The sequence below is a fragment of the Dromaius novaehollandiae genome, chromosome 5, assembly GCF_036370855.1.
Source record: "Dromaius novaehollandiae isolate bDroNov1 chromosome 5, bDroNov1.hap1, whole genome shotgun sequence".
In the NCBI taxonomy this organism is placed as follows: Eukaryota; Metazoa; Chordata; class Aves; order Casuariiformes; family Dromaiidae; genus Dromaius; species Dromaius novaehollandiae.
Window position 1 is genome coordinate 31,764,419 of NC_088102.1, and position 72,089 is coordinate 31,836,507.

The window sequence follows — 72,089 nt, forward strand, 5'->3', positions numbered from 1 at the left end:
CACTATGTTTTCTGCCCCTTTCTGACAGCACCGGGTATTACTTTATCACATACAAGCACTTATAATTTATACAATTTATTTTTTTTATCTTGTCTGCAGTTAGCAGAGATTGAAGTGCAGACTTGGTGTGAAGGTTTCACTGTGGCATTATCGACCCCTGGTTCTTGTCTTCCATTTTGTAATCACTCTTGACAATATCAGGGGAACCTGATTTTGAAATCTTGAAATAACCTACAAGAATATTAGTTTCTTTTTATTTGAAAGCACCAGAGATTCCCTATTCCCAATGATCAGCCAATGAAAGAGGAGAACTGTTGCTGATCCCTCAGTTCTGTAGCTTACAACATCCCAGTCTTGCACCCAGTTACATGCATTCTTCATAATGACATGATTCTGCTACCTCAGTACATGACTTAAAATTTGCTAGAAGCTTTGTCACCACTAGATGTCATCAAAATACCAATAAACAGCATTCAGACCTGCAAATTTAAAAACACTAGATCTCTCTATCACTCAGCATGTTCTAATGTGAAGGTGAAATAAAACAGCATTTAAAATATGAAGGAAGAGTAACAAAATGCATGAACAGCATGCCTTGACATAAGCTATTTGTGTCCCACGTTCCTATTCCACCCCTTTTGATCCAATGAAACAGTTCATACTCAGTTCTTAATATATTTTTTTCCTTTTTAAGACACAGATTTTCTCATTCTGTTCACTTCATCTAAAAATAACTGTGAACAACACTTCTTAATGTTGCTGAGGAAGAGAAGGGAGGTCCCTACTGAAGTACAGTGATATTCAATTCTTTTTTGGATACATTAAATAACAAATCATAACGAATATTATTTCTGATAAAAGCTTCAATGCACAAAGTAAATCTGTGTAATGTCTTATTTGGAATTAACCCCACTGTTTTCACTTTTTTGCTGAATAACAAAAAGGATTTTTTAAAACTCAGATCAACTGGATAGGAGGCATAAACTTAAAATTACCTTACAGACTTTTAATAAGGGCACTAGAAGATAAATGCCCCTTAAATCCACAGTACAGCCCACTGCATCTGCTAGAAATCTGAATGCTTTATCTATTAGATTTAGAAACTAACAGGAAGAAAGCTGTTTCTGATCAGCTTAGCTTTTAGAATGGAAAGGTTGGCAAGGCATGTGAGGCATGAGTAGACTTCAGCTTCCAAGAAGAAAATTCATGTACTGTCCCTTATACTATTTGTCTCATCTATTTCTGATTAAATTATTCATTCTTTTTCTGATGTTCTATCTCGAGACAATATGGCCTGTCAAAATACAGGGTTTGCAAGCAGAAAGTAAAATTCATTTCTCAGACACTTCTGGTCTTGCTGTCCTAAATCTTTAAGCAGTATATATTAATCCCAGGGATTTGTCAGTAAATTGTCTTACATTTTGTTACCCATACCTCTTTAATTGTTCCACGTATCTGAGGATTTTGGGTATACATAAAGTTTTAATCAGAAATTTGTGCCTGTTAACAATTGGAAATAATTTAAAGATGAACAGAAAAAAGGAAACTCTGCAAATGTGTACAAAGTGAAATGCTGTCTCAAAAAATAATTGGAGGAGTTATAATACCCCCATTTTAATAATGTAAAGTATTTTAATAATGTAAAAAAGGACTGAGGTCCCATAAGAATTTTTTCCTTTTCTCCTGAGCATTGATAATGCCATCAACATAAAAAGAGAGGTTACTGAAATGAATCTATGTTTTTATGTATATAATTTGTGAATTCAGAAGTCAAAATCTAACCTCAAATGGGACATATTGGTTTAAAATCAGCTGATGTTCATTTCACTTTGGCACTTATCTAACAATGAAGAGGAGATAAACAGTTTTTTTTTAATATCCATCAGAAATAACACTGCGCTATGGATGAGCTGCAGCAGGCAGATAGCACTCTACCAGTGCTCTCGTCACAGAGATCAGTGGTCCGCTCAGCCACTGCCCAGTAAGTACTGTGACAAGCTGAGTATTTCATGCACTCAATTCTATTGTATGTTGAGACCGTTTAACTTCTAACAGAAAATGGCAGTCTCTTTATGGATTCAGGTCCCTGTTTTGAGTACTTCAGACAAAATTAGTATTTTCCCTGAAACTTACTCTTAGAAATGCACATTCACTCCATTATTTCTCCACTCAGTTCAGCCAACCAAATAAATTAATTTTACTTCAAGTGATGTAGAGACATTTATACAATTTACCTCTTGAACATCAGTGTACAACAAAAGCATGCAGTGGTGAGCATCGAAATCCAGTAACTGGTCAAGACTCAAGTATTAATACCACACAACCTCCTTCTTTCTGCTCCTTAAACTTAGAGGCCTACTCTCTTCCTAACAAATGTAAGAACCCCTCCCAAAAGAGGAGGCAGAGCTTCCAGAGGTTATTCTAGGAGATTGTACTGTCATAGCTTGGTCGATTAGGAATGCTTGCAAGAAAACTTTTCACAGTGTCCTCATATTTGCTGACAGAATTAGTACGTGCAGCTCTTAAGTCTATGAGCAGAACGGGTGAGTATTTTTCTAATGCAATAAAAATAACAGAAGAAAACATCCAGTTCACACCTGATTGTGGGTTCTGCAGACCTCAGGATCATTCTACTAAAGTCAAAGCCCATTAGCAGTGTGTAAACAACATCTTAGACACTGACTGTTCATGTTGAATATATTTTTAAATGTTTTCAGTTCTCATTGAAGGCAGAAATGTCAACACTTTTGCCAGACAGTAAAGGGCGGACATTAAAGGGTGTTACAATCTTGAGGCTGCCATCTGGTATCTCTGAGAGCCAGTCCTGATGGAAAGGAGAGGTGATATTTAAGAAGGATGCAAACAGAGAGGCAGTGGGAGGGATAGAAGGGAGAGAGGCTTTGTCAGGCATTTCTGTTGCTCTTTCACACTGACTTTTCACTGAAATCTTGCACATAAATGAATTTTTCCGTTCTGGATATGAAAACTGCTGACCTCTCAAAATCTGCTTGGTATCTTATGAAATCTCAGTGCCTGGTACATGTGATTCAAATACAAATAAAGGAATGATGGCATTTATAACATCTTCTACAGAAGGCATATTGATGGGGATTCATGAGTCACAAACAAATTGCACATGTGAAAGCAAACTGTATTGGAACACATTGCACTTTCTTCCAGAGGCTGTTTTAGGAAGCTAAATACTATGGCTTAGTCATTATGGGGGAAAATTATACTTTAAATGGTAGTGAAACATATTCTCTGATACAAACAGATGAGGAAAGTTCTTTTCCATTTCCGCTGTTGCCAAAAAAGAAGGAGAAGTGCTGCCATTCCAATAGAATGGCAGATGCTTAAGAATCCAAGAGAATGTAGATTGTGTTGTTTCCTCCTCATTGGAGTTAAGCTAATAGGGAAATCTCGAGTCATTCCCAGATCAGTAGGGACAGGGAAGTCAGAATCCACTTTGTCTTTTCTGTCAAAGATCCATAGTTTCCACAGTAGTGGATGTGTCCCCCTTTCTGTCCAACCTCTTCTATACTCAAAATACCAAATCTACATTTACATCCAGAGACGCTTGGAGAGATTCTAGAATTCTAGTTGTGATGACAGATGTTTGGAATTACTTTGCCTGAAACTCAGGAATTATTTGGGTCAGGATAGGTATACTAACTATTCATTCTGCTGATGAAGGTAGATGGTTATCAAAAGACTAACCATGTTCTAGAAAGTCAGTCTGTGTTTGAGCCTCTATTGTCCCTCAATATATGGCAGACCAAAATTCAGAATAAACTGTACTTCAGTAGGTTGGGGCACTTAATTGAATACTAGTATATTTACACTGGTGTAGCTGAGTGCGAAGATTACAAATATGAAAAGCATCAGGCCAAGTTGTTACTTCTATAACTTAGATCCAAATTACGAGACTGGTAGGTGCTGCAAAATCAGCCATTAAAGAACTACCTCCATTTGGAAGCATCGCTGACAACGTGAGCTAAAATACTGCCCAAGATAGGTCATGTGGAAAAAGATGCCCAAAATAAATGATAAGTCAGTGGCAATCTGCTGATTCTATCTCCTTGTGGACTCTCCTCGCAGATATTTTTAACGTGAAAAACTGGGGTGTTGTGTTCAGGGGTTCTCAGGGAAATATTCTGGCACAAGAAAAAGGAAGCTAGCCAGAAATTCAGAAAAGAAAAAGGGACTCTCTTCATCTCACTTCCAATGTTAAAATAGAAAACTGGGACACTCTGTAGTAAGGACAGGTTGGGATAGATTTTTTTATCACTGTGTCACCTCTTCCCTGTGTCCTCCAGTCTCAAACTCAGTCATTCAAATCTAACTGAAGTCTTGCCCTCTTGTATCAACATGCATGCCACCAATTCTATCCATGATTTATTTTGCTTTTTCTGAACTCAGTTTTGACAACCATCTCTTAACCCAGAATCTCTAATAATTTTTAAGTCATTAACTTAAGAGCTCTAAGAGAACTGTTGATATCTCTTCAGAAATACTCCCCAGTTTAGTTTAATACTGATTTCCTTCCTCATCCTATTTACCATTGTGCACTCAGAACTAACATTTTCAGGGGTGAAAATTCCATCATATGACACTTGCAGGTTCAGACTATGGCACTTTTCTTCTCTCCTTCCTTTCTTACATTTTTTTCCAAGATCAGAGCCTTTCCTTTGGTGGAAAACTCTCCTTCCTTTATGACACAGTACACCCCTCATCATATCCCTCCACCTCACACATGCATACCCCTCTATCCCCCACTACCTCTTGCTGACTAAAATGTTGGACCATATGGCTACAAAGACAATGATGAATTTTGTATGCAGGGAAGTTACCCGTATTACAAATGGACTTTATTACCTCTTCTTTCTCCCCAACCTTTTACTTAACTGTTTCAGTGTGTTTTACAATATTTCATCGGAATCAGTATTTCACAGATTTATAGCCAGAAGGACATACACTTTATTACTAAATTCTAATATGCTATGGAACAAAAGATAGTGAGGGGTAACAAAAGAGTTATTCTCTGGGAAACCTGACCTGAGCAATAATAGAATAGGAACACCAAATACTTTTCCATACTATAACTTGGAAATTATATTAGATTTTAAAAAGAAAGTAACTGGCAACACATCAAGATAACAAGAATACCATCAATTTATAAGTGTTCATACATTATAACTGTTCAAAGATTAGGTCTTCAGGAAGAACAGATGATATTTAAGAATACTGCAGAAGATATTCATTCTCAGAACACAAATACCAGCTTTTTTGCAGTGATAGAATAAGCCTACATAGTGATTAAAAATGGAAATGTTGAATTCTATGAAATTCTATGGAAATAAAATCCATTAAATTTAGGAATGCTACTACATATTTACAGGCTCAGCACCTCAGAGTAGAAAAAGCAGTTTAGATCTGCACAGGAGATAAAGAGTTATAAAAACATGGGCCGATTCCACAATTAAAATCATTGTGACTTTCATCCTCCAAATTTTTAATTAATCCTATTATTTGACATTAGTTAGGGTTATCATATTTGGAAGGTACTGTATTTAATTTGCATTCAAATTAAGAAACTAGCAGTCCTAGAAGTGGATTAGAGGTTGATGAATACTGAAGAATACTCATCCTTGCTACGTTACAATAGTACAACTATTTAGCAGGGAGGATTTCTAAGCAATTTGAGAAGGAAATAACACATAAACATAAATATAGGCTAACTAAAATACAGATGTTAGTATGGTGATCCTCCTGGGCTAATTTCTCCTGCTAGCTAGAGAGAGCCACAGTCTCCTGATAAAAGATTGTTGCAAAACAGGAACCAAAAGCATGAAGTTGATCTTGATACATTCTGTTTATAAATATGATCTTATTACCATCAGGAAATAAACCATCAGTTAATTTAATTAATTAAAAAAAAAAACCACCACAGCTCAGATAAAAGCTAGTTCAGAAGTAGCCCAGAGGTCAGAAATTGAAATCTTTGATGTACATTTGATTATCCCAGTGTTCAACACATGTCCTTCAATGGTGCTGTGTAAAAGTTTCTGAAAATTGTGAAGACATTTCCATATTTCCAATGGGTGCAGGAACACCAAAAATAAAGACGAAGTGAACATCCTGGATGATACATTGGAAATAGCCTCTCTTTGTGCCATCTGAAAGTGCTAAATTCATTTAGAAGCTAAACTGCCTCATTGCAAGTAAAAACAGTATTGCAAGCATTAATGCCATTTCTGAATTTGACACTAGGTATACTTTGTTGGAATTCAGGTCATCTGAATCTGGGATTTTAGCTCCACCTATGTAAGTTACATCAAATCAACTAAAAATTTATATGGTCAAACTATAGGATAATTAAAAAGTCAAGAACTTGTAAAATAATTCTGTCAGAATTAAGGAAGTCTGTACAAGAAATAATGGCTCAAATGATGAAGAATTCACTAATATTTAGCTCATTTGAAACAGTTTGGGCCTGATTTTTCAGAGCATTTTAAATACCTAGCATAGATCCAACTCATTTCAGTCACAGCTGTGATCATTTGGCACTTCCACATATCTGCCAAGAATGACTCAAATAGGTACCCAGAAAATGTGGCCATTTTTAGCAGCCATTAGCAGCCATATGTGAAAATTTTGGTTTAAGTGTCTCGATTACCATCACATTAGAACTTTGTGGTAGATCCAGTTCTCACTGCCAGCATTCAAATCCCTTTTCCCTCACCTATCATTTCCTGACATTCTCTACTCCTCCAGACTTCCCTTGTTACATGATGGATGGATCAGTTTTCTTTTGGTCATTATTCTTCACAATTTATCCTTGATACACTCCCAGAACATGGTGTAGTCCATTCAATAAGGCAAAACCTTCTAGAAAAATTCTTGCAAGAACAGGTAAATAGTCCACCCTAACACATATGCATGAGGCCTGAATCAACCTTAATTCTTGGGGTTCCTAAATTTTGAGTTTCCAACTTAGAAAAGGATTATTCTTGTTCTGCACTTCTTAAAATTTCTGACTTTTTTTCAGAAAACAAACAGCTGCATTTTATAACCATGTTGGTCTTGTGCATAATCATCAGCACATATCTTTACTGCTATAACTAATAAAATAGCTGGCAAGTAAGTAGTAGGCTATTGTCCTTCAGCTGACATTGCCCTCATTTTCTCGGTGTGCTTCACAGGTATTTTTTTCACAGCAAAAAAATTCTGAAGCAATTAAATGTGAAACAGTGCACCTATGTCAGCAGACTGCTGCACTTTAGCTAATGAACCAATGGTCTTAGCAGGTTTATTAGAGCAGATACAATTTGACATACTTATATCACTTTTGAACTTGACCTGGTCTCTTCAAATAGCATTACATGACACTGTATGGGCCTACCAGCTGCTGGGTAGAGTTGAAGCATGCGCAGAGCTCATAAACGTTCAGGAAATTCTATTGCTCAATCCTAAAAAGTTCTTACTAAGCTCTTGCATGTGATATTCTTTAGTACAAGACAGACTGTAATATCTGTGAGTTCATAACCTGGCTGCATTTGGCTGGACAAAATTGAGGTTTCTTCTCTGAAGCAAAATGGGCTAAGAATTCCTTGTGAAATGCTGTAAGACTTCTTTTATGATATTGGCAAATCTGTAAAACAAATTCAGCACCCAATACCTGACATGAGAATTCCAGTCCAAAGTTTGAAAATGTAGCAAATGCAAATGCAAGTCAAAATTAAAGTGGTAAAATGTTAGACAACCTTAGGTCTAGACATTAGCTAAAATTAGTATCTTTTACGTGTAGGAACACAGGTAAAAATGATAACATAAAATTACCATATTTTTGTTAGCCTACTTCTTACCTGCATTTGACCAAATTAAAAAGCACAGTGCAGCTTTTATGACTCCAGATTTTTGTCCCTATGCCTTTAAAGATGTGTAAGTTAGTTTTCATATAGCCTCTTAACAAAGGAAAATGGATATTTGTTTCTGTCTTCTGTGATGGGATGTGTGTGACGGGACATCCTGACATGTCAAGGATGTAAAATCTTGTATAAGTAACTTCAACAGAAGCTTAGAAAAAAGATAATGCAGAAACTCTCAATGTTGTATATAGCATATATAGATATCCTCAATCAGAACAAAATATCTTCAGTGTTAGTTACCTCATTACTGCGAATTTCTCAAATGATGAGTGAACCAAAGACAGTGGAAGAAGTTTGGTATGGTTGTCTTTCATTATATTACTAATGTTTTATAATACATGGCAGCAATACATAACCTTTCATGTATGTTTACAAAGTAATGACATAATTGTACATGCTTACATGATAATTAATTGTGTTCATGTTTACAATTAGATGTAATAACATAAAGATGGTCTGAATGTTTGCCAATGTATCCTCTATCTGGATCTTTTAAGAAATAATATACAGTAGCAACTAATTAGGTGACTAATCTTTATGGCAATTTACAAATGGTCTGTATGATACCCACACAGGCACACATATACACATTTACATGTTTACCTATCTAAACACAGGTGGATAAAGTCATTAAATGTTTTAGTATAAATGCCTTACTTCTGTCTAAGGTGCATTACCATTACAGAACACCTGACTGGATTTAAAATGGAAAACAATATATATAATTGTAAAGTAATTTATACAATAAAGTTTACATTATTTGACATTATGAAAAGAATTTTTTCTTAGCACTGTGATTTGTACATTTATTTTAGACTAGTAGCAAGAATCAATCAACCCTTGTAGAGGAACGACAAAAAGGTCATTGATATATCTGGGATAGAATTTACATACGAATAAATTTTTTTTTTGATAAAGAGAAAGGTATTTCTAGTACACTAAGACTGAAAACCTTATATGATTTTTTCTTGCAGTGACATTAAGAAGGACAAAAGGCTGTTAGTATTGTAGCTCAGGAAAATGTACAGCAACATAATCATTAACCATTGTAATTAACCACAATTTCCTCCTAGAAAAAGGATAAATCACAGGCTGTTAAAATATCTACAAACGACAATATTTTTCTTTTTTTCAAATATTTGTTGGGAAAGCCTAGTTTAATTTTTCAGGGGTTGGGAATTAATGTGGCCACTGTACATTTCTGAAGAAACAGTTTATTAAAACTGGCCTGTAGGAAACTTAAACATACCAGGAACCTCACTGCAGCTTTACTTTACAAAATCTAGAAAAGGGGACAGTGCATAAGAGCTCCTTAGCACATTTGATATGTTACAGTTATAAAACTGTAACCACAAGCAGCTAATCTAATTTTAAAAAAAATCAAAAGTGATTATTAAGCTTCAAGGGAGCTGTGAACAAGTGTTAGTTATTGAAGAATATGTGGGACTTTTATTCAAACAGTCAAATTAAGTGATCAGTCCCTATTTAGGAGCCTTTTCAATATATTTCATACCCCAGGGAATCTAGATCCAACCAAGAGCCATGGCTTGTGGTTGTTCTGCCTACATTTGCAACAGCTTGAGGTATGCCATCTCACATGGCTTAGGGAAATTGCTGCCAGCATAAACCAAGTAATTCCCTCCCTCTGGTCCTCAAGAATAGCTGGAAAGTGTAATCTCTCATTATCAAACCTTCTGCTTTATTCTGTCCTGCTGTAGCTCAGTGTCACTGACCTTGTTCACAGACATCTCATCTTTGTCACAGATACATTTTTTTAACGCAACAAAATTGCATTTAGTAATCATGAACTTGTCAGATACATCTCTGTATATGAAAAAAGACATAGAGGGTAAGTTTGGAAAGATTTCAGCAGTTTAATACAAAAATGTATATGTTTTTGCCCATGTAGGTTCAAACATTTCAGTTGAACAGAAAAAACATTAATTATGATATAACCCTATATATTCTTCATTTAAATAATAAAGACAGCATCTTCCTTGAAAATTCCTTGTAGTCACATACCCTCAATGTATGGCACTTTTACACCTAAAAGCTTTCAGATACAGAAAACTTATAAATATTTTACTTACCTTACTCAAATTACTTTGCCTGATTTTAATTAGCAAAAGGGATGCCCTGGTGCACTAGTCTCACACCATCTGAGCAACTGTAATTAGGCTTCAGGTCTTTTCTTCTCCTGTCATATAAACCTGTGGTTCATATAAACCTTGTAGATGATACGGGATATTCTTCCTTGGTTGTCACCAGGGAGAAAACAGGCTATTCTATTAGAGTGTATGTATTATTGCTGTAGAACGGTGTTGGAAACTTGCACGGGAGGAGCCGACGGAGGGAAGACCCAGACGCTCAATATGAGTGATCAGCGTACTTCAACTTTATTAGGCATGGTCTTTCTTTATATAGTATAGGACTAATCAGGCTCATACATATTGCAAAAGCTGAGCTCCTTATTGGTAACAGCAATTTGGTTTACCCAGCAACTTCTGCATTACATCACCCGCAAGTTCCCAGGACTAATCATTGATAACACCTTGGAGCCAAGGACAATGTGTCCTTGGCTCTAGCTGTTTTTACTCTCGTACGGGACTTGGCTCACATCAACTGTGTACGATATATACTTAGTTCTGCTTCCTTTAGTTGTTCAGTCTTCACATGACCTCTGCCCTCAAGCCAGTCCTCCACAATTCCCCCGTTTTTTTTTTGTGCGAGAAAGACCTTTTCAGTTAATTGTTCAAGCTTTTGTGTTAAGCAGCCAAAAATTACTCTTACAGCAATTAAAATTAATACAATTATGAATAGAATACGTAGCCCTTCTTTGATCAAGCTCAAAATCCAGGTACTCACATTACCAAACATCTTTCTAAACAGATCATCAAACCAATTATACTGTACGGTGATTCTCTGGGTGTGGTCCTTTAGCCATTTCAATTGCTCATGGATTGACTGTCCATGATCAGAAAGATTAAAACAACACATTCCTTCAAAATCCTCACACCCGCGTCCCTGTGCCAAAAGCAGAAAGTCTATAGCTGCTCTATTTTGCAACACTGCATGTCTCAGGCTATCCATATCCTGTGACATTTCAGAGAGAATTTGTGTAGTAACATTTGATTGCCTAACAGCCCAACAAGCAAGTTTATTTAGATTAGACATGGCATGCGCAACTGCAACGTTAGGAGCTAAAGCTGCGGCGAAAAACCGTTCCGCAGGCCCCCATAATTCTACATCATCAGCACAATCTGAACCTAGTTTTTTCAATTCACGTTTGCCTCGACGATTCTCACTTCTTCTATGTTTGATTGCTGCAGTCAGATTTGACCAACGCTGATCATGTAAGTCAGGGGCGAAGAGTGTCCTAATGAGTTCGGCCAGCGTTGAAATTTTTTCTTGAATAGTTCGTTTTGGTTGTAACGGTGGTGCTATCCATTCTAGTACAATGGGTTCCGCCAACCCTCTTTTTTCCCCCGTTTTTATTTTGTGTTGTGTAATGGCTCCCATTAGGTATTGTGGGCCACATAAAATAGTAAGATCAAGTGGCTGATTTTCCAGGCGTCGGTGCGTAGCACGCGTAGTAATTAGCGATGCAATTTCCTGGAGTACCCGTTGCTGTTCCTCTGTGAGCGTGACGGCAGCCGCTGGGTCTGTTCCCTTCAGCAAGGGGTGTAGCAGATTTAAAAGTTCATTAGGAATGCCGACAACCGGACGGATCCATTGGAGGTCTCCTAATAGTTTTTGAGCATCATTGAGTGTTCTTATGTCAGTCCTGATTGTCAATTTCTGTGGTCTGATGGTGGCATTCGAAATATGCCAACCTAGATACTGCCAGGGGCTGGATTCTTGTACCTTTTCCGGGGCCACCACAAGTTCCTTTTTCTTTAATTGTGTGATTAGATCAAATTTTTGTTCAGGAGAAAAAGGGGTTTTTTGTGCCAACAATATGTCGTCCATGTAGTGATATATCATGGTCTCTGGCCACTGTTGACGTAACGGTTGAAGTGCCGCATCGACATAGAGTTGACAGAGGGTTGGTGAGTTTCGCATACCCTGCGGTAGTACTGTCCATTCAAATCTTTGGTCTGGCCCCTCTCTATTGATAGCAGGGAGTGTAAATGCAAATCGCTGTTTATCATCTTCATGGAGGGCTATGGTAAAGAAACAGTCCTTTAAATCTATGATTAGCAGGTGCCAGCCTTCTGGGATCATTGCTGGGCTGGGTAACCCCGGTTGTAAAGCACCCATGTCATGCATCTGTCTGTTTACAGCACGTAGATCGTGTAAAAGTCTGTATTTGCCGGATTTTTTCTTGATCACAAATATTGGGGTATTCCAAGGGCTGGTAGATAGTCTTAGATGACCTTGTTTGTACTGTTGCTTTACTAGTTCATGTGCTTGAATGAGACTTTCCCGTTTAAGCGGCCATTGCTCTACCCACACAGGCTGATCAGTCCTCCAGCTGAGTGGGATTGGGAAAGTCCAGGCAATGGCCGGTGCTATAAAGGGTGTTCCGAGGTAAGCACCATACCCATCTGGGCAAGGATATCGCGCCCTATTAATGCTTGCACTCCTTCAGGTAGGGGTAAAATGGAAACGGAGCAATTAACCACCTTGTTCCCTATAGTCCATTGTAGCGTCGATGATTTTCGGGCGAGGGTGACCCCGCCTACCCCAGCTACCATAGAGCTGGTCTCTCGGGTTGGCCAATGTTGGGGCCAAATCTTAGTGCTAATTATTGATACATTCGCTCCAGTGTCCAATAAGGCATTAGTGCGTATAGATTCTTCTTTATACTTTACAGTCACGGTTTGTCGGGGCCTTTGATGCATTCCGACAGTCAGTAATACTGCACTTCCAGTGGAACCAAAAGCACCATAGCCTCGTGGTTGCTCTTTCGCTGGTGCCACCCCTTCAGTCAGGTGGGGAAGCGGAATAAGTTGAGCTATTCTCGATCCTTGTGGTATGTGCATAGGTGGAAACATTGCTGAAACCACAATTTGTACTTCCCCGAAATAGTCCTTGTCGATCAATCCTGTCAAAACTTGTAATCCTTTCATTGTAGCGGACGATCTTCCAATCAGTAAGGCACCTACTGGCTCATGATGATTAATAATTACTGGTCCGTAGACATTCGTCCGGATTCTTGTTGGCTTTGTATCCAATAAGGTGGCGTCTACTGCTGTTGCCAAGTCCAGTCCGAGACTCCCTCTGGTGGCTGGTCGAAGACAAAGGGGTTCATGGCGTTCGGAGTGGAGCTGGGCGCTGGCTGAGGTGGTTGTGTTAACTGCGGGGGTTGCTGAGTTGTTGTGGTGAAGGCCGCCTTTTGTGTCGTCGCGGGGCGGCTCGTCCCGCTTCTCCGGGCGTTTCCCGAGCCAGCCTTCCAACAAGCCGCTCCATCATGTTTGTTGCTTTTGCAGTTGGGACACCATACTCTACTAGCTTGGCATTCTCTGCGAAGATGACCAACAACGCCGCATCGGTAGCAGTGTGCCGATCGTCGATTAGGGGGGATATTTCCGCCGGGATTTTGCAAAGGAGCAAGGGCAGCGAATACCTGACTTTGATTCTGTTGCATATTATCCCGCAACGCCTGTGCTTGCTCTCTCATGCTCTCTCCTAATTGTTTCACCACCTCTACTAGCATAGCTTGCGGTCCTACAGGTACCTGCGCCATTCTTTCTAGCCCCTCCTCAATAGTCCATGTTCCCGGGAGTGTGGCTAAAATACTACGCGTTGAAGGGTTACTATTCTGTATTGCACATTGTTTTAAAATAGTCCCTTTCAGGTAATCTGGTACCCCTGCTGCTTGTATAGCATTGGCTACTCTGTCAATAAATAAGCCGAAAGGCTCTTCCCGGCCCTGCTTTATTCCCATATAAGATGGGATACCCCCCCTTTTTTTTTTTTTTTTTCAAACTGCTTTTATTAGTGGTTTCTGAGCATTAATATCATAGAGAAAAACTTATTTCACATTGATAGCCTGAGATGGGTGTCCTCAGATAACTGTGGCCAAAGGAAGAGGAGAAGGAGGAGAGGAGAAAAAGGGGGGGGGGGGGAGAGAGGGGGGGAGAGAGAGAGGGGGGGAGAGAGAGAGAGGGGGAGGGAGAGAGGGGGGAGAGAGAGAGGGGGGGAGAGAGGGGGGGGAGGGGGGGGGAGGAGGCGCTGAGGGAGGAGGGGGGATCTGCCGCATGGTCAATGTTACTCCTTTTGGCAGGCCTGTGTTCCCAGACCCTCCCTGGGCAATAGTAAAGGTTCGGATCGAGGGGGGCGATGGGTATGGGAACACAGGGGACACCTCTGCATGCGGGGGTTCCTTGAACCCATCGGGGCTTCCCAAATGCTCCGCGGCGGCGGCAGCTACCTTTTTTTCTTTTTTCTTTTTTCTTTTTTTTTTTTACTTTTTTTTCTTTTTTTTTACTTTTTTTTCTTTTTTTTTCTTTTTTTTACTTTTTTTTTTTCTTTTTTTTTTTTTTTTTCTTTGAGGTGCGAGAGCATTAGTAACTGCCCTCCACGGCTTCATCAGCTTTTTTGCTGTCTTGTTGTCACTTATTACTTCATCAAACAACTTGTCCCCAAATTTTTTCCATTCAGTTTGTTCAAACACGGTATCTGGGTTAACAAAACACCCCTTAGCCACTCCGTCAGCTAATAGCCCTGGGAGTTCCTTATCTGGGTTAACAAAACACCCCTTAGCCACTCCGTAAGCTAATAGCCCTGGGAGTTCCTTATGACATTCTATTCCTTGAGTACCTCGCTTTTCTAAAAAGCATCTTAATAAATAATTAGCCGCTTGTCGCTCCGTGGTTACTCACTTACCGTTGCAACCTTTGCAAGACCTGCGGCGAGACTTTCTGGCAGGACCCCGTCTCGTCCTGGGCACGGACCCCCTTTGTTTGTGTCCTCTCCACCTCCTCTGTAACTCTGGCACGTAGACCCCCTTTTGTGTCACGTCGCCTTTAGCACAGCAGGACCAGCTGTCTCTAGCACTCTGTCGACTCCTGAGTTTTTAATCACCGAGTCCCTGACCGGCAGGGTCCCTGTTCGGGCGCCATTTGTTGGAAACTTGCACGGGAGGAGCCGACGGAGGGAAGACCCAGACGCTCAATATGAGTGATCAGCGTACTTCAACTTTATTAGGCGTGGTCTTTCTTTATATAGTATAGGACTAATCAGGCTCATACATATTGCAAAAGCTGAGCTCCTTATTGGTAACAGCAATTTGGTTTACCCAGCAACTTCTGCATTACATCACCCGCAAGTTCCCAGGACTAATCATTGATAACACCTTGGAGCCAAGGACAATGTGTCCTTGGCTCTAGCTGTTTTTACTCTCGTACGGGACTTGGCTCACATCAACTGTGTACGATATATACTTAGTTCTGCTTCCTTTAGTTGTTCAGTCTTCACATGACCTCTGCCCTCAAGCCAGTCCTCCACAGAACGGGAACATTTTTAGGCCTGCTGAAGAGGGATAGTTATGAGGACCTTCAGATCAGCACCTTTTCAGCAAATATTATTCTAACTGCTTCTTTCAGGAAGGAATACTGCCCCAGACAGGCTTACTGCTGGCTGGAAGAACTTTCCTTGTTCTTCTGAAAAGGTCATTACTTGCTTTTTAAATATGATGATTAAAGTGACCCACACAACTAATGAGGAATTGTCTAAGGAAGGTTAATCTTCAGAGGCCAGTGCCCTGGCCCAGAAGCACTGAGCTAAGAGATACTGCTGTGAAATTTATCTAAATTTTCAAGAAAACAACATTCTCTCAAACAGGTGCCACAAACTGTGTTGGAACTATGACCTAACCTCTTTGGTGACATGGAAGTTTTGGGATTCTGGCACTAGGAGACAAGTTTTCAGTTATCCATTGACAGAAAATTTAAATAGGCAACAAGAAAGGCTTAGACACTCCATGACCTTATCCTTTAAGAGGAAGTGTCATTGTTGAAGCAGTAGAACATATACTCATGCTGACCCATATTATCAGACTCTTGTAACAGCATGGAATTTGCAGAGTGGGATTCCTCTGTCCAAACTTAGGCAGCTACTATGCAAAGGCCTGCCTCTCAGCTAGTCTTTTAAACTGCTCTTACAGTGAGTAGAGAGAAGCAGGCAATTCTAGAGTGTGATTCTTATCAATCTGAAGATGGACAAATTGCATAACAGAAGTAACTATTTTCTCTCTTGACTCTAAGGGGAACCAGGATGATAACCCCAAATAGAAGGTGTCTAAAGTTATAGCTAACTCCCTCTATACATGCATATGCACACATAAACTATATAACTAACATAAATCCTACTTCCTGAAAGGTTACACTTGTTTAAAAATGATGACCTTAAAGGACCTTTCACTTAAAATATTTCTTAGGGAGAAAGCAAATTGTCTATTTTGTTTAATACTTTAAAAGGTAACAATAGCAAAAAAGTCAGATGATAATTATTCTTTCGATTCACTGCAGACTGAGTTACTAGGTATCTTGTGGACTACACACAAAACATTGTGGAATGATGGAGATGAACCATTTTCATGAAGTTTTGTAAGGCTCGTATTAGCAGAAAGCATGGAGTGGTGAGCTGAAAACATAAAGCTTCTCTACAGAAAATGTGAGAAATTTCTGAGGGGTGTTATATATTCATAAATGCTAAGTAATCTGCCCAATTCATGGCTATCAGAACTCAATGGTGATATTCAGCACTGAACTTCCATTGTTTCTCAAACTGATACGGCAAGCCTACAACCATCTGAAAGATACAGGAACTCTTGTTGGCTGCAAAAGCTCCTAAGCAGCTCCCTTTCCTCTCTGGTCTGTAGGAACAGACTATATTAGTGCAATCGGGAGACACAGGAGCTTGCTTTCTGAGTTTTGGGGGAAGAGGGACAGAATAGGCTCCAGCATCTTAAAATAGGCACATTAAAAAGGACAGAGCCAAACTGCAGATAATGAAAAATCTGGTATGAGCAATGTTTTATAGCAATCCAGTGGCAGAACCAAGACTGAGGTCAAAGTTTCCTGAGGGCAGTTCTGTCTCAAAACCCTGCCAATTCTATATGAGGCAATTTACACATATGTCATCTTCTTTAGTAACTTTTGTATAAAGAGTGGTTATTAGATATTTAGAATGCCATATAAATATAAAGCATCATGGTGAGAAAACAAGGAAAGAAAAAAAGATATATCTGAATTTATGTACCTCCAAATATATACCTAGAGCTGCCCCAAAAGCCCACCACAGGTCTCACTTATACAAACTCAGTACTCTTCTCTCTGAAGTATGACAAATCATTTGTTCCACAGCAGTTATCATATGAAAAATAAAAAGCAAAAGCTTTATGAACACAGTGTTATCAGATTCTTTGAACACAGTGCTCTCCCTCAACCAGATTCCGGAACCTGTTTTTATTTGTCCCCTTATGGCTAACTTCCATCTCTAATTCTCTTCGATAAGCACCTCTAGTAATAACTGAGGAAAAGCTTTTCTCTCTCTCTCTCGGCCAATTTCCAATATAGCCCAGCTTAGTTTTCTCAACAGAACAAAAATCAGCACTGCAACCAGAAACAGTTTTAATTGACAGGGGGTGGGGGGGAAGAGAATGAGTGGACCAGACAGTCTCCCATACTCCCAAAATTGCCCATGAACTCACTGGTACTATGTATACCAATTCTTTCTGCAGGGACCCGGTCTTACTCCACCTAGTTTTCAGAAAATATTCAATTTACTGGATGGTGGATTTAGATTCTTCAAGTTAATTTAGTAGACATAGCCCATTATTTGCATCCAGTTTTAGTGCAGGAAGAGACATGGAAAAATTCTAGGAAGAAATTGAAGGCAAGAAGATCCACTGATGGGGTTGGGGGGGGGGGTTACATATTTGGGATTGGAAAGAGTATATAAGTCCCAAATAGGACTGATTTTGAAGGTTTAGCAAGATCCTGTCCAGCTCTGCTCTTCAGCTTATTCAACTGTCCCATGTTTAGGTTGGTATGGCAGGGTCTGCTAGTATCCGAGTTTCCCTAACTATGGATTTTCCTAGCAGAGACAAAAAAAGAAATTAAGAGAACTGAGTATATGGAAATAATAGACCAAACTGATTGCAAGTCACCCAGGATAAGATGTGTACAGTGCTGGTACAGTGTAAGGTTCAGGATGCTGTGTACTCCCAACTGTAGTAAAAATATTTAATCAATACTACTTCTGATCAGAGAAAGACATAAATGAAAGAAATCTTTAAATATAGCAAACAGTGTAACTGGTCTTGTATCACCTGTGATAATGTACTTCTTGTCCTTATTGTCATATAATTGTCATATATGTCATATAATTAATCCTCATTTACACAGTGGTAAAGTATCCTGAAAAGTAAAAATACACATTGCTATGTGTAAACAGCAAGGCTTACTAATGGTTATGATATATTTTCTATTAAAATGAAAGATACTTTAAAAACAAAAATAACTACTCTGTGAAGCAGGATTATTAAGGCATATCTTCAATTAAATTTCTCAGTGACGATTATAGCAGTGAGAAAAGGGATTCTTTCCTTTTCAAGGACACAGAGAAGTAGTCGCAATCAAATTTTTGTTGCTTTTGCCAAAGAATGAAGAGAACTAAGTGGTAACCATACCTCAAAGGGTGAATGTATAATCAAATCCTTAATCTTAATATGAAAGACCTTTAATAAGTATCAGCAGCTCAGCACAGATTTCTACCTAGCTATCAACAATGTAAGTTATATCTTTTAAAAAGTACTAACAAAACAAAGGTAAGAACTGTATTTTCCTTTTTCATTTAGTTACAAATTTTAATGATGATTTAAATGTAATGAAATGTACTATTTCAAATATCAAAAGGAGCTGTAGCTTATATGTGGGCATAATGCAAGATCTTGAGATAACCAGATACATCCCTCCTTTGGAATCCCATGATCCCTCACTATCTAAAAGACATATCAAATCCCATGTTCTCACTTTTTTCTTTTTTTTTTTAAATTACACACACATCAACAAATATAGTAAGGAACTGCCACCCATGTAGACAACATAATTAATGCATTGCACCCATTCTGGCATTTGCCAACCATGAGATTAATTAGTCCTGTTTGAACCTTCCCTATTATGTCAGGCATTTCAAAACCGCTATTGTGGAAATTAAGATATTTTATATTTATATTGAAAATCATTTGACCAACACATTCACTTTCCCCAGCAACTATGTAGAAATGCATTGTGACATTTTGACAGTAACAAGACTTAGTTCTGTCTTCCGAAAACAATGTCAGTCTCTGATTCATAGTTTTTAAGGGGAAGACCACATAGGCTATTTTAATACTAGGTTTCAGATTATGCATGACTATGCTGAAATGTACTGGTCCCTGTGGCTTTTGACCATGCCATATGCCTGGGTGAAAGTAGGTGCAATTTAGAAATGAAGTATAAATCGTGATGTCTTTTGTTACAAAGTTTTTGCCATTCCAAGAGTAATTTGGTTTCCACTCCCCAAAGACAACGTAGTGCTCTCTCCACATTCTCTATTCGTATAGCTCAGTACATGACCAGTACAAACAGCCAGACCACAAATGAGATTTAATTTGTCCTTCATAATGTTTCTACAACATCTTCCTTGTAATATCATTATATGATGCAATAACAATTGCTACATTTCTCAGAAGGCTACATTTCTGTCAGTGAAGTTCAAGGTCATGAGCTAGGTTTTGGAATGTGAGAATGTGGTCTATGAACATTCAACCTTGTGGACAAATGGGTTATGTGGACATTTGCAAATTCACGTTTTGGACCCAGTTTTGCTAACTGAACTGTGACAATGTTCACTTTTATAGCTTTTCACAGTTTATGGACATACAGCTTTTACATGCATATCTTTTTCTATGCAGATGTTTTAAAGGAGAAGCTGGGGAGCCCCAAATCCAGTCCAATGTTGGTTTCAAAGTGTCCAGTTTCATTGACATTGCTTCAGATTTATAATAAATTGAAATTTAAAACTAACCTGTTTAGTCCTTAATGATTTTGTTAAAATACTCATTTCCATTAACACTGATACAATAATTTTATCCTTAACAAATTTCCCTTTGTTTTTATTTCAATTCTTTTTGTGAGACATACATAGAAGGAAGGGGGGTCAGTATAAAAAAACTCTTCAGTTTTTCCTTTCAATTTTGTCATCTAAGTGATTATATATTATAAGCACCTCATCAGGTGTTAAGAACTCTTGAGTAATTCCTTTTGGAGAATTGTAGAAAGTAAATAATGTCTAGGAGCAAATAAAGGAAACTGTTCTTCAGTATTACAAGTAATTTGAATCACATAAGCTAGGCTTCAAAGACTGATATTGGAATAACAACAGATTACCTTTTACAAATCTTATCTAGCACTCATGAATAGTGTATTAAAAGCTTTCAGGAACTATGTGCATTTTAATGTTGTCATTGAGTTCTAATAGGTTTTCTTTACCAAAATGACTGACCCTTGATATGTTTCTAATTTGCTCCATATTTTCAAGAAAGAATTGTAGGATGGCACTAGAAATTATGTAATTCTTTGTTAAGCATTATAGACATTGTAGCATAATTTCCAACAGCATATTCCCAAAACTTTTAAATGTCTGGTTGGATGACTCGAATTTAAGGGCATAGAAGTTATCTAGGACATCTATGGAATTGGCATCTTTTGCTTTGTTATGAATGGGGAAAATATTAGACTCTATCTGTGCTGCAGTAAGGAGATTAGGTTGGGACACACAGGATTTAGAAGTATCTGCTTTGTCTAAAAAATGATAACTTCTCCCCTTATTAGTTCATTCATATGCCAAGAAATAACTCTGAGACAAGAAATTGAAAATTTGAAGAAATTCACAGGTAATAGGCTTACTCCTCTGCAGTGATTTCAGGCGATACAAATATTCATAATCATTCTTACTGTGTTATTTAATACCTCTTCTGAGGTATTTTTATAGGCTTCTTGTGCCATCTTTTGTATAGGTAAGCGGAATTTTACTGTTGCATTTTTATAGATAAAAGTTATATAGCCACCTAATATGCAGATGCATTAATAAGATATTTGTAAACCTGAACTACTTTTGAGGCATCAGCCTGGATCATGAATTTCTTGGAGAAACATATAAATCCTCAGTGGTAACACAGGATTACTTTCATTGTGGAAAAATCCTTCTAATTTTATTGCTGGCAAGGTGCCTGTTTCATAGCCATCTATTGGATTAGGTTTGAAGCAATGGCAATTCAAGGAGTGAATCCAAGTAATAAGGAGGGATACAACTGAACTGGGGCAAAAGTTCTGATTTTTAATTGTTTGTGCATATTTAGAAGTTGCAGAAATATTTAGCTGATTTCACATCCAGTACACTTCTTTGGATTGGCTCTCTGGCCATTAATGGTTTAAACAATTGTACAGTAAACACAAAGAAAATGACCTTATCTATATACGTGAAAATAAAAACATATTCTGTTGCAAAATGATGATGATAAAAGAAAAGACCGTCTATTAAATGCCTGAAGGTGGAATATGCGTCAGTCACTCTGATAGTATGCCAATGAAATAAAAAGGTTTGAGAGAAATGAGATATAAGGAGTTTTCCCTCTGAACAGATTTGCAAGGGAAAATTTTTTTGACTGTTGAGTTTAAGATAGTGATATATTATGTTTTACTGAATGTTGCATAGTTTTTTTACTCAGATTCCTGAAAGCCACAGAAACTAGACAACAAAAGCTACAACATTATCTGATCATCACTGATGATTATAAGCTAATTTTTTTGTCAGTAATCTTGCCTTGCACCGGTATATATTTTCAGCATAAAGAAGTACATTTATATACTGACTTTGTATAAACAGTTACTTCCACTTTACCGTGCATGCTATTCATAACAGTGGCATTATATTTCCTTTGTTTTTTAAACAGTGAGGGAATTAAAAAACTCGACAAAAATAAAACCACAACAAAAGCCAGAAAAAAGAAAGTCTCTCTAATCAAAATGAAAATACAGAATCAAACACAGCAAATTTTAACATGGCAAACTGGTATTGATGCCAAGTTAATTCAACCATAATAAGCACATTTTCCTCCTTTTTGCTATGTAATGGTATGTAGGTGGAGAAAGTGATGTTTCTAAGAACTAAAGAACTTCATGACACAAACCAACAGAGAACTACATGAGACAAATCCAGCTTCAGTTTAATAAAACAGACACACAGAAACTCTTTTAGAGGGCAAGCAGTGGAAAATATGTTAAGCATGTTAACATGAGCTAATATAAACAAAGCTTCAAATCTAGATAATAAACAATAGTAGCTGTTTCTGACTGTGCTCTAAAGACAACTTAGGGTCATGATTTGGGATTTCTAAAGGTAATATAGACTACAACTATGTTCTGGTATTATTTCTTTGGATTTGATTTTTGTTCAAAAGCAAAGGTCATGAGTTGCCCAGGACAAACACAAATTGATAATGACGAGCTCTTTTCTATACTGATTGTTGAATATTTACAGGGTTGGATTTCTGCCCAGGAAAGAGGATCCTGCAAGTAGGCGAAGAGCTGTGTGGCAGAGGAAGTGAGATAGATTTATTTTTTTTTAAGAAAAAGCCATTTATGTAGAGAGAGAAAAGAGCTGCTCTGTTATTTACTTTAATTTGCCTTTGGTGCTATAGAATTCTCTCTGGAAAACAAAACATGGAATTGGAAAAAGATGCTAGATGTTAGGTAGGTACCAAATATGAGACTTACTGCACAGAATGCAATCTCTTAAGCAAACTGCAAAGCACATGCTTTCTGTCTATCAAGGAAGAGTAAGATTCCATTATTCTTAAATACAGAGTAACGGAAGCAAGAATAATGTTCAGACAAGACTTGCTCTTTGACTCAAATATTCCTACAACTTTTTGACAAGTGCTAAATGAGACAGTTAGGCTTATGTCTTGCCCTGAGAAGGTATTGCTAGATTTGGTGAACAGAAAGTAAAGGAAGAAATTGGTAAGTCCTACACTTCCACTTTGGGAAAATTATATCGAAAGAAAAATAGCCTTAGCCTTGTCTTAAATAAAAGCAATTGTACTTTGGGCTCTTCTCTGAATAAATACTTGCCTTTCAGATGGGCCTGTTCATTTAGTCCAATCTATTAGAAGATACTCATAGAAAAATGAGAACATTCAGGAATCAGCAATAGATGTTAGTTTTATATAATATTTAATATAATTTATAATGTAATAGTCTTTTCCAGATATGAAATATTTTACAAATATTAATGATTCACTCCTTACATCTCCCGTACAGTACAGTATTTGCTTAATTTACAAATGTGGATATGGCATCAGATCTCCCAGTTAGGTTATCCTCTATGAAAAACACTTTCTGTTGCTCAAGCCACCATGAACACTTTGAGACTAAATATTAACATTTATTATAATAGCACTTGCCACCTGGAAAATACAAAATCAGGGGACAAGATTTTGTATTTCAGAGAAAAGAATTCCTTTCTATCATCATTATCTGCTCTCTCCAAATTGTGGGGCTCCTAGTCAATGCATTTCAGAGCAAGAAATGGAAAGAATCCTAGAGAACATACACTATGGCTAGTGCAGAGACCAGATATGTACAGTCTCTCTGAATAAACATGTTACATTATTTTATATATACAATCCAGCCTAGATTATCTAGGTTAATGGGAAATAGTAGGATAATTTATATCAAGCAAACTTAATACATGCAAATTAGGCTATAAAAACATTGGTTGAAGGTACAGTAAGGGAAAAAAAAGACAAAAGACATGCGCAGTGTGGACTGCAGAGCCTGGAAAGCTGGAGTCTCACACAGTGCAAATCTATGTGAATATGGCTGTCCTGATTCCATATGTGATCTAGATCCTGCAAACCAAACTAGATGCCTCTGCTCTCACAGGACAGATAAGCAGCAAACTAGATTACTGGTTCAAAGGTTTTTAGAGGCTGACTCCACAAAATTTACTAGTGTTGAATTCTTGATGTGAAATGCAATGTCTTGTCATTCTTACCTGCATTATACATTTTTTAATGCAATGCGTCTTTAAGCTTAGTTTAGTCAGCAGCAAAACTTCTCTACCTATGCCATTTAAAAAAGCTGATGCTAGTATTCTAAAAACAAAGCAAGCACAATTAAAGTATACTAATAATTATTACATGTACGTCATATCATCATTCAAATAAACTAAGGGAAATGGAGGCTACAGTTAGATCTAGAGTAAGTACATTCACTCTGTTATCTTCACTGTCTTGCACTGAACATATTTTCTACTGGAGAGAAAAGCATCTGTTTTGACTGGGCCAAGAAAAGATTGAAAAAAAATTTTCTGTAAACGGAAGATCAGTCTAATGCCAAAAAGCCAATAGCATGTAAAGGTGAGACCTGAAATACAAGAAAATATAGGCATAGAAAAATAATGACAAGAAGGAATTCTGACAGGAAGTTCAGGCAGCTTTGTTAGAGCCAGCAGTGGAAGCAGACAAAGAAGGAGAGACTAGTACAAAAATCCTGAGATAGATTCTTCAGCAGTTAAGAATAGCAGACAGTTATCTGACTCCTGAAACCCACTGGAATTAAGAGTCATTTGTGCTTTAGAATGTCTTGCTGTCAGAATGAAAAATCAGAAAGTACCTAAAAAGGAATTCTTGTTCCCCAGTTATGCGGTTTTGGAATATATTCTTTAACTTTATAAGAACTATTGCAGAAAAAAAGCCAGGATGTATTTTTCAAATACTTTTTACAGTGAACTTCACTGATTTGAATGGGAGATCAATGTCTGAGGCAATGGCAGAACTGAATTTCTACACTTCTTAAAATATGACCCTGACACTAAAATAGAGGCAATGACTTCAAGTTTCATCTCTGAATGTGGAAATTATACATTAATACATAAAAACAAATAAACTTTATTTCTTTAATGTTCACCTCTTGAATAAATGGGCATTATGCTATTATTACCCTTATTATATGTATGTGTTTTATACCATTCTCATCTGCCGAGTTCTCTTCAGGTGCTGCTAGTGTAAAGAAGACTATACTCAGATCTACTCAATCTAGCATGAGTGAACATATCTGCAAAGCAGCATCAGTAGGTCCCTTACTGTGACCATTCAGATCACAGAAGGAAAAAAAAATCTTCACTTGAAGGAATATTCAAGCATTTATATGGCCTTCCTTACTCTTCGCTATGTATTTTTTCTCCAGAAGGGAAAGACAAGTGGGAGCACAGGGGCTGCTTCACTCCTTGGGAAAAATGACAGCTATTGGTCATATTGGCGATTCATTCAAAGCCTTGGCATGGAGAATTTCTTCTTCCCAGGTACTTCCAGGTACTGTAACTGGGTGCTGGGGTAGGAAACACTGGTTTGGGTGCTCAGACTATGTTGTTCCTCTTATTGAGGTCATAATTGCCTCATATGGAAACTGGAGTGGACTGCAACTTTTCTTTGTTTTACACTGTACCAATCTTGCCAGAGGTACTCAGCAAGTGATGACTGCTGATTTCAGAGACAATTATAATGTATATTCTATCCCTTTATCCAGTGTTATTACTATTTTTAAAATCAAGCAAAATAAGCCTATTCCAGTTGGGTTCTGGTTTCCAAAAAGACTAAATTACAATTTGATTTTTATGCAACCAGTCAGTAATGATGCTATCCTAGGCTGATGATAAATAACTTTGGCTTCGCTTTTAAAAATACTGTTTTCATATTTCACAGTGAGTTGAACACAGGAACTGTACAGGAATTAGACTGAATGTGGCATTTACTATGAACTCACGTTATAATTTCCTTGTGTCTGTATAAACCATTATCCCAACAACTATACTGTTACCAGATCATGTAATTAAAGACATGTTTATAAAGAACATACATGTTTTCCATCGTTCCTTTTTGCTTTTGCACTCAGATAAGAAATGTGAGCTGAATTTACATAGATCTACACATGCATGTCCCTAAGCCTTTGTCAAATTATTTTTTTTTCTAAGCAAGTGACTTTTTAAACCTCTATTCCTGTTGTTTCATAGGATGCATTCATTTCCATTATGGTTTTTTTTTCTCACATACTTGAATGACAGAAAGCTGCACGCACTATCACATGACCTAAATACTCGCTTACAGAGAAATATTTTCAAAGCAGTGACCTTCCAGAGCAGGCTATAAATTTGATTGTAAAAGCAATCTATTGATGCTTCTCCTCTCCTTTGTTCCTTTCTCCTAAAGAAAGTAGATTGGGAATACAGCAATTATTCTGCCTACAAATGAAAGGCATTTCTAAGCAACCTTGCACAATTGAGCTGGCACATGTAAAAACTGTTTCTGACTCACTGAGCTGGCATATACTGCTAAATCAGCATTGGAAGGGCTCCAGAAAGCCTGTAACCAACACTGGATATTGCAATAAGTACCAGTTCTGAGTATGGTATCCAAGTTGGTTTTATTGAGTTCTTTCATTCAATGCTGCAAGATCTGGCTTGAAAAACTAAAGCTTTGGACTAAAAATGAAGAGACTACAGTGTAAGTAAATGTGTGTCAAGTGAGCCATGGTAACTGTGTATGCTATTAATAAGAAGACTTTGCTTAAATTCCTTTCAATGCCCATGTTTTCTTACACAGACAGACTTTTAAGTCTTTTACATGGTATCAATTAATTCATCTTTTTTTCATCTTTGAAACAATCTCTTTTTCTGGAAATAAATGCTTTTTACTTCTTAGCTGGGGACTTTGGAGGGTATCCCTAACGAACTGTTCTCTGTTGGTAAGAAGGTAAATCCTAGTATTATAATTTATTAGTCAGTTTCTCATTTCAGTTTAAACTATGTCAAATTTCCTTTCGCTTTCTCCAGACTAGGCACATCACATACATAGTAATCACAGTTCAGTTAATCATACAAATTTACTAATCTGTGATAATTGAATTGAATCTGAGATGTATGTTTGGTATATAAAAAGTGACATCCACTTTGGACAAGATTAGACCCATTTAATTTTAGGTACATAGTAGAGTTCCCAATATACTTGATGGAAAATAACAGCCAGGTCTATAGCAAGATTCATCACCTATGTAAGCTACATTCCCTTCTTTGATTGCACAGTAGGCATACTCTTTTTCTAGACATAATTCTTCTAAGATGCAATCATTTATGATGTTGGGAAACCACTTCTCTGAATCTTGTTCCATTTTCTGTTTGATGAATTTATAAATGCATACTTACTTACTATTGTGGCTTTACTAGTAATGGTTGCCTCTTCGATCTCTCCTAAGATTATGCACTTGCTATGTTTTTTCCTGAAATGGTTATCAATTTCACAAATTTCTCTGCTTTCATGAGGAAATATTTTCAGGCCAAAACAATCAAAAACACTTGAATTTAAGTTCCTAAATTCATACATATGCATCTTGTGCGTATGTACTGCATACATGTGCTGGGAAATGCTGGAGTGCTTGATTGTCCCAGTCTGCAGGTTCCTCAAACCCTTGGAAATGGAATAAATCTTCTCTGATAGAGTAACTGTGAAGTTCACTTGGCTTGAGACAATGGTGAAATAAATACATTCATTTACAAAATAAAAACAAAGAAAATGTAATATGATTATTAAAATAATAGGTATACAAATGAAAAGATGACTATACCCATACTTAGTACTTGATAAGTTCCAAAAGATTTTCTCATCCTATTTGTATGCAGCTGTCAAGCTAAAACGTATTTCACAGCTTCTTGCTACAACCCTGCATCTTTAAGTTGTATTAATGGAAAGGAATCTGTTAGTGGGAAGTCATACTTATTTTTACAGCAGATTATCTTTGAGAGCTATTCATATTCAAAATTCCCCTCTCTCCCACTCTTTCTAGTTTTCTTAATATCAGCTCGGTGGTGAAATACTTTCCTTTGCACTGTCTTTATATAGTGGAAATACTTTCCACTGCATTGTCTTCCCTTCCTAGCTTTGAAAATGCCAAGGTCTTTTGGGCATGGATAGATACCATTATCACCTGCTGAAATACTCATTATTGCTCAGAGGTGAATCATTAACAAATTGAGAAGCAAAATACTCTTTGCTACCTGCTAAAGCAATTTTCAGTCCTTTGTACCTTCATATTTATGAAGATAAATTGTACATTACATTTTGTGTAAATCTGTAAATTGACAAACTCCTGTAAATGGGATTAATGCTTACTTTTGATTCAGACTGTGTCACTTTATTTATTTTTGATTAAGACTGGGTAATGACAATTGACTTCGTGGGTGCTATTGGGTTTATGGTGAACTTAGCCACCAATTCTAAGATTCCTGTAACTGATGGAGATTATACAATCTGCTGAACTAATCTACACTCATTTGTTATTATACTTTCTATTCACATGGTCATGTGTAATGCCTAGTATAAATTTTCTTTCCTTCAATTTTAGTCTATTTTTTCTTATTGTATCCACCACAGACATGGATAACAACATATTTCCTTCCCAACTGCCTTCTCTCAGCCTTTTTAACTACTTCTTCCAATCTTTAATCACACATCAGCTTTCCAGATCTCTATCCTTATTAGTTGCTCTTTTCTGGACTCTGTCCAGATGTGCACCACTTTCTTGAAGTATCATTCCCCAACACTTGGCAGAGTTCTCCAGCTGATCAAACAGATCAAAAGCGTAATTCAACATGCCTTAAACAACAAGGTATGAGATTTGCTATTTCTGTAGCAGCATGCTACTAGTGACTCATGCTAAATCTCTGATCCCTGTAGCGTTTAGATCTTACTCCATATAACTCCTCCCTACTGCCCATGCTGTGTTTGCATAGATGATCATTGCTGCCTAAATGTAAAACTTTGGTATTTGTCCTTATTGAGCAACAACCTCTTTTCAGCATCATCTTTTAAGTTTATTAAGAATTTTGTGAATGCAGATATGTTTTACATTATGCCTGCAATTTCTTCCATGCAGTGTCATCTTCAAATGTAAGTCCATTTTCTATTCCATGATCCCAATCAATGACAAAAATACTGAACCAAACACAGAACAGATCCTTGTGGGACCTCTCCTGATGGATTAGTTAAATGACAAGGAAGGGTCTTCAGTTCACTTGACAGCCCACACTTCATCAGCTTTCCATAAGGATGTTATGGGAGACAGTGTCAAAAGCCTTACTGAAGTCAAGGTAAAGAACATCCACTGCTCTCCTCTCATCCACCAAGCCAGTCATCTCATCATGGAAGGCTATCAGGTTGGTTAAGCATGATTTTCACTTTGTAAAACCATGCTGATTACTCCCAATCACTTTCCTGTCCTTCACATGTCTGGAAATAGTATCCAGGATTAGTTGCTGCATCACCTTCCCAGGGATCAAGATGAGGCTGAACGGCATGTAGTTCCCCAGCTCCTCCTTGTCCTTCCTAAGGTCTTAAGGTCTTAAGATAGGGGTGACATTTGCTTTCTTGCAGTCCTCAGGGACCTCCACCAATCACCACAACTTTCAAAGATAATCGAGAGTGAGTTTGCAGTGACATCAGCCAGCTCCCTCAGCACTCACAGGTGCATCTGGGACCATGGACTTAAGTATGTCCAGTTTGTTTGAGTGTTCCCTAACATGCTCCTCTTCCATGAAAGATAAGTCTTCACTGCCCCAGACTTCCCCCCTGGTCTCAGGGGCTTGGAATTCCTAAAGGTTGGTCTTATCAGTAAAAATTGAGGTGAAGAAAGCATTCAGTACCTCTGCCTTTTCTGTGTCATTTGTCACCAGGGCCCTTGCCTCATTTGGTAGTAGGCTCACGTTTTCACTAGCCTTCCTGCTGCTTATATACTTTCTCGTTGCATTTCACATCTTTTGCCAGTATCAACTCCATGTCAAAGCCTCTGCTGTTGCAGCAACAGTTGCTCCAATAGCTGTTGGGGATCATGCTCTGTGGCATGTCACCACCATAGCTGAGGACCTGTATGGTGGTCTGAGCAGTGTGACCAGTCCTTCTTTGTGTGCTTCTGTGCGAACGGCTACATCTGTTAGCTGCACTCTGGGAGCTGTGCTCTAGGCCTGGCTCCTATATAGGCCTCTCTCTAGCCCTGACTGAAAGGGTGCTTGACCCTCCTAATCAAGGGCCAGCCAAAACAAAGGCCCCAACACCCTTTGTTCAGGGGCAGTGAACAGAGCCTATTAGCAACTGATAGAGCTTGTTAGAACTTCTCAGAAGTCAAAGCCTCCTGTGGCTGTCCTTACCTGGCTATCCTTACCTGTCCATTTACAAACAGGCAAGCTTGTGTACTTTTTCAGCATCACTGCTGGTATATTCAGCAAATATATTTCAACACACACAAGTTACAGAACTTAAACGAACAAAACTATTTCAGATGAATGAGCATTATTTTAGTCCATAAAATACAGTTAAAGGCACATATATTTGTTGATACTAGAAGTGTACTCTATTAGGGCTTGTTCATGCAGCTTTCTCTGCAAACAAAGGACTTCTTTGAAAAACTTAGCATAAGAAAATCTAAACTAAAATCAACTTCAGTGCCTCAATAGTCCATGCATAACCACAGAAGTAAGCCTCAAGGTTCCCAAAATCAAATTGCCAAGCTTATTGATAGTCTCCTCAGCTAAAGTTAGCTGTTTTTCTCTATGGCATTGCTATTTTTTACAACTTCAGCTTATGAAAATGTGCATGCTGAAATCCTTTGAATCAGTTGCTCTTGCTAGGACTAACCAACCTCAAGGAATTTGGTTAACAGAGCAGCAGACTTTCAATCCCTACTATTAGGAACCAGCTTTGTTTGTCACCTGACAAGGCTGCTACCCTTAGTGATTGTGTAATATATTTACAAATAGAGTGTAACTCACTGGAAGAGTTTTGCTCACTAATGGTCAAATACAGTCAAATAATACTCAAGTATGGTCAAGTAATACTCAAACCTGAAATATTTCAATTATTTTGAACAGACAGTTAAAGAAGATCTTCCTATGTCCTTGAAAGGACACTAATGATGATCAAATATAACATACTTAAATACTTTTGTAAGCCACTCAGCACTGGATTAGCTTTATTCGGTACACAGACTGTGATTTTGCTCTGGAAATCTTTATAATTCCTGTGACCTATACCGTTGAGAAAAAAAATCTCACAGCTATACTTTTCCAAAAGCAGAACAAAGAGAAGAAATAACATACCTTTCACAAGGGACTTGGTATTATCTGAAACCCTATAATCCAAATCTCATTCTGTTTCTTCAGTTGGTTGAATGATTTCAGTAGGCGTGCCTGCAATCTAATCAATTTTAAAACAGCTGTAAAAATAGATTCCATTCATTGAAGGACATCCTACTCATGGATTAACATCAAAGTTAGTACACATAAAGGGGGTGTGATGAATTACAAATATCCTGATTGTACCATATGACTTACCACAAGATTGTTTGTGATTTATCGGTTCTTTCGGGGGAACAGCTCCTTTGGAACTCACTGATATCATTGAGGAATAACATAAAAAATCTTGCCTTATCTAGCAGCAGAGAAAGGTTAATTCCCGTGCCAAGAAAATCTGGTGCAACATTATAGTAACTGATTTACACTCATCTGGAAGTTTTAAAAGGGTGTTTACCTAAATAAAATACCATAATCTCTTTAGACATACAGAATATGTTACAGCTGAGATCAGCTAATAGTTTGTTCTTATGTGTGCTTTCTTGAGAACAAAGGATGTTTTTCTTAGAGCTAGTTCTCAGAATATGTGATACATCTCTGAATAGCAATCATTCATGGTGCCTTATTGGCAATACTGTTCCTGGTGATGAATTACATTTCCCTTTCTTAAAACATGGTAAATACTCAAGGTTTGAGAGTAGGAGAGGCCTAATATGAAGCACCTTTAGAAAAACATTAAAGCATTTTGCAGTGCATTTGCTCCTGATTCTCAGAATCAAAATACTAGTATTATTCTGTGTGCTACAGTGAACACACAAAAGGGGTATCTAAAATAGGAAAAAAAAATCCAAGAGAAAAAACAGCAAAATTCCTGCTCTCAGGAATTCAAAGACAGACCGATCAAAAATAGAAAGGCTGCAACACGTTAGTGCAAAAATCAAGCTTATGCTTAGCCATACTTCAGGGAAGCAAGCTGGGTGCTTTTTTTTATGAAATACAATAGCACATACATTGTGAACCAGAAATTTCCTACCCTTTCAGTCCAGTTCCTGTCTCTATGAACTGGCAGACACTTCAGAGGAAATTGCAAAGAGCTCCACAGTAAGCATACCTGAAATAATCTAAATAGAGGGAAAATCCTTTTTCCTAACCCTCTACAGGCTGATTTATGTTCATTAGCATGAAAATTTCCAAATGTATTCCAAATCTGAAATTTATTAGGCATTAATGGTATCATATGGTAATGTGTTCCCTATGCCGAATATCCATGATATGTCTTCTTTCAGCTTTGTTCATGTATTTTATTCTGGCCTCTTTCAGTCTAATGAAAGACCTAATCTTTTGTATCACTGAAACTTGCCAAACCATTTACTTTTCCCCAATAACATATTTCTGAAACCTTCTTCTATTATTGATACCATCCTTTTTGGGTAAGATGGTCAGAACTGAAATCAGTTTAATGGGAGAGTGTACTACTAATTTATATAAATTCTGTATTATTTCCTTCTTACTCTTTATATCAACTGTTCATCATGCTTACTTATACACAGTGAAGACCCCCAAAACACATATTTCCATTTCAGTGGATATATAACAGAAATTCATTTGATCCAGGATTTCTAAATGTTTCTTGTTTCCAGGTCATCTCATTTTAACGTTCTGTGCCAAATAGTTGTCTCACTCACACTAGTAGAGAGCTAACAACATTTTTATGTAATAGCTGTATTTCTTATTGATTTAATGTGACAGCATTCAAATAGTTCCCTCTACCAGTTATTGAATACTTAACGTCCGTGGAACTCTAGAAGCCTGTAGATGTTACTTTTCTCAGTAGTAGCAGATGTGGACTTACTTGGCAGACTAATAGGGAGCTGTGATACCTTTTAGCTCACCCTACTGAATGATATAGCTGGAACTGGATGGTTAGCCCACACTTCCATTCAGAATATGGGCTATAGTCTTCTCTTAAGCTATATACAATACTGTTTTCTAAAAATGTTCTGCATATTTATTAAAAGTAGCTGAAATGGGGAACTCCATGACATTTCGGAAAAAAAATTACAACCATTTAACATTCAGCTTTACTTATATATAAAAATGATATCAGAAAAATATTTAATATAGCTTTGTCATCTTTTAATGCAGTTGCGTGGATAGAAAGGGGTTATAGGCAATCCTTCAAATCCAGAAGCATAGTTCAATCTGTAACTATAAATTTTAGTAGCTACTATATGCCCACAGACTCAGAATCCTGAATCCTTTCTGATACCTAGTGTACATTTCATATGAAAGGTACCCTTTGAAAATAACATTGTCTTTGGTTGAGGGTTCTCTCCCGGAATATTCTGTTGCATTCTTTTTTAGCATACAGTTTTACCATTCACAAAATAATGCAGAAGTTAATTTGAAAAGTTAATTCAGTATCATTCTACTACTCAGGATGACAAATGAAAAACCTCTCTATCAGTATTACTTAAAGTTCTAAACCAGTACAAACAAAGATAAACAACAAATAAACATCAGTTAGAAATTGCAAGAGTAGGAAAACAATCTTGTGAATAAAAGTCTTTCCTGGAAGAGCTATGAATACCTCACAGATTATCAGTGATACTAGACATCCAGCATGTTCTCATCTGTGCTGTTTCAAAGATGGGTTAGACTGCTGAATCCTTTCTCATACAGCCTATAGGTAGAATACAGAAATGACTCCATGGGAACAGTATCATCACTGACTGAGACTGTTCTCCTAGAATATACCACTGTGCCTTTTTTTGCCTTTTTCCCTCTATTCACAGCAAATGAAAATTTAGCTTAATAATTCACTTTATGTCACTCCACTATGGAAAGCTGACAAAACAAAGGGTTCCACATTCATATCATTTCAAATTCCAGGTTAATGTAGAAAAATATATTGCAGGATACATACACAAGCATGCCTCTACCTCACAAAAAAACAGATGCAATTCTGCTGAAACTTAGCATATAATAAATAAAAGGAATTTATAGACATATATATTCAACTATAATCTATATAGAATCTATAGTTAACTCATAATTCAGTGAATGCTTTTTTCCTTCTCAACTGTTTCTATGAAGTTGCAGTAGACTGAAGATCAAGAGAACTGTCAGTAGAGTGGCTGTTACCTTGACAGACACTGAAGACCTTCATGTGTGAAAGTGATGATGGAAAAGCTAAAACTGTGGCCAATTACAGTACTGCTGTTACATTCAATACTATCCACAAACAAATACCTTTCCCTTTATACACTACACACATTCAATCATTTTTAGAGTGAAGGTAATTAAAGCAATTATCAAGAATTGTAAGAAGTAAGATCTTTACAGATAACTTTGCAATAATTTTAAAAATAATTTACTTATTTAATACATTTTTGTGGGTCACTTAAAAAATATTCGATACATATTTGTCTTCACAGACTTGGATTGCATTCAAGTTTTGAAATGACAGACTCGCACAGCAACAGCAGTGGTTCAAAGTATCAGTCCTTTCCTGGCAACACTGATATCACAGCATTAATGTTGTTTTAAGACTCTGCCTGTGAGTACAGCATATAGATTATATTTAGAAAGAAAATTCTATTGGGATTCCATAAATCTGCAAAATGTTCAGACTTGTTTCATGCTATTATGGTCCACTGCACAGCAACATTTGTATGTGTGACTCAGGAATAAGTAACACTAGGTCAGCTTCATATTAAAAAGCCAGAATATTTATTTGAATTTTTTTTCTCTTTATTATGAAGAAAGCTTTTAATTTCATGTACTGATTATTAATCTATACTCATATTTTATTCTTTGTTTTGCTAGTGACTTTATAGTATAACAGTCTGTTTTCCTTTTAGTTAAAAGAAAAGTTTTCATATTAGACATTCAGACTGAGACAGCTTCCTTTTAAAATTTGTAGAGAGGTGAGCTTTTGTATGTTTGAATGGTGACGCACCAGTGGCTGCAATTTTAATATCAATATCTTTACATATACATCATGAGGTGACAGAAGACAAGAATTAGTCATTCCAGCTGTGGAGAAAGGCATAACCATATTTGCTACATATTTTTGCACTTGCACTCAAGTAGCATCATACATGTCATTTCATAGTGAAAGGCACAAACTATTGCTATGTCACTCAAAATAAAATACCATTTTTGGGCTAACTGTTGGTAATTGTTTAAATGGAGCTCAGACTGAGAACCATTACTAATTAGATCTTACTCAAAACTGACCTACTTATCTCTAGCAGAAATAGTCTTGCTGCAAAACATTTTAACAAGCCATGTAGATAGAGTGAGGACTTACATACTATACTAGTTGAATAACATCTGTTTCTAGGTTCTATTCAAAGCACACCCTTCCAGCTACAAGTTAAATCTCTGTTCCAATATGAAAAAATAAACAGTTGCGATCCCCTTGAGTACTGAGCTACTCAGGCACTTTTGTGAGTCTCAGGGACACACAGAGGCACAAACACATGCACAGAACCACACAGAGTAGAATGTTAATGATCTTGGTTAGAAGACAATTTGAACACTTGCATAGTATTTATCATAATTATTATTCCTATATACTGCAACACTAACTTGCTCACCATGAAGGAATTCAGGTGTATGCATAGTGCAAACAACCTGCTGTTTCCATCCGAAAAGTGCAATACATGCGCAATTTTGGAACATCACACAAGAGCACTTTGTTTTCTTCTTACAAATAACTATTTTCAAAGTAACTATTTCATTCATTTATGAACAGAGGCATACATACTCGTTTTATTTACCTGACCTGTCTCTGTTGTTCCTGCTTTCAGGTAGGATGAGCATTGTAAAATGCTGCATGAGAAAAATCTATATTCATTAATTTGGCACTCCTCACTTTCTACAAAAATTTCCCCCCTCCCTAATTTTAAGCAGTGACTGAACTTTTGCATGTAAATGACAAACTAGACTTTTCCAGTGAGACACAGCTCTTTAATGAGTCTTTCACATTTCCATATCTCACTTTAAAAGTTCATAAGGTACCTAACTGATGAAATACAATGGATTTACAAAGATTTCAAATGATATAAACCAATCTCATCATGAATACTATTTACTCTATTTGTTGGATATTCACAGGGTCTTGGGGAACCATGGTCAGTCCTGTAACAGGCAGGTAAAGAGGAAATATATTTGCTTCTTTAAGAAACAGACAGAAACTATATTAGGGTTTTTTTAATTGTGTTTCATAATACTAGCTGTAGGAATGTATTTGGGTTTTATTTTCTGATTTTTGTTAAAATTGAGATGTAAAGAATGGAAAGGCCATTCATGAAAACTCTGTTTTGTTTTAGAGAAAGAGGAGATTAACAGGTTATTTTAAAACAGTTAACTATTAGAAAGAAAAGCAAAGTATCAGCTTTGGCACTTTTATGTAAGCATTTTCCTGTCTTTAAACATTTTATGCTATAGAATTCTGAATCCGGAGAAGGAAAAAAATCATATACTTAGTGGACTGTGCTTGAATGCTTGTGCCAAAGCATGTTTTAATATAAATGTCTGAATTTATTTCTACATACAAGGAGCAAATTGGAGCATAAGCAGTAAGAATGAGTATCTCCATTGCACCTTACTGTATTTATGTGGCTGTATGCTTGACCTTAATCTTATTAAAAGTACTGGTTATCAACAACTGTATTCACAGGCCTGCAAAATTTGTAGTGACAGAAAAGAAATGCACATTAAAAAGAAATCCTCCTATTCCACAGAAATTGAAAGCTAACCCTAAAGACGGCGAATCAGAAAGAAACTATTATCCTCTTCAGATGCTTTCTTCACTCAGTTAGCAGTCAAACTGCGATCATGTTTGGCTCCAACAGATAGGGAGCAGCAAGAGTAGGGTGCTCCACAATGGAAGCTAACCTGGGAGTCGAGGGTGATAGCAAGGCAAACAGAGGCAGTGGCCTGACCAACAAGCTGCACAGTCCCATGGCACTTGAAGAAGGTGAGCAGAGCACACTGGGGGCAGTGATCAGGGTCAGCAAAGGGTTCTGGTCACCAGGCAAGCCCACAGTAATGAGGCAGGTCCAAGGTCAAGCCAGGAACCACAAGTCAGTGGGTCAGGTCCAGATCAGTAAGGCACATGGCCAGGCACAGGCATGGCTGCAGTGTAACCCGGGCAGGGACCAAGGGCAATTGTCTCCTGTGAGAAGAGGACAGGCCCTGCTAAGGCTTCTCACAGGTCTTTCTCAACAGCTCCGATTCAAGCTGCATTTCCAGTGTTGGACCTGAGTCCAAGAAGCCAAGCCTTCAAGAGGGGACTCGGAAACCAGCTTCCTCTAACTCATGCTTTTTTACACCCTGATATAGCTAGAAAGTAGGAAACCAAAGACATCTTACAATTTGGACACTATTGGAGAGAGCCACCTGTCACCTCACAGGGATTCACTTCACGTCCATTATTGATCCCACATAAGTATTAAATAAAATGTGACACATTCGATGGGTTGTGCAGGTGCATCACCTACTGTGAGAACATATTCTAAAACCTCCTTAACCCTGTCTCTGTAAACTTCTGGCTATTGAGCCAGTTACCTCTAGATCAGAGGTTCAACTTCATCTCAAGCTGAGAGACAGTATTAGCTGCATATGAAAACTGTGTTCAGTTCTGCCAGTCTATTTCTTTTCCAACGCCCAATAAATAAACAAAATATGTATTTGTATAAATATAAATAAAATAGAATGCCCACATTTTTTTCTTCTGGTGTTGCCTTCATACGCTCAGAATTTTTCAAGCATAATGGAGAGATGCAGTCTGTGCAACCTAAGAGCTTTTACTTTGAATAGAACATGTGCGCAGCACCTCCAATATTTCTAATGATTATTCGCTTGAGCATTTTGTTAGTTGTTAAAATGTTATGATGAACGTGCACACAACCTACTTTGTAAAATCAACTGTCTCTAAAAATCAAATTTCATAGTATTGAATAATATTCAATATTCAAAATATTTTAATCATTGAAAGACTACTGCAGCTCTTCATTTCTGTATCTTATCAGTGAAACTCTAGAGTAATTATTACTCTTTTATATGTGCTCTTATTTGAGTAATTCCACTCAGCTCTGCAGTCTATTAATGAGCTTCTGGATTCTAGAAACCAGTACAACACTGAATGCATTGTGGTCAAATTCACCTGAAAAAGGCAGATATAAGTATCACAAAAATCCTTGCAATTCAAAGTGACACCCATAGCTCAGGGCATTAGCACTGCATTAGAGTTACTATACAATGTAATTGTTTATGCTGTTTTGCAGTGTAATACAGAGAAGACTACACAATCAAAGCTTTCACAGACATAAACAGACATCACACTGTAATTATATTTGTCTACAAGATTATTATAATTGTAGATGGCAGGTATTATAAAGCAGTTCTTTTTTCAGGTTAACCCATTCAGTATATTCATCTTACTCCACAAGCAACTTTTAATAGAGAGGTAAAAACCTATTTTACTATATTCTAGCAATGGGAATTTTGTATAAAATAGATGTAAAAGCAAAATATTAATTTACTTTCCTTCGCGACTTTTCACTTCATGTTATAATGCATATTAATACTTCCTTCTGAAGCAAAGCTTCTCTTTATCTGTTTGCCTGAGGACTTTTCAGGAGCTTAAGGCATAAGACCATAAAACCACTTCGGAAATGACCTTAGAAGCAAAGATTTAAGTGTGACTTATAATTAGCAGAGTGTCATACTGGGCAAACCAGCACATAAGGATTTTATCTTAAATCTACTGAATATACTTCTATTTTTAGAACATGCACTAACCCTTTTTATGCCAAATATAACAGAATTTTCTTTCTTAGAGTGCAAAAGGTACTGACATCAGGAAATGGATGAGACCAAAAGACACTCCGCATAATAATAAAATGATGAACTTCTTGTATTCTTCCAGGATTTCTGTGAAGAGAACCTTGACACTCCCTTGCTGTGCAGACTCAAATGTTTCAGACAAAGTCATGAGAACCTGGAAAGATGAGAGGAATAGGAAGTATTGGAAAGCTGTAGAACTTGGCCTATATTAGACATTAAAAAACTAGGAGGTGACTAATAGGTGGAAGTTGATATAAAAAAAATGGGTATAAAAATTAGTTTGAGAGGTGTTCAGTGCATTACACAGACGAGTAAGAGGGCAGAATCAGACAAAACCTTGAAGGAAATCTTTACTGACTAAGCTATGGAAAGCGACATGAATAAGGAATGAAAGGGAAGTCCATTCTCTTGGAACAAAAGCATTCTTTCACACTTGAAAAACTGGAAAGTCATCATAAAGTATCTGTTTGGATCCTAAAAAAGATATCCTAAATGGATTAACCAGACATGACTTAAAGCAAATTGTTTCTGGACTCCAAGATCTAGAAGAGAAGGTGGAGGACAGGAAGGAAGACTGGATCAGATCAAGAACTCAAAATCAGTTGCCATGCAGAGGCTGAACAGAAAGAAATGGCTCAAAGAAGACGACTAATCTGCACTTGAAAAATGTGAGGAAAAAGAAATGAAATAGGTGAGACAAATTCTTAAGTATCTAAAAAACCAAGCAGGCTGTAAGGTAATCAGGAAATCAATTAAATCTGCACCCGGAATAAGGTATGAAGTACACTCAGCATGTATTTTTCCATACATGGGATCATGGCTTATAAGCTATCAAATTTTTCAAAAACTTTTTTTGAAATATTTTCTAGTAATTTAGAACATTAATCTAATTTTACCCTAACTTACTGACACATTTCTAATACAGACCTGTTTCATTTTTTATCTATCTTCCTATGTAGTCTGCAAACATTGAGTATAACATTGAGTATGTAATGTTGTGATACATTTATAAAGAAAAGATTCTATGAATAATTTTATTTATGCTTCAGTCAGTAGAAAAAGCTGTTCCCACTGAGAATTATGTATTAACCAGAAACATAAACATGAATATTTCCATGTTTTATGAGTATTCTAGTTATTTTTAAATTAGACCAAGGCAAGTGAATTTAAGCCCAAAGTGACTGAAATTCTGGCTCTGCTAAAGTCAACAGAAGCTTTAACACTGCTTCCTGGATCCAGAATTTGCTGTGTTTGGTGCTGTCTATAGTATACTGCTATCTTCATAGTACAGACCCAGGGGTCATACAGCTCTTGTTTCATCAGGTTTATAGTCTGGAATGCTGGGGAGCCAGTACAGACACAATCTCTCGTGAATGGCCAAGTATTGTAGCAAAATGGTGTTTTCTTGTTGATGTTTCCAAGTAATGAATGTGTTAACAGCCTGTGTGAGATATCTGGGCTAACTTCTGCAGACTTGACAGCAGACTGAGCTGACTGAACAGAAAGTACTCAGCACCCAACTAAGCCCTTTGAACCAGTAACAGTTTGAACTAGTAACCTGAATCAAACTTAGCAAAGACCTTTTAGTTTACACAATGTAAAACATGCTCATATGACAGTTTTCATTTGAGTGTGGTAACAGAAACGAGTACAAGCAGTGTGTCGACAATCTCTGTGAATAAACAGGATGTTTTAATTGGGAAACAGGTTTTGGTAATTTGGATAGACATACATGTGAGAGCAGAGAGCTCGGCATTAAGATGAAAATTTACCTTTTTTTTTTTTTTTTAAATCTGAAACCGGAGTTCTTTATCTGCTGCCAAAGTTTGGATTCTTTTACAAAAACAAATTTGATATTCTGGGGGCAAAGATCATACCAAGAACTGGTGCAGAACTGATCAATCAAAACGGCAGACGAATCAGACTAATGATGAACTTTGTGAAAGCAATGATTTACATGTAATTAATTAATTCTTGTAGGACTGTTAGTAATGCTACACTACTATCATAAGCCCTTATAGGAAATATTTCATGCCATGTTAATTATATTTTGTTGATGTTGTGAGCTCAGGGTATGAATACAGGCATGAAAGTTGGCAAGTTACTACTAGTCAACTGAGCAACATCAGCTGACTGTAGATGCTCATAACCCACCACAACTGATAAATAAAAAAAGTTAGTTTCAACTCTCTTCAGGGTGCTTTCATCTGCCCAGCCCACATTCAGTTTGTCTGATCTACAATCCTGCTGAGATCTTGGCTTGCTAAGATTTACATCTTTCTTGCTACAACTGGGTATTAGTGTTAAAATGCTAGATTTCCTGCATGTCTGTAGCCAGAGCAGCCGTGAAAACACCATTGGGAATAAGAATTTAGCAAGGACTCACACAACTTCCGAACTCAAACTTATTTTTTTCAAAACATCATATTGTTCTTTGCCCCGGTTAAATTCCCTGGGCCTAATGAGGCTTGGTTTGCCATGAGATAACTGGGCTGCTGGTCTAATTGATACATAAGGAAAGCTTCCCAGGTATATTACAGGGTTGGGTAAATGTCTTAATTGTCAACCTTTGAAAGGACCTTTAAAATAAAAAATTGGAGTTTCATTGGTAGCCAGTGTTTAAAATCATCTACATCCACCTCTGTATGGTAATAAAAGTATTCTTTTTCAGTGCTTTTTGAAGTTATTTTGTGTGTAATATAATTAAAGATCCTGAAGAAAGACTAAATACTTCTCTGTTGTTAATAACTAAAAACTGATTGAAACTGATAGAGCGCCTTTGGATTTCCACTGTGCTAGTGCTGAATACCTGCAACCTCATTTGAAGTTGTGGAGAGCTTGATTTGAATTTAGGCCTCCTTTACTTCTTGGTTTAAGAATGAATGACATCTTAAGACACCAGAACATTGAAGTAATTTTTATTTGCAACAAGTCAAGCTAGCACTCTCATGGAATGGGGAATAAAGATCTCCTTCCTTCTTTCTTCTCAGATATCTTTCTCACATGTATAATAGCTTTCTTTTAGATAAAATAAAGACCTATCACAATTGTAAATTTCATTCAGAGTTCTCCCAAAATGCCCCTAAGGAACCATACACTGGATGAGTCCCTGCAGATGTTTTCTTACAAATAATTTATACAATCTCTGACGCCAGTGATAAAAATAGGTGGGGAGGAGGAAGGTTTCATTTTCACCTTACATCAATTTTGGACAATCTAACATAATGAAAGCAGGAAATCAGAAAACAGAAAGAGTAGAAAAAGAAACTGAAGATAGATTTTTATGAGATACACAGGTAGAATTTTATCTCTTAATCTTGATTTCTAAGGGACAGAATCATGTCTGGAGCAGCTATGTTTGATCACAGGAGAATGTCTCAAGGAAACAAAAGTTATGTCTGAGTAACTCCTGCAGCAGTGACAGCGCTAAACTCCACTGTTCATAGTGAATTTTTGGTGTATCTTTTTCGGTGTGAATTTACAGGGGAAGTTTTGGGGTTGAGTGGCTTAAGTCATTGCCCATCTGCCCCCATTTTCTGCTGCGCAGGAAAAAGTAGGTGGAAGGAATCACAAGGAAGTTATGTAGCAGCCAGAGCGTGCCTCGACCTCCTTCTCAGCCCCATGCTGCAGGACTGCTTCCATCAAGCTACCTAACACTGGGGCATGGCCTGATCACAGGAACCAGGGCAGGAAGAATGTCTCTAATAGAGGGCATGGCACAGGGAAGAGCTTCAGTTTCTCCTTGATATCAGAACTGTGTCTATTCCAGTTTATCTGATGATTGTCGTCTTCTCTCCCAACTGGCACGTGTTTGCTATTTTGTCCAAACACCAAATTATTCTGGAGACTGATTAAAGCCTCTGTTTCTAGTAAATGGATTGTTAAAGAGCAAACCATTCACTTTTAAAGGCCATTTCCTGCCCTCAGTTATTCACGTAGAATTCTCATTGGTTTCAAAGAGAATTGCACACATTCATCTAAGGGCAGAACTCATGCCCAAGTTAAAACACTGTAAACTTAGTAAATCCTTAAAAAACATTTAGCTTATAATATGCATGTAGAAACTGTGGTCACCTCAAGATAATGTCTATAGTCTTAAAATTTAGACTCTATGAATCTCACATGTTGAATTTTTGATAGATAACGCAGAAAAAAAATTACACTGTAAGTGTTCTTACTTATGTATAAAAAAGCATTAAGAGAACTTGTTTTAAAAAATAAATTCTTAATTAATAGTAGTCTTGTGCTGATAATAAAAATCTGAAAATAATGAAAAACATTCATACTTGTCATGGATAAGGTATTCAAAAGGTGTCAACATGTAAGATGTACATATTAAAATTTTTACCTTGAAGAAGTGTTATAAAGATTGTTTTATCTTACATGTGCAATACTGTTTATGGGGCTTGCTGAAAAATAAAACAGAACAAATCTTAAAAGAAGAAAGATTATTTGTTTATCCTGTGTACATGAAGCAGAGAGCACCATTAATATGGCTTCATATTTTTAATGTTAATTAGACATGAAATGCGAGGAATGAATACTTTTCCACAACTCTTCCACAACCCTATACTTCAGGAACTTATATCTTTTCCTATTAAGTCCCTGCAGTTGCCACTAGATCAGGTCAATTAGAAATTACTGATGTATTATCAGAATTGTAATGCCTCTAATTCACACTTGGGTAAGTCCATTGGCTTCCCTTCCTCAACAAGGCATAATGGCTGTTCTTTTTCCTCCTAAGATGGTAACTGAATGATGCAAAATCGAGTTCTTTAGGAATTCATTGCTAAGAACAGAAAGTGACACTTGAAATGAATGACTTGGGCTTAAGCCGAGCTTCACATACTTGCATACAGCTCCTTTCCTTTGCAGTCTAGGTTTAATACTATGCACATTGCCAGAGCATAAGCTTTCCTAAAACACTGAATGTGACAAAATTGTTCTTGTCTTCTCATAAAATTTGTAGCATTACACATAATATGATCATTGGAAATAATAAAATGAGCTACTGTATAATGGAAGTGATCAACCAACCATAGTCTATCTATGCTGTTTTAGACACATTTGTGACTGGTCCCTGATCAAATACCAGTTTTTAAGAATAGAATTTTGGATAGAACATATAGGTAGTGACTAGGTGAAAAGATTTAAGTTGCCAAGATTCAGCATGCAAAATAATTTCTGTATGTAGCTGCACTAAATCCAGAGAAAAGGATTGTCTGTAGAGAGTCTGTTTTCAGCAGATCTTTTTAGGGGGGAGAGGACAAAAGGGGTTCCATGTCTCAAGAAAGAAGTATCAAGAAACACATGGAAAACATCATAAATGCCTCTTGTAGTTACAAGTTTTTCCTTAGCCATAGAGCAAGCCTGATTCTATGCCAAACTGAAAGCCTTCTTAGAAATCTCTCCTGTTATAATCCCTTTCAGAGCAAGTAACTTGCCATCTGAGGCAAGCCGTATTTCTTTCTTTCTTGCATGGCTAGCCTCCCTGGCAATCCTTACACTGAGGGCAAGCAGCTGCTCTAGTGGTTTGACTCATGAGAGACATATTAACCCTTTCCTCGTCTGCCACAAGCTTGAGCCATTTGCAAATTATTACAGGATAAAGATGACTATATTTCAGTCATCCCTCGTTGTGAGGTTCAGCGATCACCGCCGAAAGCAAACATCCTATGCTCTTCTGAAAATCCAGTGTGCCTTAGAACACTCATTATCCACCTGATAAACAGGAAGATGTGGATCATTCATATTCATACTTAACTGAAATACGGCCAAGTTAACTGAGTTTGGCTCCAGTATTTCCAACTCAGTCCAAAGATCAGCTGAGTTAGAGCCCTGAATCTGAAACTTCCACAAATCTAAATCAGCATTAAGGCCTGAGTTTTCTTGCTTGCCAATCTTTCCACTAGGCCCTCACTTTTCTATAATATCATATATAATATCATACCCTTTTTCTGCCATGGCCTTGTGCAGAACTAAAGTGGTGGTTCTGATTTTCTCCTTCAATTATGGTGCTAAGAAAGATAAGAAACATAGGACTAAGAAACATAAAACTAAAAAACACAAACTGATTTTTTATCCCATTCCATTTCTATTCCAGCTCTATCTTTTCTGCTCATGGAATTGCACCAATTACCAGTGTTTGTTTTATTTACATCTACAACTCAGATATCTTGTATGTACTAGCATTTTCCCAACTTAGGTTTCATCCCTGTTGTTTATTTCTGCAACAGTGGTATTTTACAGCATACAAACTGCTCAGATATATTTTAGTTAAAGTATTTAACTGTATGGATTCTAGACAATAGCAAAAACTAACAATCATAAAATATTACAAAATAGCGAAGACAATTTAACCTCTTGCAGCTACAGTTCAAAATACCAGATGCTTAAGCCCCTTCTTAGCTCATCTTTGTCCTTCTACTTCGGCTTCCCTTATGACCCTTTTTTCTCTAAGATAAATTGACAGTCTTTTTTTCAACTGTAGAGCTCTGGTCCTTAGAGAAATTAAGATGAAGGTCAGTCATTAGGCTTTGCTTAGTGTCCAAATGTTATGTACAGTATATATAAAAATGTTGAGAAAAGAAATGATTCAAAAGCTAAAACATGCATGAAAGTAATACAAATCTTTCTTTGAGTAGGGTATTTATAGTTACATTATACATCTGATTTAATTCCTTAATCAGTTTTTTTAAAGTCTTCCTTCCTGCATATTTCCTGCTCATAGTGAGTCCAGCTCTTTAGCCAGTAATCAGACTAATCAGTTTTCCTGAAAAGGGGGCACAGGAATGAGCTTTAAGTTAGCTCTTTGCATTTCATCTGTAAGTCATCTGATTAGGTTGTTGGGAAAAACATTTATTTACTACCTCTCTGAATTATTATAATAAATAGAAAGATCTTGCCAATTGTACATAAAGTATAATTAACAGCAGAGATTTGAAGGACTGAATTGGCACAGTACAGAATTTATATTTTTTCTGCCGAATATCAAAAGAGACTTGTATCAGGAAGAAGAGGGACAGTGAACAGATACTTTGATAAAGGCCTGCACAACTTCTGTCAGCACTACAGCTAATTTTTGGTACATGGTACTATTATTCTCCTTATTACGATTAAACAAAATATTTCAGCATTCTGAAAACTACGGTCATACAAAAAAACCAAACAACCTCCTTCCAGTTATTTCTAAGCACTACCATATACAGATTTTCCCTCTTTGCCAACAGCTCTGTTCTTGACAGGGAAAAGAATTTTCTGCGTTCATTTTTGGAAATACTGAAGCCAGCCACTTTTAGCACATTGTGCATCCCTAAGTGGAACTGTAGCTGGATATATTTACAATGGATTGCTTGAAAGGGTATTTGTACATGATCTTATTAACATGAAGTATAATTAACAGCAGAGAATTGATAACCCTATTATTATTCTAATAAAAAGATTAACTTCTCTATTACAATGAATTGTTGTGTTTGTCCATTTAAATACCACAGCTTTTTTAACAGAGTGTGGACTGTGAGTCTCAATTGAGTTGCTATGACTATCTGTCTAAATCGTAAGTGATTTCACTGTAACAGTTACACTAATCAGATTTAAAGCTAGCCAAACACTTTTAATACAGCCAGGCAGAGGCTTGCATTAAAATTTTACACTGTTTTACCTCTGAAGAGACAGAGAACACTTATAGTATGATTATACAGGATTAGAATTTTTTTCATTAAAATGGTTTTAAACACATCAGTGACTGAAATTTAGAATCCCATTTAATGAGCACCAGAAGGAATGCCTGCCTGAGAAACAAAAGCAAATAGTTTCACAAACCCTTTTGCTCTAACACAAAGTGGTTCTTTCAACAGCTCTACTTTTTTTTTGTGGTCTTTTTTGGATCATGGACTCTTAGGTGAAATGTTTTTATAAATAACAGCTATCTGGTATTTAAAAAGTAGTGCAAAAAGTATCATATATCTACGTTCAAGCACTGAACTCTGACTACTTGAATCAACTGCCCCATAGATTTATCTGTCAGCACTTTTTTTCCCAGGCTTGTCTGCTAATGAAATCTCAGAATTTTGCCATTGTTTTGAACAATGATCATTTCCTACATAAATACAATTTCCACAAACTAAGAGCTTGTTTTTCCATGAAATAAAGACTGAAATAAAGCACAACTCTGCTGCAGATAGATGTCTGAAGGCTGATATAGCTTGCCACACTGCTACACTAAATAATGTCAAATGGCAGAGAGCCATTGTACAGGGTATTTTTACAGTATTCTTGTCAATCCTGTTTGCCGTAAAGACTCACTGGGCTATCACTGGTAACAATCCCAAGTCACAACTCCCTAACGATTTGTTCCTGAGAGCCTATGATGTACAATGATTGTAAGAAAAGAGTGCAGTTTTGTGCTCTTGAGAAACATTACTACTAAGACAGAATACCTTTACAGTAGAAATGGGAATAAGCATTAAAAATGTGCAGACCGACACTCTAAAACCTTTAAAAAATCTGCAGCTGTAACTAAAACACATCACACATCTATCTAACAGCTTATTTTCAAACTAAGGTTTTAAAATTTGGCCTTATTTTAAAGAAAAAGAGACTACTATAAATTGGACAGACTTTGAGAAGCTATGAATGCCCATGAAAAAAATCATTAATATTTCTTTCCAGGTAACCCCAATGGCTGTTATTGAAAATACTTTCTTTCCACTGAAGCCTGGATAGAGAATGTGAAATGACCCATTTGATTTCTTAACAACAAATACTGAGTTTTCTTGGATAAAGTAAAGACCTCACCACCAAAAATTCTGGTTACCATATAATACTTTGCAATTGATTTCTGAAAATGAAAAATCGAAGTAGCATATTGTATTTATTTCTCAAGGTATTAAAGAAGCCATTATCATGACAATCAAAAATACATTCTCTGGTTCATAACATATTTTGGCTGTAACCCTAACTCGCATCTGTTTAAGCTAGATCATGGGGTTAGTCTTCCAAGTCCTGAAAAATGTAACAGGACATAAATAGGAGAGACTGCAAATTGAGTATAATATCAACGTTTATCATCATCATGTGGGGTTTGATGAAGACAGACTGCTATTATTCTGTACATTAATTTATTGCTAATTAAAAAAATATATTTCCGTGCTTGTTTATAGGAAAAAAAAAGAATGAATACCAGTGCACTGGAAGGCAGTGCAAGCTCCATCTCAATTAATAAAAAATAGAACACCAGGCTATTATTGTACTTGTCTTTGATGTTGCTACATGGCTGCTCATTAAGTTACACTGCTCAAAACAAGGCAAAACACCAAAACATGTAAATGCTTGAATACATCCAATGACATTTAATAAGGCTTTCAAAGATGGTACTAATTTTAGCCCAATGTACAAAGCCAAGTAGACTGATGTAGCCAAACGAGGCTTGGCTAGAAAACACATGAGGAAATCAATGGGATCTGAAAATAATGCCCGATGTACATTTGCTGAGGTGTTTTGAGATCGTTTCTGTCTTACCTTCCTATTCAGATTTTGTTCTGAGTTTCTTTCCTGTCCTCAGAAAGGCAGGGCATCCTGAGAATCCCTCTGAAGTGGACCTCAATGGGGACATACAAATTTAAACCCTCTCATTGCTACTGCCTATAGAAAGAGGGAAGGTTTGTCTGTGGGGGCAAGTTAAGAAGATAGTTGTGGTGGCAAAGGGGGAAAGGATCAAGGAAAGGGGGAATGGCCAGTGAAGAGAATCAAAAAGCTCTTGCTGTCCTCTACTTTTATAAAAATAGTGCTATGTCCTGTTGCAAACTAATATGGCAGCATTAGGCACATATAACCACATATAGCATATTTTGATACCAAGCTTTGTGCTCAGAAGCACTCCCTGAAGTTGCTGTGCTCTGGCTGATCTAAATCTGCTGATTGTGGCTGCAGTTCAGTACAGCTCTCTCTCCACTGAAACAGGATGTACAGCTTGCGTGGTTGAACTTTACATGTGATCCAATTTACCAAAACATCCCCTGCTGTATTAAAATATCTGACCCCACTTTTGAGGTGTCTATATCAGATTCCCTTCACCAGCAATCACTATGAGAAGAACCCAACGGTTTATTCCATTGTGGCCCCAGATAAGTACTTGTCCTGCATCTTTTGTCCTAACATCAGTTCTAGGAAGTTGTTCTCTGCAAAACTTTCAGTGGAGTTACGGTTAAAATATATGGAAATACTGTTGTATCATCTTCCTGTGAAGTAAGACAAATTCCCATTGAGATTAAAAGCACACAATAAGCTGCAAAATTGAAGTACTCGATTACAAACAGAAAATATAGTACTAATTATAATACTTTAAAAATAAAAGAACAAATTATTTACTAAATGAATAAATGCTGATTCATCCTGAGGACTTTGATATGAAAAGTAAGATTATCCTCACATTGCTTTCTGTAGCAAATGTAGACATAATGGTTATGGCCTGTGTTGTTAGGCTCTCTTTAAACTAGCAGACCCATGCAGAACTATCTGAATTCAAGTAAGAATGAGGCCCAGTGAGTATTAGATGGAGCAAACTGCCACCTAAAGCTATTGAAAATCCATAAAAACAGAAATATGGTGAAGAAATAGAGAGATGGTAGTTCGTGTGGGTGGCTCTGGGAAGCAGAGGGAAAAAAAAAACCCATCGATGCTGTGCGTGCAAGAACAGCCACTAGCAATCACCCAAAGCAGAACATCTATAAGCTGACAACAATGAAAACTTTGTGAATCCAGACATGGGATGAGAGTGAGTTGTAACCTTAAGAGCCATTCTTGAAACTGAGAGACAGCCAACAGGCAAACACGTACCTGATACATATGAGATGCTGTTTTTTGTAGTTTGTTCTTAGCACACTACACATAGAAAACATGACAACATAATAAAGGCTACATTCCCAAACTTAATTCCCTGAAACATTAGGAAAAATACGTGTCCGGTTTCTTTTTTTGAAGAACAAATATGCTTTTTCCTCCCAGACCCCAGCCTCCCTTCCCATCTATCCCCCAGTGTAAAGAAACTTGAACACTGAAGTCAGAGCTGACACTCAAGATTTGGCCCCAAAAGATGAAGACAGCATTGCAGCTGAACTGTAGTAGCAACAGTACTTTTGAGGTAGTCATGTTTAAATTGATTTCTGCTAATAAATAAAGTCAGTATCATGTCAGACAGGACAAATCCACTTCATAATGTAACAGAAAAATGCACAAATATACAAAAGCTAAGCTATATGCACTGAAATACATATGCATGTATTATTGCAATACATATATGCAGATCTGGTCAAATATTTCTAACGACTGTTCATAAGCATTTGTTCAGATTCTGAACAGCTATTCAAATTAACCATCCTTCTATACCTGTTATTTGTGGTTTACAAGCATTCACATTCCTACTAGCATTAGTACTAGAAGTACTATTCTTCAGAAATACCCCTTCAAGAGGAAGAGTATGTTAACTAAACTACTGACAATTCACCATTTTTCTTTTGAAAATGCTGTTATTCAGTAATAGTGTAGAAAGAAGCTATGTAATTAGAATGACCATTCACACACCACAAAGTATAAACAACTCATGAACAACCGTCACCTGAAATTTGTTAGCATAAACTAGGACTTTCAAGACTTTCTAATGACAAATAAATTTGAGCATCTGAATGTCCAGTGTTTAGGACTGGCTATGCTGTGCTCAGTTGAGCAACAAGAAGAAACAGCAAAAGTGACTATGCCACCATTGTATTAACAACGCCTTGGGGTTAAACAGAGACTGCTTTGACCTTATGGCACAAATTAACACTACCTCAGGGTTCCTTTTATTTAGGCCACCCTGCAATCTGGCAGTCAGAGATTACTGGATGAAAGCAAACCTGCTTGCAGTGAACTGGGATTTAGGAGAGATCTGCCTTCAATTCTTGACAGCGTCACAGAGCCTTATGATATTAGGAAGCATTAATCTCTTTGTGTCTTCTGCTGCTGTATGAAGAAGCAGCAGCTAACATTTCCTTTACAAATGAAAAGAAATGAATTTATGAAATTATGAAATGAATTTAACATTTTTTTTGAAACTTTGTGCATAGAGCCATAAAAGTCTGCTAAACAGCTTTGTCAGCCAGGTTGCTCCATGGCAGAAGAGTCCCTAACTCAGTTTCTGCTAACAGCTTGGGCTGTAATGTGCAAAGAATTTTCTTTTTTTCGCATACAAAAGAAAAGAGGGCTTCCAAAGCCACCCGTAAAAACAGGTCTGTTAAAAATCTCTTGTGTATATGCTCCATGAGCTAATAAATACACCAGAATTAATACTCATTAAAGGTACTCTGTGAATGGATTTGCACATATGCATCAATTATTTTCATGGAGTGAAAGACTGTCCAGAACCCAGCATTTCTGATGTGCTGCAGTTAACACACTGCTTAGGGAAAATCTGGATGTGACAGAACTTGAATATGATGGTGTGTGTGCAAAGTCTGAAAAATATAACTGTATACTTTGAACAGATTTATCATTTGGATGTTTCTTTAGTTAAAAAAGGTCAATTAAAGTTTACTGAAACTGTATCACCATGTACCAATCACTTGTATTTTTCATATGACTTTTAGTAATAGGAAAATTAATGATAGAGTTTGGAATTTCTTTGTTTTTTATTGAATTTTAAAACAATACCTTGCTGATAATTCAACCTAGGTTGTATCCATGAATTCAGTAAAAATTGAATGATGACTTAGCCAAGTGCAATTTTTGCTACAGACTGACACAAATTATCCTTGTTTGTTCAGCACATACTCTATTAAATATAGACAGAAATCTATAAAGGTAATTTTCTTATTAACTATATTGTCTGAAAAATAGTCACATCATATGACTTAGACGCAAAGTAATGTTTGATTTCTACAGAAAATAGAGACAATTAATTGTGTGCATACTGCACAGGAAACAGAAGAGGTGGCGTTCTCAGGTATATGAAATATTTACGGGCTTACAATAGCATTGGCAGTAATAACCACTGATTCCCAAACTGCTTTAGGCACTTCAACTGGATACTCAGTTGACATAATATGTCAAAAATTCTATGCTCTGATATCCAGAGTGGAAATTTTCACTGGAATATAACACTGGTAGTACTCTATGTTTCTATTCTGGGGAGAAATATATTCAAAAATAGATTGTCTTTGGCTATTTCCACTTAGTATTTCTGGCATGGGTAAGAAATGTAAGGGTGGACACCAAAGAAAACACCTTATTAAGTTTTAAGTTTTGAAATACCATTTTGTAGCATGATTTGAAGATTTTTAGTCTATATTATCAGCTTGTGTAGATTTATGAGAAAAATTACATGACCTTGATTTTATCACCTGAAGTCCTGCTTGCCAAATTTTCACAAAAAAGTGTGTCTTATTTCAGTGTGAATTTCCAGTATGAATATGGAGCACTGATGGTGTATGTGTGCACAAATGCAGCTTTTAGTTTTATGCTTCCAATTTGTTCCCTGAAACCACTGAAATCATGAATGTTGCTCTGAAGTTTCTTTACTTGTCATATTATATGAAACATAGGAATATAAGATAAATTTTAACATTCTTTCCTCCTTCCTTGATCATTAAAGATCAGCAAAATCCTTTATGTACATATGCAGGTTTTATACCAGAATGGCTTATCTTTTGTGAAAATGGCTTAAAACAAAACTCTGACCATCATATCTGCCCAGTCAGGGAAACAATACATTGAATAGAAAGATAATGCAGCTATATGAATGCTTTAAAATCAACAATATACATTGTACATAAAGAATAAAAACTATTTTATTGTTTCTGCAGCAGCATAAGTGTACATAGGCTTCAATGTCAAGGTTTTCAGAATTATTAATGAACCAAACAAGAAATATCTTCCACATGCTCAGAGGACCTGAACTAGCTCAAGTTCCAGCTGTGGAGGAAATCAAGCTCAGACCAGCTGGGGAGTTATGAGAAAATCAAACATGCTATGAATGGGGCAGACATAGCCTAAGTTCACAGCTGTTCTATGTGCTTTCAAAAAGCTAATGCATTAAATAGTTAATCTTTCATTAACAGTGTGTAATCAGTTGGCATGATTTGCTCAACACACAAGAAAACTGGTGACTGCCCCCCTGAGAGTGTAGTTCCAAGCTTCAGCATTATCAGTTGAGGGAAACCTTACCTCACTGGCAATGTTTATAGTTACAAAATTTGGCAACTGCATTTTCCTTTTCTCCCAAAGGTATAAAATAAAAGAAGGAAAAAATAGAGAGGAAAAAAAAAGGGAGAGACCAAGACAAACTTTGCACCTTTGTGGGGACTGAGTGCAGGATCAATACTGAGTTAAGAAAAGACTTTGCAGATTAATCTGTGGATTCATGCATGTCATCAACAGCACCTGCCATTTCAAAGGAGCAATAAAAGGCTGAGAGAACAAGAATCCAGGCTGGAATATTCTTCAGATATGCTCCCCCCTTGCAAAGATGCCTCTATTTGCTCCCTAAAGGAGATGAGTTCAACTTGTGGCGTTGGTGTTGATGGTATAAGGAGGAATAAGGAGAAGTGAAATGGGGGATGGAACTCGAGAAGACTTGACTCTCTCTTCCACTAGCTGCAGCCACTGGGGTTTAATGCGATCTATAAACTCATCTGTCTGTTTACATACCAGCAAATGATACGTCTCTCTGATCCACTCACATTTTCAAGCCTAATGTATACACAGGGCACTGACGTTGTGTATACAAGACACAGAGATAGCTGGGGGCTGTGTGCTGTCCCTGCTTTCACAGCACACTGTCACTCTTATAAATAAAGCATTCGCTTGGGAAAAGAGTCTGAGAGCCGGAGAGCCACATTGCGTGCAAATCCAGCTCAGTGCCTAAGCTTCCTCGAGGTTGAGGCTAATCCGAACTGACATGTTACAGTAAAAGTACTTTACAAAATCAATATTAAATTCACAGCCTTTGACATCCTGGGACATCAAAGATAAAGGGGAAATAAGCCGTGGAGTAAACAGTCCTGCAGCTATGCCAGTTGCTCAAGGAGAGATGCAAAGGAAGACACAGGAGACCATGGGGTAAATTAGTATAGTGCTAGTTTGTTTTTATACAAGGTCTTGACATCAATGAAAACATTATAAAAACAGCATGCAAACTCTTACACACAAGAAAAAAATATTAGGAAAGACCCACTAAGTTACACATTCATATAACCTTTTAAGGTTAAAGGGATAAAATGCTACCTATGCAAGCCACAGTATTAGCTTCCTCTTCCAGTAAATTATACCTAGCAATTATAAAATAAAAAAACAATATATCACTGGACTAAAGAACCATTGGGCTAGAGTTTGATTGCACAATTCTAACCTGATAGTATCATTCCCCCATCCTGCGATGTACACCCATGTGTATTCTACAGTCATCCAAACTGACACAAAGTCAGCCATCATGATGTTTGCATCATGGGTGTGAAATACAAATTGTATGGGTTATTGAGTCAAAAGGAGAAGGGCTTGAACAGTGGTGGAGATACTTGCCTGCAGAATCCAGATTCCATTCTCTACATATAAAGGGACAGTCAGGAGTGATACTCCAACAGGTAACACTGTCCTTTGGTAATGGCACAAGGAAGAATAGGATGAGCTCCAAACTGGAAAATAATACCCCTTCTCTTCTCCTTAACTTCCTCAAGCCATTTTCTATTATGGAATAAATATGACATGTACACTGAATACAAGGTTGTGTAAGTCAAGACAAGAAGTTGACAGCTCCTAACTGGCAAATTGCATTGTGTGAATTGAATATATTTCTTGGCATTTTGTGACTCTTGTGTAGCCAAGTTGGTAGTTCTAATGACGCTCAGTGGTTCTTGCACCAATCTTAAGAACAAACTTCTTTCAGTTAAAACATCTGATATGCAAACACATCTACTGAGAATGAGTATTAAAAAGGGTAGAAAATTAAACTGTTTTGCATAGTGACATTTGCTAAATTATAATAAAAACGCTAAAATCATTGACTTCTCAGAGCAAAGTTCTAATGGTTCTTTACTTCATCAGGACAGTGCCTGGGAAAATGACATACAATGATTCCTCAGCTTGCTGTATCACTTAATCTTATTATCAGTCTTTCCCCACTGGCTAGTATTGCTGATGCGACAATGGCTAAAGATTAGGGAAGAAAGAGAAAAGTAATATATTTGTTGGAATAAAAGAAGAAAATGAAGGCTCAATAACAATTTTTTTTCTTTAATTTATATATATTTAATAAAGAGGTTTCCCCCCTGATGCTTAGGAAGATCCATAACTTCAAGGTTATTCAACCCTGAAGTTAGCAAGAGTGAGGCAAGAGTTAGGCATGTAAAAAGGTGTCTGAGCAGCTTTGTTGCAAACACTGGAGCGTAACAGTGTGAACTGAAGGAGGAAGGAAGTGAAGCAGTGGTGCTGGGGAAGTGGTAGACCAAAGCTATGGTAATTAAAAGAGGAAGACACCTCATTTGTCCTTACAGAAGTAAGAATGCAAATTTTCAATCATATAAATAAAAATAAGTTTCTCTAGTTCTTATTGCTGATGTCAAAATTTAGGAGCTAGTGCAGGGTAAGGGAGAAATATTAGTACAAAGAAAACTTCATAACAAAATATCAGAAAGGTCACTTCTACCTTAGCACTTATCCGTGACACAGAATGGATTTTATTAGGATAAATGAAATCTTCGGCACTGATGATAACAGTAAACAGGACAGAACCCTTTTAAAAACTATTAAAGAGAACAAACCAATCTTTAGCCTAAGGCTAATATCTTCATCTGGGAAATAAAAACCCCACTGCCTCATCTAGACATACTCAGTGGCCCCAGTGACCAACAAACAGGAATGGCATCCATGACTGCCTTTTTTGATCTTTCATGTGCTTGGCAGCATGCCAAATATGGAGTCCGGAGAGAGCGGAAAGCTGGGTCAAACAATTATTTTGTCCATTATCTTATGCCTGTAGAACAAAAAGCAAAATTGCTGATGGTCACTGCTAGAAGCTTTTGCTTTTCAGCTTGCTTTACTGAGAGACATACAGGATTCAATCCAAGGCAACCTGATACCTCAGAATGCACAGAATATGCCTGGCCCTATGGAAGAACCATGACTGAGATTTAAGGATGACAGACAACTTGAAAGGTACTTTCTCACACCAACAAGGGATCTCAGGAAAGCTAAGGATTTTCCTAAGAACAAAGGTGAAGGCAGGTATTTATTCAAACCAATTCAAGATTTGATTAAGTTGTATAATTTAAGCTGGTTCTTAAAATTTCTTTCCCTGTGCCCCACTCCTGGTACTCCTCCATCCTCCAAGAAAGAAAAAGCATTCCTACTGTTAATTATTAGGCACTTAGTTTTTGTGTGTGATGTTTTGTGAGTTATTATAGAAGTGACACAACAACTTCTTACCATGTACAAAAATAACATAAAATTCTGTAACGGACATTTGATTTTCTTGAGCTGACAGTACTGTTCATCTTACCAGGTGCTATAGCTCATTTTATAAATATTTTTGTTCTGTTCTGTATATATTTACACACTTTACTTATTGTAATCGCATCTGAACAGCTCCCAGCAGTGTATTAAGCAATGTGAATAACATCTGTTACATATTATTTGCATTTTTGTCACCCCAAAAGGAAGCACACATGCAGATGGTGCCTCATTTTTGCAAGGTTGATTAGATACTTTTTGGTGTTGTTTTGCTAGGATATTTTTATGGATGGATCTTTTTGTTGGGTATGTTTGTTTTCTTTTACAAACTTCCATGCTTCTGTGTGCTTAGGTGAGAGAAGGCAGAAACAAAGACATATGCCCTTTATTTGGATGGAAGATTAACAGAGTTTAGTTCCTTCTGTGCAATCATTCCACAACACCCCTTTAGGATATTTTGGTAGATCTGATGAAGATTTATTGATGGAGAGTAAATAATCATCCGGTTTGCCCAAGAGGTATAAGGTTAAATATTTCCCCATTGTAAAGAATGGGTTGTTTATGGTAACCTGAATGAATAAAAATCGTGATGTTTTATAATCTAGTTGAAACAAAAGTGGCCTAGAAGCCTGTACTTACAGGTCCAGATTCAGATTTGATCAATGTACAAAAGGATTCACGTGCAGTACCTGCATTTTTAAGGCTGTACGATAGCACTGTCAGGCAAAAGGAACATATTAATATATGAAGTAAGTAGTTAGACCATCACTAATATGAGTTACTACATTCATGCCTACCATCAGTTTGGTTTTAATTGAAAAAAAGCTACAGTAACATCTTTGACTAGGTAGAGGAGACAGATTTGTAAACAGGTACTATTACATGTTGAAGTAACAGACTAGAACTATACTTCCCCTTCCCCTTGTTCTTCCAGGAAGTAACATTTCAAATGAAATGTCCTCTAGAAAATATCACAGAAGGTGCAACAATATGCTCAACATAAAACAGATAGGCAATAAATATTCAAAACATTACACAGCATTACAAATTCATCTAACCACAAATTCTAAAATGAATTGTACACAAATAATTTATTATAGACTCTCAAAAGTATTTCAGTCATGAAGAGCTACAAATTTAGATTAGTAAATGTGTAAAACAATGGCTGTAGAACAATATGCCAAACCTACTTAGTAGTGTATTTCACTATGCCTCCTGCAATATCCAAGTCTGCCAAGCTCTCTTTCCTATCTTCCTACGCAAGTTTTGAGTTAATATCTTAAAATCGTCTCTTGACCACCAGCAAATTACCAAATGCTCTCACTTCAGCATGCAGAAAATTAGTATTTCTCTCTCCTCTGTGTCCAGTTCTTTGTCTATATTAGCAAGAAGACATCAGACAGGAGACTCAGTAAACAGAATTTTGTCTGATATTGCACAGTGCTGTTTTTAGCTCACCAAGCCATGGTTACTTATGGTTCATTTCCAGGCAGTCATGCATGAGAATCTCAGCTATGAGGCCTATGAACTGCAGTGGACTACTGTACTACTAGCCTTTTATCTTATGTTTCGATAAAACCACAGATGTAAAATGCATCTGCTGGTTTCAGCCTACCATTAAGTACATCCGTCCACAGTATGAAACCAAAATGGAGTTTTTCATTGTTAGAAATTGATATACAGAAGTGGCTCAAATCAGGTGACACGTTATCATAGCAGTTATTAAAAAGTCAACATTTGCATATCATCATTCATTTATTATTCAAATATATGTAAGATACCAAAGCTAGACAGGGCATCATAGCTGCACACCACTATCACTGTGTATTAATTAAATAATCTGAATCTGAATCGAAATTCTTTGGCTGTGCTGTGTGTAGGAAGCCCATACTATTAATTATATTCTTGAATATATATAATACATAATTTATACACTCTTGAATAACTAGAGTTATATATTATATATATATAACTAGAGCTATATATTAGAATAATTATCCCCTTTTACTGATACAAAAGCTTTCTTCTTCCTGCAAGGAAGGAAGCAAATACAAATAAGAAAACACTTTTCTTGTTGACTCAGATGGTCCCTGTCTTTAACATTTGACATCACTATCTTTTAAATAAACCTTCTTCAGGTTGTGAAGAAAGTAGTCTCACTTCATCACTGATGATCACTTAAGTCATGATTCTCTATGGTACAGATGGTTCACTGATGGCATACTAATGTGACCTCAAATATCCTGGAAAATTAAAACTATTTGTGAATCTTAGGCAGTGAATCTCATTCTAAACATCATCTCTATGGTAACTGCACTTTTATAAACCAAAAATTCGATTAAGTCAACTGTATCAGTATAATTATAGTCAAATATGTAAAATTAATAGCTTCAGATCTCAAAATCATTTCAAATCAGTTCAATCCAAGTACTTTCTCCTAAGTGTTTCCTCTTTTATCACCAAAAAATATCAACCGAGAAAGTCTAAAAAGGTCCTTTAACAGTGCGTATTACTGTGTTTGTATTATGACAGTGCATACCATTCACCCACAAGAGCAGCACCACTGAGAACACTTGCTGAAAGGAAACGCTGTCGAACTCGCATGGAAGTTGTAGACTTCCTCCAAAAATATTAATGCTTTAACACCAACTATTTATTTAAATTAAAAACTTAAAACATTATAAAAATGTCAAGACCAAACTATACAGTGCAAAACTGCATTCATTTACAGCAAATAATGCAGTTTTCTTTTTTGGTTTACAAAAAACCCAAAAACCTGAGCAACCTCTCCTCCCATAGTTATCCCAAGAGCAAAATATACTTAATCACTTTTAAGGTAGCAAAATCCAGGAAAACTAGGTATTGATAGTTCAAGTTTCTTTTTCCATGATTAGCAACTCCCAGTCTCAGGTTGAAATCCTGTCCATATCAGCAGATAACAAAGATAATTACTGCTTTATGTCTGTCTAATGAAGATGGTATCCATGCAGTTTGTTAGAGAATGATGGTCACACAGAATACTGAGCAAGCCTCATGAATCAGTTTTCTTAAATGTTTCACTGGAAGTGCTAAAAAAATAAATGGGTATGGAGAAAGATGCAAACTCCTCAAACTCCCTGAGTCTGTGTCACTCAGGGGCGTGCTGAGGCTAAACTTGTATTACCTCTGCTTTCATGGTTATGTCCAAAAAACTGTTTTAAAATAACTTGAGGTTTTTAAAGCCATCTGTATGGCACTCTCATTCTTGTCAAACTCTAATTGGACTAAAATCTCATACTGGTATCTGTATCTGCAGTCAGCTTTGGCTTTTGTGTCAGATCCCCTTGGTTAGGAGTGTTATTTTCTGTTTATGACATTCTGATCTTGCTTGAAATAATTTCACTTTTCAAGGGTAACAAAACTTCACTCATTTGTGGGTAATAAAAATGCAGATACAACAAAGGTTTTAAAGAACAGATTCCTTTTTATCCCTTGGCCACAGTCCTTTCCTAGACGTCATGTGAAGCTCCTTTACTGGACTTCAGTGGCTTTTCTTTCCCAGTCACACCACTTTTATACAGAACGCCCATTTCACAAAGGAGCTTGTTTTCTGTGGTTTCATAGCCTCTCTCTCTTATGGACTAGACAAAGCAAAGCACCTGTATGTTAACTCTGTCAGAAACTTGTCTTCTTCTCAAAAGTGATTTCATTCCTTAATCTCCCAAGGGCTTTTTTACAGTTTTTCCAGAAACTTGACAGTATTTTTGAGGATACTGTGCTTAGTGTTAAGCTGCTTCCCTTGTTGTTAAAATAGAATTTTCCTACTATACTTATACTGTTATATATAGCATAATGAACCTCAGAGACTCTGCTCTGAGAAAATGCTGTAGAAAGAATAAAACCTAAATACTATACTGTGCTGGCGTGCACTCTCTTTGTGCTTGCATGGTGGAGAAAGCCAATAGCAGAAACTACCCTGTTTAGGGGTCCCCCCACCTCCAAATGAAGGAATCATTACTTCAGCTTATTTTTGACCAGGAAAATGAATTATCACCTAGCTTTAAAAGTAACAGAACTTCTGGAAGTGGGATTTCTCCTTAGAGGCTTGGCATACTATTACTCCAAAATAAATATTGTAACTCCAGAATAAACCAGCTGAAAATCTTGGTAGCTACAGATTACAATAATAATTCCATTAGTGAAAAAACTATCTTTAAGTGGCTTATTTTGGGGTGCAGGAAGCCACGATACTGAAGTCCATGTTCTGTTACATAGTAGGAGATAGAACTGAGATACTCAGTGCAGCTGATGTCTAGAACACAAATTTGTCTAAAAGTGACACTGAGAACTACGATCACTTGCAATAAATAGTCCTGAACTAAACTAATACCAAACATAGCCAAATACTGGGGAATTTAAGATCCAGCATTATCTAGCAGATAATGAGTCTCAAGAAGCCTGGATTCTATGGCTCTGGCAGTGATAAGCTTGATCTCTAATTTCCACTGCTATAAAAAAGAAAATACAAATATAAAAGTGTAATGCTTCTCAGATAAGAAAGTTAAAAGTTAGCCTTAGATTTATTTTTTAAAGAAGAAATTTGCTGCAAAGAGCAATTACTTCAATTAAAGATCAATAACGATACTCACATTGATATTTTTCTCACCTCAATTTAAATTCAGTATTAACTGCTGAAAACATATTGTGTGAGGAGTCAAGCCTCTTAGTATGTCATCTTCACACATACTATTCATTTTATTCTCATTTGCAGTATCTGGAATAATACATGTTGAAATGCTCCACTTGCACATTTTAAATATAGTGAATACTGAAAATAATTAAAAATATTAAATACAATGTTTATTGAGATTTCAGATAATTAACTGAAAAGTAAAACTTAACTGCTGAACTGGGTTTGAAATGGGATCAATAAAATGTTGACTAAGTTAAAATACAGGAAATAAGCAACAGATGTAGATCTGCATCCAAACACAACAGAGTGATAAATATGCTGTTAGCAATATATGCTGAGAGGGTTTACCTCTCTTTGCATGTGCAGGTGCTGGTTATTTATACAGATGTATAAATAATTATTTATGCTGCTGTAATGAAAACGGAATGCAAAACAGAAATTTGAACAATGATACAAATACACGATGCATAAATGACTGACTGGATTTAAAAAAGTTATAGGAGAGACTATGTTTAAGGATACTTCTATCTTTTATGAATGATCTTAAGATACTGTATGATGAAGGCAATGTCTCTTGTTTCTCTCACTCTCATTAATGTAAGAATGTATCTGGTACCACGACGGATGATGGTAAAAGTACTTTAAATGAAGTGGCAAATTCTATCCTAACTTGCAATCCTGTTACATACCTCTGGCTTACAAAGTTCACTTGAAAATTCAAAATATTGATTGGACTTCAATTATTTCAGCATACCTCAAAGTTAACTAATTTCCTTTGCTAAGGAAGTATAAGGAAGTATATATTTTAGTGGTACATGCGATACATTCAGAACAACAGATTATATTTACCTAGTCTAAGCATGCTTCTCTTCTTACAATGCCAAAGACTGGCCCTATATTCTAAAAATGCCTACAGCTGAACAATGCTGTAATGCTACTAAATGCTACTAAAATTTTGATTTATAGCAGCTTATAATCTTTGGAAACATAGAAAAACTTGAAACATCTGCCTAAGCACTTCAAAACATTTTTAGGACACCACAAAATCCCTTTCTGTTTGTTTTTTGAAAGATGTAGGCAGCATTTTCATTTAGAGTTTGTTCATAATATGCGTGATGCAATCTTCTTGCCTATTTGAAGAACAATTTCCATGTTTTTCAGTTCTCCTTGTTACAGTCTAGGGAGCATGTAGGGGTATCACACTTTGATCCATTCTAGTCCATGTTTGTGCAACTTTTTCAGACACTTCTGGTATCTTAGTAGTTGCAGAAGAATGAACACTCACTGAAGATATTGCTGATAAGGTGTATCTGCCAAACAGATGGTAATTTACTATACGTCTAAGAAAGCGGACTACTAAGGCTCAGCACTGACTTCATTATTTCGTCATAGCAGCCTCCATGCTACCAAGTAATTAATTACCACTGGAATAACCATATTCAGCTTCGTCATCAATTAAATCCACCTATTCTATAATAGTTTCTACTATTCTACTGTTCTACCATAATTTCTACTTCTAAAATAATATTTTGCTCAATATTGTTTGAATTAGGTTTTCTAGCCAATGAACTACAATACAGATTATGTCTCCCTGGCGTACATGTATAAGCTTGGAAAACTGAATTTCATGTTAGGTCAAGGATCACAAATTGTGAAAACTATTTATTTGGAAATACTGAAAGATTCTGTTGGGACATTTTTGTATCAAATCAAAACAAGTTTGTTATGGAAATTAAAAAAAAAAAAGAAAGAGAATCAGCGTTTTGAAACTGACCCGGAGAGCTTCATTTCAAGTTAAGTCAGTATTACCGTACAACAATTCATAGGGGTTACAGGTCAGATGCCATCACTCTGAGGACATGTCTCACGATGCACACAAGGTGATGTTACTCCTAGGATTCATCAAAAAAATTAGCTTAACAAGCAACTCACAAGGAACTTCAGAATACTTAGCTCTCTGGCAAGCTTGGCAACAAGAAAGAACGGGGGGCTGACTACAGCTCCCAGGTAGCTTGATATTTATAGCAGAAACAGCCTGATAATTTGCTGAAACTAACCCAACAGATACTTTCGAGTATTAAAAAAACAAAAAGCTCAATAAAATTAAGTATTTTAATTCAATCTGATATATGAAATTTGTATTTTCCCAGTAGAAATTTCCCAAAGAAAGTTTACAGGAAAAGCACTTTCTTAATAAACCAACAAATAAAAGTATGCTATTTGCAGAACAGAATTCATGCTTTTATACATGCTTCTTACTATTTTTTCAGATTATTATGTATTTTATGTTTGGAGAATGTTTCTTTATTGATGAGTATGTATTTCTAATTTGTTTTGTTTTTTCACTTTGATGACAAAAGATATCTTCACAAGGAATCTCTATATTGATAATTTTGAGCAACTCTTATTCAGTCAGCCTAAATGAGATTTTCTTGCTCCTCATCCTGACTTTAGGTTGTGAAAAGAATAAATCTGCTTTGCATTTTCTGCCTGAGTAAATCTAGACCTTTTATGTACAATGTGTTTAAAACTTTGCACAGTGAGGGACTTGTTGGTGTTAAATTTTCTAAGAATGTTTTGTACTAACTTAGGGAAATGTTGCTGTGCCTATATATTTCTTTCTGGCTTCCATGATTTTCCATTTCATAGCTACGTCTTTGCTTCATTAATCACAGTTTTTGTTCACATTCTTAGCAGAAATAAATTTGTTGTTACTTTATCTACTCTACTAATTGAATGTTCATTGAATTTCCACAAATATATTAACTTTTGAGCTCCTCCTTAAAATGAAATCGTACTGGGTAAAACTTTGATGCTCAACTTAACGCGATCAAAAGATTATTTTCCTACTCAAATAACAATATAGACAGTCAAACAGCAGGATATCTTAATATGCTAGTCAGTCACAATATACAAGAATCTAACACAGAATTAACAAAAGGAATTTCTCAACTGAATAGAAAAAAAAAAGCCTGCCATCCCAGTAAAGACTGAACAACTTAGATATCCTGAAAATATCTTCAAAATCTCCATCTGTGGCTAAAGACTAGTGAACAGTAATGGCAGCACATTTTTGCAATGGATTTAAGTACAATTTGGCATTAAGTAATTGTTTTTAGAACTATGTAAATGAGAGCACACAAATCTCTACTTTAACACTAAGCATAGAAGCAGTCCCCAAAATATCTTCTAGTAGATAAATTGTTAAGAAAACATTTTTATTTCAGCTAAGGTAATAATGGAAAATAAAACGACAATACTGTCACACTGACTGCATGCCGCCCACCTGTTAAGTTGTAGATTTTAACAGCCAGAAAAATGTCTTTTTTGAAATACTGCTCAGAATGACTGCTGCCATGACCTCAATATCCATCTACCAATGTATTTGTAGTTGGGTCAGTGGGTGACAGACTATAATCACTTTTCAAATGATGAATTTCATTTTCACCGTATAAAACTAGTGGCAAATTTAAACGGATAATCAAACCACAGTACCAGAAGAGCACCTTTCACTTTCAATTTTTCAAGATGCAGTTAGAAAGAAAATGCAGTTTGCTTGTACAATCTCCCATTAGAAGCTGTATTTTAGATAGAGGTAGTAGATAGTAAAACAAAGCACAGTTGTTGATTTGTGATAAGAATTTGAGGATTACTTTATTTTATCATGTAGGTATGCAAGGATTACTTAACATTTTAAAATCCTTGAAAATTATAATGAATAAATATGGTAACATAAGTATAACACAGAAAAGAAACTACTGTGCTTATACTTATTCCTTTATGCTGTAGCAGCAGATAAAAAAAGGATCAACAGCCAACCTGCTGATTTACAGTGTAGGGCATGTTCTGTGGTTCCACCATAAAGTAATTTAATTTCATCCTAAAAATGTGTTTCTTCAGATAGAAATCATAAAAGATGATTAAATCTGCCCTCGGGCCTCACCAGTCTCTGAGCCTAGTGGAGTTAGGGACTGTTTAAACAAATCAGTCCGTGGGACCAGAAGGAGTACATCCAAGGGTGCTGAGGGACTTGGTGTTTTGAGGTCATTCTTTCATCTTTGAAAGGACATGCAGAATGAAGAAGCTTCCTGATGACTGGAAAAAAGGTAAACAACATGCCTATCTCAAGAAAGGCAAGAAGGAGACTAGGTAGCTACAGGCCAGTCAGGGTAACCTCAGTCTCAGGGAAAATTATGGAGCGAATCCTTCTGTAAATCATGTCCAGGCCATGATGGCCAAGAAAGTGATTAGGAACAGTCATTATGAATTTGCCAAGGACAAATCGTACCTGACCAACCTGACTGCCTTCTATGAAGACTGCCTGTGTGGACAAGAACAGAGCAGTGGGTGATGTTCAGCTTGACTTCAGCAAGGCCTTCAACACAGTCTCCCATGGTATCCTTAGACTCAAACTGGGGAAAAATGGTTTGGATAGGTGGCCTCTCCTCTTCTCTTTCTTTTAGTCATTACCAACCACGAACTCTACTTAAAAGCATTATTAGTCATTATGTACAGTTTGAACCATGAAATTGAATACTATTTATTATCCTATGTCTTTAATATTACACATTTTCTTGTTCTGATCTTCCTGTTCAATAATATTATTTAAAATTAAATAAATAATTAGTCTAGAAGACCAGTGTTTGAGGACCACTACTAGTAACCTCCCTTTAGAATATTGCTTCTTTCACTGCAATTTCCTTTGTCTTCTTTAGCTAGATTTTACATCTTACCACTCTTGTACTAGTTCCTATCTTCACCTTCACTAGTAACCTCCCTAGAGGCACAATACCAAAGACTTTAATGAAGTCCGGCTAGATAACTTAAACTGCATTTCCCTTATTGAAAATTTAAACTATCATGCCAAGTAAAGGTTTCAAATTACCTTGGCACAATCTCCCATTGGCAAAATACAATAACAGCTTATCACTTATGTTTTGCTTTCAAGACTTCGATTATTATTTTCTTCAAAATTTATTTTGAAGTCTTGCAGGCTATTAAAATCAGAATTACCACTCTTACAGTTATCCTCTTTTTGTTTCTGTTAAACATCCAGCATGGAACAGCAGTAAGGTACACAGAATAGCATTGACTAATAAAAGAAGAGGTTCTATTGCCTCATAAATTCCTACCTTCACTTTGTAAACCATAAGAAAAAGTTAATTCAGCTTCAAAAAAATGATGATTGTTCAAGATCACACAATAAACCCATATCAGAACAAGGGTAATAGCTCAGACTTTTGGGATTCTGGGATAGTGCCGTGATTCAATGTTCAGTCCTTTTCCAGGAATGTTCTGATGGCTCTGTCTACCCTACATTTACTGACAGAGCAAAAGAAGTCCTTTCCATAAGCCTACAAAGACTAAATAAATATATGGATTAAAAAGTTACTGAGAAAAAATTTCCAGCACTATGTGTATTATTTTCCACAATCTTACATAAAATAGTTTATGGCAGTTATTGTTCAATATCTGATATTTATGACATCTCTGTTAAACTTAATTAAAAGATTTAAGAAAAATTAAAAAAAAAGCAAGATGTGGATCCTACAGAGTGTAATCAGCAATTTTCTTCACTAACCAGTAGAATGTTTCTTATTGCCATAATTTCTTACATATACAAAATTTACAAGAACATTAATATACCTGCACACAGAACTGCAAGGGAGAACTTGCTTCAATGGTAGGTAGATTCTTGTATATGGCAGCAAATGTGTCACCTGCAAGGACAGCAGTATGAACTGGTTCCAATCAGAGTTATGGCAGCATGCATGTGACAAGTATCATGTGGGCTGTCCACGCAACAGGACATCCAGGACTCTCACTGGTTTGTCCAGCATGAAACCAGCAGGAAGCACAGTCAGGTGCTGAGGTGATCATGTTCTGGTTTGGGCAAAAGGAATCTTCTGTATCACGCCATGGCATATGTGAGAGAGCTTATACCAGATAATGTTTTTGCCTAAGAATAAGCAGTAGGATAACATACTCATAGCCTCTCCGAATAGCCAGTTTAAAAACCCCAAATATCAATACCATGTGACAAAAATGCCTTTTTATAAGATCTGTTAACTCATCAAGGTGTACAGATAGATGACTGTATGACTGAGGTCACTGTTACCAATGATTTGTAACTGCTATGCATACAGTAGAAAGATTCCTTGAAACTGTGAACTATAGGGCAAATTTAATTTGTATATAATCTGGCTGTTCAAAAAAGTAATCTGAGGGTTATGCTGTGCAAGGATGTCCAAAGGACATGGGATACAAGTCTTAACAAGAACAGTCCTGTGGTTATTCAAAAATAAGCAAAGATGTGTTGTCAAAATACAACTCTTAGGAAAACACTGGCATGGTCAGAATTAATGGATTTACTGCTTCTTGAAAACAGGATTGCTGGGCAATGATATAAACACAACAGCAAAAAGACAGTCTGAAGGCTAACTGAACACAGCTAAATAGTTGGTTTCTTTTAAATCTTTAAAATAACATTTATTGTTTGTCAGGTTCCTTGGTTTTCAGGGATTGGCTCATTAGCTCACCTCAGTCCAGGGTTTAACTTCTAATCACTCGTATTTCTGGTTCTTTTCTCTGTTACCTCATGTGTCAGCCACAGACAGAAGTGGGATGTTTTGGAAAAATGGCTGTATGTCCAGGCTTAAAGGTCTATGATTAGGAATAAAAAGTCCAATTGGCAGCTTGTTAGCAGCAACGTCCTTCAGGGATCAATAACAGGGAAAATACTGTTTAACATCTTTATTAATGATGTGGATGAGGAGACAGAATGCCTGCTCAACAAGTTGGGAGAGCAATGGCTATGCTAGAGAGCAGGCTGCTATTTAGAGAAGCCTTGACAGGCTGGAGAAATGGCCTGACAGGGAACATGTTTAACAAAGGCAAATGCAAAGTCCTGCATTTAAGATGGAATAACCCCATACAACAATACAGCCTGGGGCTGAATGGATACAAGGCTGCTTTACAGAAAAAGACTTGGGGGTCCTGGTGCACTACAAACTGAACATGAGTCAGTGGTGTGCCTTGCAGCAAAGAAGATCCACCACAGACTGAGCTGCATCAGCAGGAGTGTAACCAGCAAATTGAGGGTAATAATTATGCCCCCCATCCAGCACTTATGTAACAGCATCTGGAATACTGTGTCCAGTTTTGGGCTTTCCAGTACACTGACATACTCTCTTTGGTACACTGACATCCTAGAACAAGTCCAGCGGAGGGCCACCAAGATGGTAAGGGACATGCAGCACTTGATGTATGAGGAGAGGCTGAGAGGACTGGCTTTGCTCAGCTTGCAGAAGAGAAGGCTGAGGGAACATTTTATTGCTCTCTATTCTTGCTCTCTATTAATTATCTAATGGGAAGATATAGAGAAGATGAAGCCAGACTCTTCTTGAATGTGAACAGGGATAGGATGAGAGGTGATGGACACAAGCTGGAATTAGGGAAAGTCATGAGGTATTAGGGAAAACCGTTTTACCATGAGATAGTTAAACATTAGCACAAGTTACCCAGAGCAGGCCCTTCTTGGAACATGCAGAAGTCACTTCCAAGCAAAATTCAATGATTTTATGATTCTGTGGGGTTTTTTTTGTTTAGAGAACAATGGATTTTCTGGCTCTCACACACCACTGGATGTGGGTAGAATTTAGTGCCCATGATTCTGGTTTATTTTACCTTCAAAATCAGGTACAGTATAGTTTCCCATGAATTCCAGTAACATTGAATTCTAAGTTGCAAGGTTGCCTACTAATAAGATTCACTGACCTTTCACGTTATAATGTCATTTTTCCATTCCTAATCACCATGAAACTGTTTGCATGTTTGGACTAAAATTTTATATGAATGCTGTCTGTCTTGGGATATTTTGCTTTATTTTCAAGTTTCAACTTAGAGGATTTTATCAGAAAAAGATTAAAGAAAAACATACTTCTGTTACATGTAGCTGTTGTATTTTACAGCTCTTTCATTTAGGTGATGGCATTTGTTGAGTGATGATCCTTTGGCTCCCCCAACAAAAATCTGCCCAAATTCAACAAAGGTATATAAGACTTAAAAAAACATTGCATGTTGGCTGGAACATTATTAGGACTAATTTTTTAATGTTTTAGAATTGGTCTTCACTGAACATGAACCATACAGGGGAAACACTGCAGAACTTTTGCTGCAATTACTATTATTAATTGCTAAATGGAGGAATGGGGTTAAGCTTTGAAACAGTGTAGACACTCTTTTATTTGTGCTTCAGTGACTTACTTGCAACCATTAAACTACCTGGATGAGAAGGATGTAGGAGGGATAAATGCCAGACATAAGCTACTTAACTAGGGTAAGAAACCTGGGGAGCTGGGACTCAAGAGACTTAAAGCAGGTAAGGGAAGTGAAAGTGACTAGCTAAATAAGGAGACTGAGGTCAGAAACTATAAAGATGGCTAGGATGAAATATAATACAATACAATACAATACAATATCATATAAAAATATAATAGCCTCAGAACTGGAGAATAAGGCGGGAGTGATGTCTTGGGGATATGGGTAGAAATATAATGCAATACATTCTTCAGAGTCTGCAATGAAATCCAATATTCCTCTACTATGGGATACTGACATAACTCACCAGATAACTGTCTTCCATGCCCTCAGTCCCTATCGAGTATGACAGTCTGCTATTTCAGCCAGTTACTTCATTGGCTTAAGCAGCCGAGGTCCTAGCAGGGGGTCTTGAATCAGAGACCCAACTTGATTCCTGAAGGTCTAATTTACTTGAATGGCAAGCACTCAAATTTGTAACAGAAACATTTGGGCTATAAACATAGAAATTATTCTATAAAACACAACCGAAGATGAGTCTCTCAGATTTGGGACTCAAATTAGAAGACACATTTCCTTTTACTGTTTGCCTGTCTCAGTTTCCCACTTGTAAAATGAGGAGCCTATCCTCATTGTCATGAGGTCAAAATAAATATAAATTAACTGTTCCATGAAATAGTCAAATAGCACAGTAATGAACGTCACAGAAAGGACCTTAAAGAATTCTGTCTTCTAAATAGTGTTTGAATAATGCACAGTAAGAAAGGCATAGGACCACACATTGAACAATGAACAGAAAATAAAACTCTGAATAAATGCTCATTAAGAAAGTATTGTCTGTCCTCTGCAGGAAATGTGACAAGGGTCCTGTGAAAAACAGTATTTGTGATGCTTTAATTAAACACTGTATTATAATGGTATGCAGGGGAATGATAATGAAGAATTAAGTTTGTGCAGGCCCCTTTAAATCATCCATATCGAAAGTTTTGAATCTTCACATTTTTAATATAATTTTTATAGTTCAATATAAAGGGGTATTCATTTACAAGACAATATAGGGTGCAAAGTTGCTTTAAATAGCAGGGTTCTATTTTGACTTAAAATACATGTTTTGCATAATTATATATGTATTCTGTTGTTTGTATACTATTAGATTCAGTAAGATTGGCAAGCATCAATAATAAAGAGGCTTTTTTCCTAAAGGCTCTATGTTTTAGATGCTTTTAGAATGCCAAGAACACTGTGGCTGCTTCCAGCTTTATTTCCTGAATATCTATTGCAACCCATCTTTCTGCCTTCTTTCAAGCTGTCAAAACATGTGATACCTGACCTACTTTTGGGAACTTTCCACGACACAGAACCCTACAAGTCCCACAAAATAATTAAAAGCTCAAACTCTAATATAATCACAAAAACAAAAGAAATGTCAATAAAAGGAATTATTCTCAGCTCTTCTGGCTTTGAAAACAAGCTGCACAGTGGGGCAAGAAATAGCATTGGTCTGCACAAAACCATCTGTTCAGCATTCACATTACTTGGCATTTATTACGTGTACACTACTGCAGATGCACTGACCTGGAGGTTTGTGTATAGCACAGGGAAATGAAAAAAAAGAAATATCTCAACACAGAAGCAATTATAGGGCAACTGCAATATTACATGCAGTACTAGCTGCTTACTTGTATTGTTAACACAATGACTGGAATGTGATAATTTAGCAGAACTTAAAAAGTATAATAGAGAAAATGACTCATCTACGTATGCCAGTGATATTAGCACTATTGCTGGTTGTATATAAAGGAAAGATATCTCAAATAGTTTGCGAATAATAGATCTTTGATTTCAATAAATTCCAGGTGCTCCAGATGTTACATATTGTTTAATTTGCACAAACATGCTTGTTTAATTTCGAGAACATTCTCTGACAGTTTATACAATTATTCTGTATTAAACTTACCTTGTAAAGAGCTATTTGGTCCACTAATGACCTGGGTAAATAGTTTGAAGGCCAGATTATTGAATATATACACTTCCAATTTTTACTGGACAAAACGGAAATGATTGTGATCACTTAGTATGATTCATAAAAGGACTAATCACATAACTTGAAAGGACTGATCATATATTTGAATAAAGAACAATCACTGTTATGTGGCAGGATACATTTTTAAAATAAAGGTGTATCAATTCTACAAGCATTAGCCCATCTTTAACTCAGAAAACAAAATATCCTAATGAATAAATGTATCAAATTTGGGCTGTATGGGATTTCTTGCACTCTCTGTCAAGCATCTGTTACTAGCCATTACAGGAAACAGGATACTGAACCAGATGGACCATCAGTCTGTTTTGAGGGAATTGGTATCTGATGCCATACCAACACTTCAAGTAAGTATACCAGCACAAATTTACCCACAGGGCCCAAATGGTTATAACAAAAAATAATTCAATCAAAGCTAAGTATGTAATTAACTGGATGGGTAAGTATAAACCCATCCAGAAGAGAACGGAGGCAGAGGGACAATTCTAAAGGCACACAGAAAATGAGAAACAAAAGCTTGTAAAAATGGATTTTAAAATGAAAAATCTATGCATATAGGGTAGCTTTTTTCTCACTCTACTTGTTGGCAAATTAATTGTACTTCTACTACAAAAGGAAGACTAAG